The sequence below is a fragment of the Eschrichtius robustus genome, chromosome 1, assembly GCF_028021215.1.
Source record: "Eschrichtius robustus isolate mEscRob2 chromosome 1, mEscRob2.pri, whole genome shotgun sequence".
NCBI lineage: Eukaryota > Metazoa > Chordata > Mammalia > Artiodactyla > Eschrichtiidae > Eschrichtius > Eschrichtius robustus.
This window is the reverse complement of record NC_090824.1, coordinates 199013293-199085165: the sequence shown is the minus strand read 5'-3', so window position 1 is coordinate 199085165 and position 71873 is coordinate 199013293. Positions and strand designations below refer to the sequence as shown.

The following is a 71873-nucleotide window of genomic DNA, read 5'->3' as shown; positions in this document are numbered from 1 at the left end:
GTTTAACCGTAGCCCCGCCATGCACCATCTCTATGATCTGGGGCGGACTCTCCTCCTTCTGTGGAAAATGGAGATGCCACAGTTGCCCCACAGTTATTTCAAGGTACGAAAAATGTGGGCAAACTACGGAGAACAGCATGGAGGTTCCTTAAAAACTAAAAACAGAGCTACTATATGATCCAGCAATCCCACTCCCGGGCATACACCCTGAGAAAACCACAATTCGAAAAGATACCTGCACCCCAGTGTTCACCGCAGCACTATTCACAACAGCCAGGACACGGAGGCAACCTAAGTGTCCGTCGACACATGAATGGATAAAGAAGATGTGGTACATATATACAATGGAATACTACTCAGCCATAAACAAAAATGAAATAATGCCATTTGCAGCAACATGGATGGACCTAGAGATGATCATACTTAGTGAAGTAAGTCAGACAGAGAAAGACAAATACCGTATGATATCACTTATATGTGGAATCTAAAATATGACACAAATGAATCTATATACAAAACAGAAATAGACTCACACACAGAAAACAAACTTATGGTTACCAAAGGGGAAGAGGGGTGGGGTGGAGGGAGAGATAAATTAGGAGGCTGGGAATATCATATACACACTACTATGTATAAAATAGATGAACAAAAGAGGACCTACTGCATAGCACAGGGAACTATACTCAGTTTTATGTAATAACCTATATGGGAAAAGAATCTGAAAAAGAATATATATGTGTGTGTGTATATATATATATATATATATATATATATATACACACACACATACAGACACAGATATATACGTATAACTGAATCACTGTGCTGTACACCTGAAACTTATAGGATATTGTAAATCAACTATATTTCAATAAAAAAATTTTTTAAATGTGGGCAAATGTTGGCTCTCCTATTCTCAGGACACAGTTGTGTCAATGGCTTGATTTTTCTCTTTGGCTTGATTTGTATCTTTAAATTCTACGTAGAGCAGGTATTGCTTCCTTGGGCCCAGAGAGAGGTGGCTTCAAAGCCAGCTTGGCCACGACCCGGAAGGCTTGAGGGAAGCGGTTTGTCCCTGCAACTCCTGCCCTGAGGCTCAGTTTCCAGGCTTGAAAAGCAGAAGACTGAGTCGAGGGTGGGAAAAGAGTCCATCTCACTTGCCCCCCAGGGCAGTGGCTGCCTGGCGCACTGAGTGGGGAAGACTTCTGACTTTGCTTTTGGCCTCTGTGGAAGAGGAGGTCCTGACCTGTTCGTGTCTGATCGCTGGGCCAAGATCAAGGGCGGTGGTCTGTCCTGTTCTATGGTCTCGTGAAGTCAGAGGCCAAGTGCAATAGCTGGTCCGCTGTCCAGACACTCTAAACAGCCAAGGTTATGATGAACTCCCTGTTCACCAGACGCTTCTTTCCTCTAAGTAAACAAGTCAGTTTATGCTTTAGGCAGATTTTAACTCTAAAATGAATGTCACCAAAGAGCTTAGTGTACTTTTAGGAAATGTCCCCTTTTAAGTTCCTAGCTAGAGTGACATCAGACAGAAGCTTCCATATGGAGAGCAAGCTTCTCTGGAGGAAAGTTGTGACCTTTAAAGAGGGGTGTTAAATAGCCTCTCCTCATTTCAGCCAGGCCTGTGTGTTCCCACCTTGATAGTCAATGCCCATAACAGTTAGATGTGAACCTTTGATTTGGTGTATGAGTCACCCCGTCCACTAGACAAAGCCTCACTATGGCCCGGGGAATGGGGTGAGTCAGACAACAGCACTCTCGAGAATCTCTGGCTTGATATTTCCCCCACTTGGCTCAAGTACTTGAGGGGCTTTTTCCTTGTTTATAAAAGAAAAAGAAAAAGAAAAGCGCCAACACACCAAATGGGATTTCAGAAGCTGGTTTCCAAATTGTTACATCCTGAATCCTTTGAAGGAATCTTTTGCTTGTCTGTTTTCACTTTTTGTTATGAGATATTTCAAAATTATTTAGAACGAACTGCCAGGTACTGATCACTCAGCTTCAGCAGCTGTGAATTCAAAGACTATCTCGTTTCATCTCTACCCTCCCCTACTTCCCCCATCCCATCCCCTGGGTTATTTTGAAGTAAATACCATATATCATATCATCTCATCAGTAAATTCAATGGGTTTTTTGTTTGTTTGTTTGTTTGTTTGTTTGTTTTAAATCAGTGGACACTCTTTTTTTTTAAACTTTGGGTTTATTTATTTATTTATTTATTTTTGGCTGTGTTGAGTCTTCGTTTCTGTGCGAGGGCTTTCTCTATTTGCGGCAAGTGGAGGCCACTCTTCATCGCGGTGCGCGGGCCTCTCACGATCGCGGCCTCTCTTATTGCGGAGCACAGGCTCCAGACGCGCAGGCTCAGTAGTTGTGGCTCACAGGCTTAGTTGCTCCGCGGCATGTGGGATCCTCCCAGACCAGGGCTCGAACCCGTGTCCCCTGCATTGGCAGGCAGATTCTCAACCACTGCGCCACCAGGGAAGCCCTCAATGGGGTTTTTTAACTCTTGTTTCAGAAATTAAACAAGCTACGGCCAAGCAAGTGGACTCTGTCAGCAGTAAGAACCCATGTGTTGTTACTCCCCCTTACGGACGGTAACTTGTCCTAGGTCACGGTGGTGGTAAGTGACAGAGCCAGGGACAAACACAGGCGGTCCAGCTCAGCCAGAAGATAAACGATTGGAACTTGGAGCCCTTGTCAAACTACAAGTGACTCTCTAATAAGAAATACTGAATGTGCAAGCTGGCTGCGGGCTTGCATAATAGGCTCAATCAGTATTTTTTCCAGCACCTGCTATGTTCAGAATAAACACTTCTCCATAAGTAGAGTTTTGCAATGTGCCAAGCCCTTTGAACTTCCTGATAGCCCTCTAAGAGTTATTACTGCATGCTTTAGGAAGGAATAAACTAAAGTTCTGAACAGCCAACCAAATCTCCCCGACATTGGCTGGTAAGAGGCCAATTCTCTTCCAATAGGCAGGCTAGGTGTTGCCATCAGCAAATGCCCCTGGAAAAGCAAAAAGCATTGTAGAAATGTAAGTTGTGTGTCTCCCTCTCTACCAAAAAAGCAAGCAAGCAAACAAAGAGTGAGCAGTTTTTCCTGAAGGAGAGTAAATAGAGTGGCAACCCCTGAACTCACTACAAATTACTTAGGATAATTAAAGGGCTGCACGACTCGTGGAGGACTGGACCCGCAATCCATGCCGTCGTAATAAACTTGAGTCTGAAAAGACGACATGTGCCCTGGAGAAAATGAGAGCTCTTATACGAAACTCTAAATTACTAGAAGCCTCTGTCTCCAGCTCCGCCACCCTCCCCAGCCCCTCTCCACCCTCGGGCTGCTTGGCCCACACTATCCCCCGGAAGGAAAGGGTGTGTTTGGATCCAGACACAAAGTAAAGGCACACAGAGAAAGTCCATCAGAGGAGCGGCCTTAAGAGGGGAAAAAAAAAAAATTGCAATAGATAAAGGAATCTCAAGAAGCCACCGGAAAAAAATACGAGCACTGAAATTACATTTCCTGTAGTTTCAGGGAAAACATTCACTGTCATCATTCTGTGAAGCATGTCCACAGCCCTGCGTGTGCACAGGGCAGCGGAGGAGGAGGCTGGGGTGCTTCCTGCCATCTTCACTCCTTCTGGGAACTCTTACAAAACCACCCATCTGCGTCTTTTTTTTTTTAATTGAAGTCGAGTTGGTTTACAATGTTGTGTTAATTTCTGCTGTACAGCAAAGTGACTCAGCTACACACACACACACATTCTTTTTCGTATTCTTTTCCATGATGGTTTATCACAGGATATCGAAAATAGTTCCCTGTGCTGTACAGTAGGACCTTGCCGTCCATCCATCCTATGTATAATAGTTTGCATCTATTAACCCCAAACTCCCAGCCCAGCCCTCCCGAGTCTTATATCTTGAAAACTCTCAACCAAAATATTTGTCACCCATTTAATAAAGCTCTCCTTCTACACACTGAAAAACAAGGCATGCATTAATTATTTCAGTGTACCAAAAGGAAAAAATGTTTACATGACTTACTAACTGACATGCTTGCTTGGATTACCTTTGCATGAAGTACTTAAAATCTACTTCTAAACAATCAAAGAATTACGACAAGCACATTTTAAAGCAATTTAGGGTTTAGTCTGTTCTAGTGAATGATTTCTTATATGGTAGATTTAACCAAAAAGTCCTTTAAGAAGCCAGTGTTATTTTTTAACACAAGAGCTAAATATTCAGTCAGCTTTCTGAGTATCTTTTTCAAATCGTGATTTTTAATATTTTTTTTTTGACTTGGCTTTTCCCCAGATACAATAGAAGCCAAAAAAATCTGCTTACTTGGAGATACTTTTTAAGCTACAGTAAAATTACCAATTCCAAGGAGGCAGATACCAATTCCAAGTGAAATTAACAATTCCAAGGAGTCAGGTTCTCCTTTGGGAAGGGGCTAAGGTGTGTATCTTCTATTCCTCGGGCCCAGGAGGAGATGATGGGGGGAGGGGGAATCAAAGCAGGAAGGCATTATGGTAAAGTCTTTAAATGACAATGAACCTTGTTTTTGGGTGGCACGACCTTGTCTACATCATTGATCCTAGATGCCAGTCCTCAGAGGGTCATCCCCTGCTGATTTCCTTCAAATGGAATGTCAAAGCCATCCCAACCTCACCCCCTCGCCCTCAAAAAACTAACAACCTAGATTCGGTTTTGTGGTTCTTGTTGTTCTAAGGAATCTAACCAGACACTTTTTTTCTCACATGAGTTTGGTAAACACTCACTTATCGCTGTCCTCTGGTTCTCCTGAGCTGTGGAACCAGCTTGGGGACCTCTTGTCTGAAGGATTTCTTAAGGGCCAGTAGGCAGTTAATGTGGATTCGTAGTTTAGATTCTATCCTGAAGTTTAGACGATGCTGACCACGAATTTATTTTTAAAATACACTCTTCAGGAACAGGCCAGCTTTTGTTTGTTTTGAAGAGCAGAGCTCTAATGACTAAACTAAAACATTTATTCCAGATGTACTTCTGCTCCGAAGGAACCAGAATCAATTTTCCAACCACATCTCCTTAAACTCCCCAGCAAGGAAATGAAGGAGTGATCCGGTGATGGTACACCCTCTGGGATACTGATAACTAACTGTGAGCGAGGTCGGGCCATAGCCCCAGCATTTTATGTGCATTGCCTCACTGAACCCTCATAACTCTTTGAGGCAGCAAAATTATAATCCTCATTTTACAGATAAATAAACCAACCCATGGAGAGGTGAAATAACTTCCTAAGTCACAGAGTGAGTCATGAGTGGTCCAGCCAGGACTCAAACCTGGGCTGTCCATCCCAGTGGCCACATCATTCCCTGCTCCTCCCTGACAGCTAGCATTATCTACACAGGGGCCACGGTGAGAACTTGACAGGCATTATCTCACGGAAACCCCTCAGCAGCCCTATGAATTAGCGCCATAATTATCCCCATTTTCCATATGAAATTCTGAGGATCCCAGCTTGCTCAGAGAGCTAAGTCAACTTTTGAAGCCACGTCTGTTCCTACAAAACCCAGCTCTTAACCAACGCACCCATCACAACCCACTGGGCTTGGAGAACTTTGTGCATTCAGGCAACCTACCACTAGGCACATAGATTGTTCCAGTGATATTTGTTCTCCATTTAAAAACTGAAACAAGAACAGATAGCATACGAGGAAGCACAGGAATATGGAAGTTTTACTTTTCGTACCCATTAAGGATTACAGACTGAAGATTAAGTTGCTCCGAATAATTACTTGCTGAATCATCTGTGTGTTCAGCAAAGCTTAGCATAAAGAGTAATCCTTTAGTGGCAGAACGTAGATAATAAATACTGCATACTCTACATACTGTCGTTCAGTGGTTCTCAACATTATACCAAAAGCTTCCTTTACTACTGAAAAATGAAACTGATAGACAATAAAACCTACACACATATCCAAAAAAAATTTTAATGCATAAGGATTTGTTTTGGATTTAAGGGAAATTAGAAATAGAGTTTTTTAAATCATTCATCGTGCTCATACAGCTGACTTCCAATTAAAGATGGTGGGCTGAGCACATGCCTTAGTCTCCACACTCTCCTAAAGCACCACTAATATAACAACAAAGGATTTTCTAAAGGCATAAAGACCAGAAAAAAATGGGGAGGGGGGAATTGGGAAGCAGACAGGTAGGTGGTAATTGACTTAGCAGAACCAAGAAATTGAACACTAACCCAGTATTGGGAAAAGTCGAGAAAGTACCTTACATAAACTACAGACCTCCAAAGATTGAAGAAGTGACATCATCGGATACTTCTGAAGAACTGAAAACTGGAGATTTGGTTAAAAGTCTGTTTAAGTAGCAGTCAGACCCCCGTATCCACTCCTTTACTCCTAAGACTTCCCTCCCTGCCCTAGTGTGAGACTGGAGGGTTATTCTCTGGAAAGAGGAAAACAGAAGGCTTCTGGACTGAGGGAAACCAAGCATAATCATCAAGGGTGATGCTTAGGTTCCTAGAAAAGAAGGATTAATTGAAGACATACTGAATGTTGAGACTCCAACCATCTTCCATGCTTGGTTCCCAGAAGGCTGATAGCCAGGCTTGTCACCTGAAAAAAAAAAAAAATGCACAATCTAAAAGTTGAGAATTATGTTTTATTCAGTGGACATACTGAGGACTTCAGCCTCCCAGGTAGCTCTGAGACTCTGTTCCGAAGAGGTCAGGGAGGAGCCAGGATGTATAGGAGTTTTTGCAACAAAGACCAGGGGATCAGAACATCAAAAGATTACTGTTTGTTAATTAAAGAAAACCAGACATCTCAAGTTCATTAATTTAGCACTTTTGTATGTATGGGAAGACGCTAGAGTCTGGGCTCATTGAAATCATTCTTTGATATGTACCTTAACTATCTAGGGCCAGTACCCTGTTTTTGTCCATCCTGAATGCCCTCAGGGTACACAGTTGGGCGCAGCTGTAGTGGCTGATATGACAGGTGACATTCTTGTCCACAGGCTTATACCATCCCAACAGGAGACCAGAAAATTCAAAATCTACTCCAAAAGGAAAGACATAAAGATACAAATATTGATACAAATATTGAGTTTTCCCCAATGAAACAGCACTTCCAGGTCATGCTATAGTGTATCCCACAGTTAAAAACCATGCCTGTACACCCAGCACGACCAATCAGCTTTGGGCATCCAACTGTTAGACACAAGTGAACAGCCAAGGATCAGCAGACATTAGAAAAGCCTTTAAATAGGAAAAACAGAGGTCAAAGCAAACTAAGCAAGAATAAAATTGTAAAGAAAAAAGAAAAGAAAAATTTGTTAAAAACCTATCAATTTCTTCAGAACAAAATAAGATAGTCTATGCATAAAATAAGAACAATGTTTTAAAAGAAGTTTTCCTGAGAAAGAACATTGTGTTTTAAAATTAAAATATAACAGGAGAAAAAAATTCTGGAAGGTTTTGAAGTTAAATTGAGAAAATGTCCCAGAAATTAAAAAAGAAAAATAGGAGGAAAAATAATCACAAGAAACTTATAGGAGCTAATTAAGAGTCCAGAGAAAGCTAACCGAGAAAATAAAAGAGAGCATAACATTAAAGGAATTATACATATAAATTTCCCCAAGTCTGAACCTGAGTTTCCAAATTAAGAATCCCAGGATGCCAGAATAATGTGCTGAGACACATTACCACAAAGTTTCAGAACACTGGAGTCAAGTGTTGAGAACCTGAATGACTTTAAAGTTGTCAAGAGCAATACGGGAAGGTAGGAGAAAACAGAACAAAATTTTGAAGGGAACTTATTTCTTATCTAGACACCTATACTCAGTTAACTATCAATTAAGCATGAGAGTCGTTGGGGAAGAAGAAATTTCCTCTATCTTTCTAGGTTCTTCTGTCTGGTCTAAGAATTAAATTGACATGAGACAGATCAACAGGAGAAAATCAAACAAAAGGTTAATAAAATGTCTACATGGGAGACACCCAGAAAAACTGAGTAACTCACCAAAATGGCTGAAGCCCGCACCTTAAGTACCATCTTCAACTGAAGACCAAAGAGGATGTTGGGCTAGTGGTTTGGGACTTCAAAGGTGAGGGTACAGCTGACATGAGGATGGAAAAGCAGACGTTGGTAAATAAATGTTTGCTGGGCCAGGCGGAGACAATGGGACACAGAGTGGACTCTGGTCTCCAGGCCCTGCTGGGGTTCCCCCACTACACCTGGCGCATAATCTTTGCAGACATCTCTGGTAGTAGCTCTATTCTGGGAACAGGCCCTTTATTTAAATTCTTCAGGCAGCTAAGGAGCAAGGTGAAAGTTACTTTCTGAGTCTTTTCGGCCTTGATTGTTTTCAGCTCAAAATAATCTGCCTGTCAAGGAGACTTTTTTTTTTTTTTTTAATATTTATTTATTTACTTATTTGGCCGCTCCAGGTCTTAGTTGCGGCATGCAGGATCTTTTAGCTGTGGCATGCATGTGGGATCTAGTTCTCTGACCAGGGATCAAACCTGGGCCCCCTGCATTGGGAGTGCGGAGTCTTAACCGCTGGACCGCCAGGGAAGTCCCCAAAGAGACATTCTGGGGTGGCAAATCTTGCTCCCCTACAGAGTAGAATAAAGACATTTTCAGAGATGCAAGTTCTCAAAAACTGTCTCCCATGCACTCTTTCTCAGGAAGCTACAGAGAAATACTGAGATGAAGAAGTAAACAGGTCAGAAAGAGGATGGAAACCATGTGATGGTGAACATTCTCAAGATCTCCAGCCTTATTTGGTGGCTCTAGGGACCAGAAGACCAGGAGATCCACGGACCTGTGAAGACGTGGGTGAGCCCCTCAGCCCTTCCTTCAGGAGAGAACCTGCTGGAAGGGAAGCAGCCAGTGACAGCCTCCAGCTGCCCTGCTGGGCTATACTGTCACCAGGCTGCTCCCAGACAATGCCTGAGCATGGCCGTGTTGGGGAACCACTGGCTGAAACCACCCGCCTTGGCCAGGCGTGACGATATGAGCTGTCTGAGAGGAGGAGCTCCCAATCAGGAACACAGTGCTGCCGCGGAAAACTAACTGGGAGAATTTGGGGGGGTGGGGGCCGAAAGGAAGGAGGAGACCCCAGCGCATCATATATCCTGCCAACCTCCTAGAATCCATCTTGGCTGAGAGATGCACGCATCACCAGGAAGGATCCCGAGTCACCAAATATGGGCCAAGCAAGATGACTGGCCAGAGACAACCCGGAAACTACCCCCATTACCATAAAACCCGAGACTGTGAACCGCACGGCAGAGCCATTCTCCTGGGTTCCCTCACCCCGCTGCTCTCCACCCGGGTGCCCCTTCCCAATAAAGTCTTTTACTTTGTCAGCACGTGTGTCTCCTTGGACGATTCATTCCTGAGTGTTAGACAGGAGCCCACTCTCAGTCCCTGGAAGGGGTCCCCCTTCCTGCAACAGCAGGGGTCCTAGAGCCAGCCACTTCTCCCCGACGTGGCAGTCCTCTAAGGGGGCTCGAGCTGCCGTGCTGAGCTTTCCTCAGAGCCACACTACAGTCTGAGGGTCTTCCTACCCCACCCTCCTTCCTTCCCCTCTCCCTCCCCAGGTGCCAGGCCGGCATTCTGCTCTGAAGGCTCTCCTTACCTCTTCCAGCTCGGCCCTTCATCTTTCCCCAGGTGTTTCTCCCAGTAAATTGCTTGCCCTTTAAATACCATCTTGGTGTCTGTTTCCTGGAGGACCCAAACTGGCACAAATCCAAAACAAATTAGGTCAGAAGATTCCTGGAAAAGATTCTTCAAGAAGACAAAATATTAGAACACCCAATATGTTTGACTTTATTGAGTGATATTAACACAAGTGGAAGAGAGTTGAGGATAAGTAGTGATAAATACATAGACAATTAGCCCCCTGCCCGTCCCCAGTAAAGGCAATGGTTCACTCTAGTGGGGAAAACCCTAGTTTACCATGTCAACTGAAAAATTAACAACCTAGACGTTGAGAATTATGTTTTATTCTGTGGACATACTGAGGACTTAAGCCTGGGAGGCAGCCTCTGGGGACCATCCCGAAGAGGCGAGGGAAGAGTCAGGATATAAAGGGGGTTCTGCAACAAAGACCAGATGGTCAGAACATCAAAAGATGACAGTTAATTGAAGAAGACCAGAAGCCTCAAGTTAGTGAATTTAGTACTTTTCTGTGTACGGGAAGATGCAAGAGTCTGGGCTTATTGCATTCATTCCTTTGATATGGACCTTAGCTATCTAGGGCCAGGATCCTGCTTTTCTCCATCCTGACTCTCTTCCAGGTGCACAGTCGGGGCAGCTACAGTGGCTGCTGGCTTGTTGCCTGCAACATCCTTTATTACTGATACGGCAGGTGACATTTTTCATCCACAGCTACATGACTCGGCTCTAAAAAGCATAATAATAACAGAAACACCGCACTGTGTAACCTAACTGAAATTATAACTTAAGTTGGAAAAATAGGGAATCAGAAAGTGTCAGAGGATGTCGTAGAGGCTGGCGCGGAAGGAGAATTAAATCATCACCTTTTATATGGAGAAATCAACAGATAACGCCAAAACAGGAAAACCAAGTAGTAAGTATTTTATTTAGTGATGAGGGGAATGCTACCCAAAGAATCAGTTGAAACTTTTGAAAGCATTAGATGCCCTTGGGGAGCAGAAAATGGAGGGGGTAGTTCGGCCAACTGGGATTTGGGGGTTAAAGACCACAAAGAACAATCTAACTCTTAACCCATGCACAGTTGTAACTTTCATTTAAAAATACGTTGCCAGGGACTTCCCTGGTGGTCCAGTGGTTAAGACTCTGCGCTCCCAATGCAGGGGGCCCGGGTCCCAACCCTGGTTGGGGAACTAAATCCCGCATGCATGCCGCAACTAAGACGGGGGCAGCCAAATAAACAAATATTTTAAAAATAAAAATATGTTGCCGAACAAAAGAATACAATAGGAGGAACCCAAGTATGAAGAAACATGAAGAGACCTTGGAGGAGAGAGAAGAGTTAGGTGGGTGCGAGCTGAGGGCAGAGCCTGCGAGCTGGACCGGGCATCGCGGGCATGTGTGACCCCGGGCTGCGCAAGGTGGGCGCGGCTGGAGCCTGGCGATCAGTGAGGACAAGGACCCAGATGCGCCGGGGCAGTCAAGTGGGGACACGGACGACCTTGTGAGCCACATCGTCTCGGGGCTTCCTCTTAGGAGCCATGGGAAGACTGAATCGTTCTCAGGGCAAGGACGTCTCAGATGAGCGTTTACGATTCGTGTCTAGGATGCTGAGAACTTTTGAGGGGTGGGGCCGGCAGCCGGAGGGGGAGAAAGAGGGGTGTCCCGGACGCTGGCCGGCATCCTGAGGTCCTGAAGGATGGCTGTGCATCTTGATAAAGCACATACCTCAGTGCAGGGTGGAAACAAAAGATGTGAATGTGTTCTGTTTTAGCGACCATAGTTGACGTTGTCTGAAAGTCCTCTGGGTCAAGACGTCAAGGAAGCAATTAGGTTCACAGGTTTAACGGAAAGATCTGGCCTAGACATGCAAATTTGAATCATTAACACGTAGACGTCGGTAATTCAAATCCCTGGGAACAGGTGAGGTGGTTTGGGAAGAGAGCCTGGAGCGAATGGACCTTGGGCAGAACCCCAGGGAAGCCCACGGTTTAAGGGTTGAGTACTGAGCAGCCAAGGAAATAGACAGGGCACAGCCAGAGAGGAGGAACCATCCAGAAAGGGCACATGTCAGTGGTTAAGATTAAGTCGTTTGAGAGTTTGCATCAATCTGTTCAAATGAATGACGAAAAGCCAAAGAAATCACTCAAGCTAGTGGTCTAGAGAAGTGTGTGTGTGTGTGTGTGTGTGTGTGTGTGTGTGTGTGTGTCTACACTCTCGTGCTGAAAATTCACTTTGACACATAATTCAGATATCCAAATGGAACTCTCTCACGATCACTGGAGTTTGGCTACATAGAGAAAGGAGCCTCAAGGGTAGGCAAACATCAAACAAAAAAGGGCCAGAGGGGCTGCAGGCTGACGGAAAAGAGGGCACCGAGTCCGCAGCAAGTATGTGCCACAACGGCTGAGGCACAAGGAGACAGCGGCTCAAAGGATACAGAAAAGTCAAAGAGAGGAAGAAACCAAAATGCTACTGTGACAACCTGGAAATTAGCTAAACTTCCAGGAGTTTTCAGACCTGTCTTAATAGGTGAAAAACGGTTGTAACCAACGAACGGGTTTATAAGAAACCGTTTGGTGCATAAACACTAGATTGAGCGATTTCTTTGGCTTTTCGTCATTCATCTGGGCAGATTGATGCACTCTCAAACGGCTACACCTTAGCCACTGACATGTGTCATTTCTGGATGATTCCGCCTCTCAGTGGGTTGCCTGGGGCATGTATTGTCAGAACCTCCGGCTTGGCCAGGCCTGCTTATCACACCCTGTGACTGAGGTCTTTCCAAGTGCTGAAACCACTTCCTAAGTACGAGAAATGAGATGTTTTTCTACTCAGGTAAAGTGCAAAATATAAACACAAGCCCTCTTGAAAGGGTAGCTGAATACAATTATGCCAAACTGGAACATCTACTTTAAAAGCCTGAAAATAATGCCCCCTTTGTTGAAATGATCTTATCAATTGCTTCTTTTCCTCTATACACTGTCTTAATAAAGCAACATCAAAAAACCCGATAGGGAGGGGTTATCATTTTTTACTCTAGCAAAAAATAAATAAATGAAGTTCCTGGTCTTTCACAGGCCCTCTGGGTATTTTCTGCATATATTCTGAATATTGTCTTGATTGCTGTGGATGTTACTTAAATAGTAAATGCCTCAAGAGAACAGTTAACGCTAATAAATACTAACTCGTAGCAGTCAAAATAGGGCATCAGAAAAATCACAGAACAGTGGTTTTGACCACGTAGGCCGTGGTTGGTATTTTCACCACTGCAACAAAAGGAAATGCTTACTTCTTTCATTTTTCCTGTCCTGAAACAAAGCTTGTTAAACCATACTTTTGAAAAAATACCTTAAAAGAATATATATTTTTCTCTTTTCATCTATTTCTTTTTTTAAATGTTATTGAATTATAGTTGATTTAAAATATTATATTAGTTTCATGTGTATAACAAAGTGATTCAATATTTTTATAGATTGTACTCCATTTAAAGTTATTATAAAATATTGGCTCTATTCCCTGGGCTGTACAACATAACCTTGTAGCTTATTTATTTTATACATAGCTGTTTGTACCTCTGAAGTCTATTTCTTTACTTCTTTATTTGCATCCACACATTTTGGTTGCTTGAAAATTTAGGCTTAGGGGATGGGTGAATCACGCCCAAAGTTCAGCACCCCAGGAAAATGTGAGTATTTTGGTCAGAGTTATTGGTGGCAAACAATAAACATTGACTTGAGCGAATGTATGCAAAAAAGCACTTTATTGGAAACATACTGAATGGCTCATCAGAGAACAGGTAGCAGCCAAAGGTGGTCGGGCAACTGAGCACATCACAGAGTCATGCTAGTTGGAACGCTGCCACTGGCCTTTGCTACTGCCCACCTTCGACTGGTTGTCCTTCTGCCATTCAACCCCATTCTGCCACCGTGAGGAATCTCTACCTGCCCGAGCCTCTCCTTCACCCCATCAAGATTCAAAGCTTTAGGTGAGAAGCAACGATTGGCCCTGCCCTGCTAATGAGCTCATACTCTGTACCCCAGGGAGAGCAGGGACAGAATACTTTTCCCACTTTGGGTTCTGTAGAGGAAAACAGGACCCTGGCCCCATCAAGATTCACACAGTTAGGCATTCCTCAACACCAGAAAGGGAGTTCCAATGCTGGGCAACCAAAAAATGACACACGACGACAATAAGAGCTTTCAAACTTTTTTGACTGTGACTTTAAGAAATGCATTTTGCAGCGCACATAAGACCCACCTCCTACTGTCCCATGGGTGGTGCACAAAAATCCACATAGACTATAATGCAAACGACATTCATAGAGTGTGCAGTGCACAGCCTGCACATCTGTACCTAGCAGCCCTGTGGGCAAGCCACTTCGTTCTGTTTCCTTGGATTCAATTTCTTATAAATGTTCATTGCAAACCACTAAATTAACTACCCCATGCTCTGGACTGAATTGGGTCTCCCCCACCAAAATTCAGGTGTTGAAGCCCAAACCCCCAATGTGAGCGTATTTAGAGATAGAGTGTTTAGGCCAGAATTAAGGTTAAATGAGGTCATAAGGGTGGGGCCCTAATCCGATAGGATTGGTGTCCTTATAAGAAGAGGAAGAACTCTCCCCATCGTTTCCCCCAGGTGCGCACACACCCGGGAAAAGCCATGTGACCACACAGTTAGAAGGTGAGAAGGCAGCCGTCTGCAAGCCAGGGAGAGAGCTCTCACCAGAGCCCAACGGTGCTGGCACCCTCCTCTCAGACTTCCAGCCTCCAGAACTTGTGAGAAATAAATCTCTGCTGTTTGAGGTACCCAGTATATGGTATTTTGTTACGGCCGCCCTAGCAGACTAAGAGGTCTCGAAACCACAATCTGAAAAACACTAAACTACACTCTGCCTAGGGGAAGGAGTTAGAAATATGTGGGCCTCTTTAGAACTCCATTTCTAGCTTCAGGAATTCCCTGATAATTCCAGGCTGCAGCTGTTCCAGGGAAAGCCTACCTGTTCTGAACTTTCCCCTCCCATTTCCCTCCCTCGGGCTTTGTTCTCCACGTGTTTCTCTTTTGACCACTTCACTAACTCCACATGGGGAAACTGAAGAGGCCATCTTCCTTCCTCCCTCCCTCCCTCCTTTCCTTCCTTTCTTCCTTCCTTCCTTTGCCCCCTTTTCCTTCTTTACTTCCTTAAGTAAACAGATTTTTTACGATCTCAACACTTCCTTAAGCTGCAGCATCTGTTGAAAGCATTTTCACCAACTCAAAGTGGATCTCAAGTATCCAAGGATCAACACGGAATGTTTGGCTTTGAAAGCTTTGTTAAGCCTTATTCTCCTCTCATTACCAGCAAAATGATAGCTTTTACAAAAAAAGAAATAGAAAGGCCAGTTTTTTTGAAGACAAGCCTAGCCCCACCCAATATATAAAACCTAATCTAACGGGGGTCTAGATTAGGACACGGCCAAGAATGGTCTCTATCAAAGAGAGTAAATTAAGGAAAATGATCTTGAAAATTGTGTTGTCTCCTCTGTACCCTGTTCCTGCCTGTCTTGTTTCATCTCCTCTGAGCACTTCATCGGCTCAGACTCAGGATAAGAATGTGTTTTTATTTGCAGCTTCCTTTTAGTCTTGACTTCTACACCTTAAAATGTTAAAAGGGTAGAGAATTATCTTACATTGACTTTTCCTACATTCCTGTTACTTTGTATGTATTATCCCATCTTATCCTCATACCCCTGGGGTAAAAACTCTGAGCCCCACTTTCCAGGTGAGGACTTGTTCAGTCAGACAGTTTAAGTTCACAATGTAGTAAGTTTTGTCCAATTCTAAAATTTGGAATTCTTTATTCTGTACAACACTGTCTTCCATTTTATTCAAATCCAAGCAGAGTACTATCTTTCCAGAATTTTGTATTTGGACATTGGAGTGTCCTAGACAATGGGGCACTGTGGCGGCTGTTTTTGAGCCCCTGTGGTCCAAGTTCCCACGGTGGGCACTGCACACAAGTCCCCTGGATGGTAGGGTTTGTCCCCTGAGAATGTATAGTCTCTGCCCAAATGGGCTTCCATTGAAGCACTCTGTTGAATTCTGAAGATAAATCCACCAGGCTGAAATCTTCATAGTTTCCCTAATTACTATCACATTAAACTTCTTATATCTCGCTTTCAAAAATATCTGTAATTTGAATCCATCCAGCCTCAGCTTTCCATTCTAAACTATGACATAACAGGCTTTTCTTCAGTGTCTTTTGAACCATGTTGTTCTAGAAACAGGATGGGGCCAGCTGTCAGAGATACGTGGGGTCTTCTGGATTTGACTCTTGGCAGCTCTAGGGTTTTTGGACCATCAGCTTACCTTCTGGGAAGATCATCTCTACAGCTCTAAATTAGCAGAATCCTGCTAAATCTTCCCTAAGACCTCTTTCTGCTATGATCCTTTCACCTTATAGCCTATTCTCAATTCATTGTTCAGGGATTGGTGGCCACAAAATTTAAAAAAATACATAAGATGGTGCTAAACTCTTCTATTTAGGTCTAAACAGCTATTAGTCCTAAGTAACCAATTCTACAGGCAGCAGTTTAGAATTAAAGCTGTTTTTTAGATGAGGAGGACTCATTTCTCCAAGACTTAGGCGTTAGTACTGTAGTGTTTCTAGATTGGCAGAGAAGGCAAGGGAGGGCGTGAGAAGGAAGTGGTGAGGGCAAGGTGCCCAGAGTCCTTCAAAGAGGTAAACAGTGGTCAGCGCCAGGCGGGGGAAATTTCTCTCTCTGGCCCTGCAAATAGAGCTGCACGCTAGAGTGATTCCCCGACACTCCTTCCGGAAGTACCCGGGGAGGCCCTCTGCTGGGACCCAGTTGTGGTCTTGACTGACCAGGTGGTTTGCATCACATCGTAGCCAGGAAGAGTCTCTCTCTCTCTCTCTTTCCTCTCTTCCTCTCCTTTTGAAATGGAATTTCAGCTTTACAAGCAGGAAAACTTTGAACAAAGTTTGGTACAAATCCTGAACATCAAAGTGCAAGGTGAAGCCGCAAGTGCTGAGGTAGAAGCTGCAGCAAGTCACCCAGGAGATCTAGCTAAGATCATTCATGAAGGTACCTACACTCAACAGATTTCCAATGTAGATGAAAGAGCCTCCTATTGGAAGAAGATGTCATCTAGGGATTTCATAGCTAGAGAGGAGAAGTCAATGCCTGGCTTCAAAGCTTCAAAGCACAGGCTGTCTCTCTCAGGGGCTAAGGCAGCTGGTGACTTGAAGTTGAAGCCAATGCTCATTTACCATCTGAAAATCCCAGGGCCCTTAAGAACTCTATGCTAAATCTACTCCGCCTGCGCTCTGTAAATGGAACAGCAAAGCCTGGATGACAGCACATCAGTTTATATAACATGGTTTACTGAATATTTTCAGCCCACTGCTGAGACCTACTGCTAAGAAAAAAAGATGCCTTTCAAAATATTACAGCTCACTGACAAGGCATCTGGTCACCCAAGAACTCTGATGGAGATGGACAAGATTCGTGTTGTTTCCATGCCTGTTAACACAACATCTATTCTGCAGCCCATGGATCAAGGCTCATTTCAACTTCCTGTTCTTTTTTGAGAAATACATTTCATAAGGCTATAGTTGCCACCGACAGTGAGTCTTCTGACTGACCTAGGTAAAGTGAATTGAAAACCCTCTGGAAAGGATTCACCATTGTAGATGCCATGAAGAACATTCAAGATTCACGGTAAGAGGTCAAAATATCAACCTTCACAGGAGTTTGGAAGAAGCTGATTCCAACCCTCACAGATGACTTTGAGGGGTTCAAGACTTCAGTGGAGGAAGGAACTGCAGACGAGGTGGAAACAGCAAGAGAACTAGAAGTGGAGCTGAAGATGGGACAAATTGCTGCAATCTCATGATAAAACCTGAACGGATGAGGAGTTGCTTCTCATGGATAAGCAAAGAAAGTGGTTTCTTGAGAGGGAGTCTACTCCTGGTGAAGATTGTTTGAAATGACAACAAAGGACTTAGAATATTCAGTTGATAAAGCAGCAGGGTTTGAGAGCATTGACCCCAAAGTTGAAAGATGTTGTACTGTGGGTAAAGTGCTATCAACCAGCATTGCGTGCGAAAGAAATCACTTGTGAAAGAAAGAGCCAACCAATGCGGCAAACTTCACTGTTGTCTTATTTTAAGAAATTGTCACTGCCAGCCCAACGGTCAGCTACCAATCAACATCAGCAGCCGTCAACATCCAGGCAAGGCCCTCCACCAGCAAAAAGATTAGGACTCACTGAACGCTCAGATGATGGTTAGCGTTTTTTAGCAATAAAGTATTTGTTAAATTATGGTATGTAAATTCATTTTTTAGATATAATGCTATTGCACATTTAACGTACTACGGTAGAGTGTAAACATAACTTTTCTATGTACTGGGAGACCAGAAACTCAGTGTGACTCACTTTATTGCAATATTCACTTTATTGTGGTAGTCTAGAACCAACCCTGAGATATCACTGAGGTTCGTCTGTAATGAGGTTCCTTAAGACGTGAGAGGAGGAACAAGCTTAGACAAAAAGAAGAGAAGTCTCCATTTGACCCACCCTTGGCTCCCACGTGGTGCTCCCAGTGGAGTAACTAGAACTCGGGTAAATAGGCTGGAGATGCCTGTCTGGGGGTCTCCAGGAGGAGAAGACCAAAGGCTCTCGTCCCCGGAGCCAGCAGCCCTGTGTGATCTGCCCCAACTACCCCAGCTCTCCCGGCCAGTGTCCTGCTCTGCCTCACACCACCATGCAGATCTGGACATGGCTGCTGCCATTTGTTTAAACGTGCCAAGCTCTTTCCCACTTGAGGACCTGGTGTGGGAAGAGTGTAGAGAAACCATAAGGTATAGGGCAGGGGGCACACTGTTACCCACCCCAGGGCCCAAGGGACATGGCGAGAGTGATCACTGGAGCCTGGAGAGAGAGCAAGCATCACCTGGCAGCACCTGGGATCTTGGCTTGAGGGAGGGAACCAAGGAACTAAGTGCCTGACCTCATGTTTTGCCCTCACCTCCTATGGGTTCCCTTTGCCCAAACTAGACACCAGGGAGGAGAGTGGCAAGGGAGCCAGAGTCTGTTAACGTGGTCCATACAGGTCAGCCTTTTGGTACAGAGAAGGTGGAGAAAAGATGGAGAGCGGATCTGGAATGGCAAATGGAAAACACACTACACGAGGACCCTAGGACCCAATAAAACCCACCAAAAATATGGACTTTGGTTGAGACGCTTCCCAACCAGGAGAGCACGACTGCATGTTCAGACCTGTATTGCAAAGGCTCCTGGGAGACAAGGAAGCACCCTCCACCCCAGGGAAATCGGGTGTGTTCTAAGCCCCCAAGGACCACACAGATTGCATTTCCAAAGTATGTTCTTAGATGTGCCTCTCAAAACGAAATTCCATGTTCCATGAAAAAAAGGTATTGTAATCAAATAAGTTCAGAAAATCCTGGGTTAAGCTGATTTTTCACTTCAAGGTTTCTGAAGCCCTGTACTGTTCTAGGATACATAGTTAATCTCCAAAAGGAAGGGCTTCTTGGGGGCATCTCATGGACCACTGTGTTCTTTATGATACACACATGTGCCACCCTGAGAATCAGGCTACCGTGATTCTAGCTGCACGTCTGCCACTGCCGGGCTCTGTGGACACTGCAAGCCACTGAACCCACTTGGATCTCATCTTCCTTGTCCCCCCGAGTTAAGGGGTTGATCTAAGATGTTCATATTTTTAAGATTTGTTGTCTATCCCAGAGTCAATGTTGACCGATAACCTTGACTTTCTCAGGATAAAAAGCACGAGTCCTTGGGAGAACCTCAGAGCAACGGCTTCCTCAGAGGGCACCCTGGGGACCGTCTTCTCCCCTGGACCCAGGCCTTAGTCCTGAACTGGTTAATCGTCATTTCTGCACAGCTCTGGTCCCTGGCAGTGACACACGCTGACCTGAGTGCCCGCAGCGAATTACACAGCCTCAGATTCTGCCCGGTCTGGTTCTACCTCTGTGACTCACTCATCTCCATCCGTGACACTTCAGGGTTCCCCAAGGTCATCCCGCTGTGCCCGGGATCACATGTCCTGTGGTTCTGAGCTCACCAGACCTCACCAGCAGCTCCACCCATTCTGTCCTCAGCAGTTTTCTTCTAGCTGCTGATTTACTTTTTCCATACCATTTTGTTTATTCCTTACATCTTCCTCTTTTTTCCTACCAACTGTGGACAGCAGTTTCATTTTTCTTCTCTTTCTTCCCCAAACTGCCACTTCCCTCCTTCCCATCCTCTCACTGCTCTCTGTGGCTCCCCTGTATTTTTCAGGGCAAAAGTTACCATTCCCCTTCCTCGTTGGGACCTTGAAATCTAACACTCCCGTCGATTGTGACACAGTAGCAAGTTAGCTATTCACTAGGGTGACGGTAGAATTGATCTTTCAGACTGAGATACTTTTGAGTGTGAAGGAGGGCGCTGTTAACAATTATGCCAAAACAATAGGTGTAAACCAGGACTGTTGCTGGTGGGGTTTTATCGTCACCCCGTTGTGTGCAGACATATGATTTACCATAGGGCTGACATTTTATATAATTTTCTCTCGAGTTGCATTTCTATCCTAATCCTGCAGATTAGAAGCACTATTCCTGATGCATGTTTTCTTGAGTCACATGCGTTGCATGTCTGTCTCTGACCGTCCCCTAGATCAGCCAAATTTCTCCTCTAAATGACGAGCTCCCTAATTTGGAGGTTAAACCTGCCGTCATGGTCACGGTCACTGGAGTTGCCATTCAGATAACAGTAGAATCTGCATCCTTGCCTTTACCCCCCATCAACTTCCCAGCTTTTTTTTTTGTACCTTCTTTATCCACCTGTACCAACTTTCCAGCTTGATCTGATTGTCTTTCTTTTAGTCACCTATCGCAGCCTTCACCGGCATAGCCCCAACGTCAAGAGCAAGAACTTCTGGGTCCTCAACACCCCGACCCTTACCAGCCTGCTTCTGCTGTGAAGTTTGTGCTCTTCTTCCTCAGCAACTAGATGCTTTTTGGCAAGTGCCCACACTGACTTCACCAGCCTCTGTGTATCGTTTTGATGGTAAGAGATAGAACCCCAACTCAAGCCAGTTTAGCTCCAATGGGGAATTCACTGACTCAAGGAGCTAAGAAAAATTTTGATAATGTGATGCAGCTGAGCCTGAGAAAAGACTGGAACCAGAGATATGAGTGCCCCCAGACTGTCTGCATCTCTTGTCCTATTTGGGTCATCAGCTTGAGTCTTCCCCCTTGATGACTAGCATTACCACATGCCAGGAAATGTGGTTTCTGTGCTCCCAAGTTTTACACCTTGGTGCTGGGGAGATGGGGGGCAGCCATAGCCGTGTTTCCATCAATTCCTAGGTATGAACTTGGGGTATGACCACCAGGAGTCCCTGAGGTCACACCTGGCTGGGAGGGCACAGTGGGTGGAGGCATATCTCCTTGTCTGGAGCATTGATGAGATCTCTGTTTGGATACAGGGGAGAGATCTCCCAACAGCTTGGTTCTTAAGGCAGGAAACAGGTTTCTTGGTGATATATGTACCCGGGTGGTTTCTGGTGCATTCTCAGATTCTTCTGCCAGTTTTTATTGATGACTGGGTGAGAAAGAATTCATTTTGCTTAACTGGTGTGCTTGGTGAACGTCTGACATACCTTAGTGCTTTTGACAGTGAGGTAATTAACCCCATGGCATTGGGTCCCCTGTCCAAAAATCCAGGCAGGAACCAGCTTGCATCTGATTCTCCATCCCTAAGTGGATGAGCTGGAGCCAGAGCGAGAAAGGCAGGGGCCGTTTCCTGGAGAATGGAGGTGCTGGTGGAGAGTCCCACAGATTCCTCTACCCTGTGTCTCCTGGACCCCACGGGCCATCCACCATCTTCCACATTTCTTCTCCTAAGCCCTGGGCAATGTGCTTTCTCCTGCTTAGTGTGCAACACTCTATCAGTTAAACTCACTCTAGTTTCCTTTTTTTTAATTGTTTTATTTGTGATTATCAGCTGCTGGTGAGGTTGTTATTTTAGGAAGGTCCTTGGGAGTTGTCATTATATAACTGCCCGAGCTACCGCCCAACAAGCCAGATATTGCCGGGGACACTCACCTCCACCCCGTTGTTCTAGCACAACAAACAACTTCTCGTCTCTGCCCCGCACCCATCTCCCCACTTCCTCCCCTCTGTCCCTGGCTGTTCCCTGGATTAGTCACATGCCTGTCAACTTTCAGCTGAGCTTTATCACGTGGGAAATTGAATCATTTGAGTTGAACTCCCAAGTTTCCTTCACCTTTGGCACCTTTCTTCTGTGCACCTTGAGTTTCTTTTCAGATAAAGTATGATTGCTCCTTTTGGTCAAGTTGAGTGTCTCCTTCTTCAAATTTCTCTTGGGGTCTTTTCCGAGGACCTTGTTGCCCGTGTGCCCTAGATCCACAGACCCACACACATACACCCACCAGCACCACCTCCATCACCTCCACTTGATGGATTTTCCCTCTGTGCCTCCCCTTCCCTCTTTCCCTTTAGGGATCTAAACCACACAAGCCCATCCTTGCCCCAGTGTGGAGTACCTGCTTCTGCCTGTGCTTCACTCTTCTCATGGTTATTCCTGGCTACTTCCTCAGCATCCCTTCGATTTCTTCAGGATGCACTGATCCACCCCTGTTCCTGCCCAAAACCTGCCCTGCAAGCTTTGCCCTAGCGGTCCCCTGCCAGCCCTGTGTTTCATTTCCCCTCTCGCTCTGGTCTGCATGTGAGTAGTTTATATAAATGTAACTTCCTTCCACCCAGAGATTACCCCAGGCTTTTTGCTTTTTTAAACTCAAATCACAGATACAGGCACTATGCTTGAAACCCCATTCTTAACGGCACAGTTGAATTCAGTGTTTCCTCTTTTCTGTTGTATTTCTAAAATAACAAAGGTATTCTTTGTTGTTGTGAAAATAATACATGGTTGCAATAGAAAATTGTCAATTGAAATATTAACTTTTGCTGTCCAGTATATCTTTTCTTCTGTTTAAAAGGTATGTTTCTTTTAAAAAAAATATTGTAATCATATTACATATACAGTTGTAGATCCTCCCATTTTCACTTAATATTAAGACTTGTTCCTCAAATATTCATCGTGTGTTTCTGTGTGTGAAGGATTGTTTCAGGTCCTGGAGACAGAGTGCTTTCCACCCTCCTTGAGTTTATGGGCTAATGTCGGAAGTAACAGGGCCCTCATGATACTGTGCGGAAAGCATAAAATCTAGTCTTGGAGGGGGTGATCAGGAAGGGTCCCCACAGTGAAGCGAGGTCCCACCTAAGATCTAAAGAATTAGCAGGGGTTAGCTGGCAATAGGGAAAGACTGTTCTAGGCACAGGAAACAGCAAGTGTGCAGCATAGAGGGGAAAGGGCAAGAGAAGTTTAAAGGCTGATTCTAGAGAGGCAATAATGGACAGTGTGAGCCAGGTTATTGAGTGTGTATTTTATCTTAAGAGCGCCAGACACTTCCTTTTGAGCATAATTAGATTTTCCTGTAAGACAACTGTAGCTACAGTCATGAAGCAGGGATCAACTCCTTTGTCTAATTATTAACTCTTCCTAATATACTTTTTACTGATAACATGAGATTCGTAAGTGGAGGTTCCATCACTTACTTAATCCTCTCTCCCTGCCGTTCCTGATATTTCACAGTTATAAATAATGTTGCAGTAAATATATTTCTCCTGGGTCCTCTGCACAAACTGAAACCCTTTGGGATGCTAATTGAACAGCCTCTTCTACGTACTTAACCCTATGTTTTCTTTGTTCTGACTCTAGTTCATATTTCATGCCTCCAATCCAAGCACTTAACCAGCCTACAGATTTAGCAGGACCTATTAGGACCAGCGGCTGGATAGGAGGTCCCACCTGGGCTTGACTGTCCATGTTTACCCACCCCTCCATCCACTACCAAACTTCCACGGGAGCTCTCAGCATTGCAGCAGAGACTCTCGCACATTTCACATCATAAAGAAAGCCCCATGGACAGGTTCACGTGTGTCTCCGAAAGGAGCCGGGAGTCCCAGTGGGTAGAGAGCATGGTGGTATATTGACAGCATACACACTAACCGAAAATGGACTGAAAACTCACATCAACCCTTTCCACACACTTCCTCTTTTTCTTTGGACCTTTTTTTAGTTTCCCCAGCTTACCTCTTAAATACCATCAGTGAGTACAGGAGAGAAAGGAAGCATATGCCACCCTTCTTGAGTTGTTGGGCTATTTTAGGTCAGATGTCATGGATCCACAATTGAAGATTTGAACTGAAAGTTCTAGGAAGCTTCACACCAGTGTCATAAATTACTAAACCTCATTTCTCCAGCTTGGGTATCAAAGAGCCAAAACAAGTGTTGGAGTTTCTGTAACTATTTAGGTAAGGTGGCGTTCCTGCTTTTCCATGTTATTTCCTACTCGTTGCAACTCTTCTTGTTATTCTGTCATCTTTCTTGACCACTTAGCTTCCTCTCAAATTTTATTTTATAAATTTTATTCATTAAGGAAACACCGTTTTCATGGTTCATAATTTCTTGCAAACTATGCTTTGTACAGCCGAGATATTAAAAACCACACCAAAGTTTATAGAACTTCCAGAAACCTTATACTAATAAACTATCCCATCCTTGGTACATTTTTGGGCGTATTTTTAAATCTCTTCTAAGTCTTATTAAAACTCTACATGCTTCTTTGTGCAGAAGCACATTGCCAGATAGAAGTCTTTCATTCACTTATTCATTCATTTATTCAAAAAATGTTTATTAAAGAACCCACTATGAGTGAGCTTTGTGATACACACTCTACTATACCAGGATCTGGATGATGTAAAGTGGGACCCGGGTCCCAGGTCTAATCTCAAACTTTAATCAAGAGTTAAGAAGATATTCAGTGTTCTGAATACCTCAGTAAAAAAAAAGGCGTTTTTGTACAACTTGCAAAGATGACTCTATCACAATGGCACACCTAACATAATGCCCAGAGCATATCATGTTTTAACACTCCCTTCCTCTATATGACAAAATAATTATGAAATGAAATAAATTATAGTTATGAGCAGAAAAGAAGCACAATGTTCTTTTACTGAGCTTCAACTATATAATAACCATGCTAGTAAAAATATTAAAAATGAAATAGATATTACAGTTCAAAAAACAAAAATGTCAAATGATTAATATTTTTAATTGCATTAATTTGTTTTTTGAAAGAGGTAAAAACTGTACTTTTTTCTGTTGCAGTAGACAATAATAAATTATAGTTTCTGTTTTCCAGCCATAACACCTGCGAATCTGTCAATGACAGACTGAGCTTCGATTGATCTTCTTTGCATATTCATGTGCAATACACTCTGTGGTATGGTTGGATTTGTCCGTCTTCACTATAGTTGATTGAAGAACAATGTTTATTAATTTTAATTGCAAAAAGTTTCTTCCACATGAGACACCAGGTATACAAATAGTTAGGAAAAGAATATAGTTTAGCAGAGATTCCCATAAATCCCATTTCACAATAAACTCCAGAAATGGCAACACTGTTAATATTTTTGTTTCTTGGGGACTGATCCCAGTGGCTTTCAAAAGTCTTCATACTAAAAAAAATTTCCATTATCTTCCAAATATCTTCTCCAGAAAATTCACCATACATTTCCTCTATATTTGTTAAAATCTTTCAAAGTTTTTCTTCATCTCCAAAAATCAGAGCATAAACATTGACATTATCTGCTCTGTTCCTTTAGAACAAGCATCAAGTTCTTGGGGAAAATCATTGGGGCATTCAAACAGTGCCCTTTGGGTTTCTTCTGGCAATGTAAGGCCAGCATCTTTTGTCATTCCTCTACATTCTTCTTCAAAGTTTAATTCTTTTTCTATGTCAGCATCACTTGTTTATATTTTGTTGTTGCAGGATTAAAGACCTTTTCCTAAAACCTAAGCACATCCTCCCAACTTCCAAGTCAGGATTAATTTTCACAATTAGTCTGTGGCATGCACAGCTTCGTACTGAGCCCATCTTCTCTGGGAAACACTTTTGGTTTGATACCTATAATCTGTAGCACTTTTCATTGATGAGGTGAGACTACTAAGAATTAATTAAAATTTCCCATAATTCCAACAATATCACACATGAAGAAACACACCCAAAAGAGTAAACTCTGCAAAGTTGCAGAGAATGATTTCCAAGAGACACAACTAGGACTTGATCAATTTCTTAGATCTTTGCCAGACATCACCGTGCACACTGGTCGGAACTACAGTGTTGACATTTCTTTGACCATGGCAGAGATTTACGCTCAGTCCATCTACATCCAAGTGTTCCAAGATTTCTTTGATGTGTCCAGCAGCGATCTTTCCAGAATTGGAAAAGAAGCCCAGAACTGATTATTTTAACTTGATTATCGTCATCAATACGGACACATCTGATCACTTCAAATATTTAATAACTGTGAGAATATCAGCACTGCAGTTAAAGGAATGCCAATGTATTTTGCTTTTTAAACATGTATCACTATTTTCAATTTGGTGTAACTTCCCAGAATATGAATAAATTAATTTTGAATTTTCTTTTAAATACACATGAATTAAAATTCTCTTCTAAAGGAATAGTATTTTACTTTTTACAAAATATTCCTTCAAAACTGGACTGCAATTTGAGGCTATTTCCACCAGTGTCAACAAATTTATTTTTATTCCTGATAATATGTCTGCTTTTTAACCACAGAAAGATTTTGTTTAGCTAAAAATATAATTAGGCTCAAAAGATGATACAAAATTTTTCACTATTTTTCTTTCTTAATCTACTTGCACTTGGTGGATTTTGTCAGTAGTTTTCAGGAGTTTTGACTCTATTGCCAGCATTTCCACTTGTCTAAAGCAAGAGAGATGTGACTCTGATGTCTCATGTTCAAGGACGTTAAGATTCAATTTCCTCAGGTTTTAAAGCCAGTTAAAAGTTGAATGTTCCATTTTTTAAAACCTCATCTGCAAGCCGTCTCCAACAAAAACTAAACAAGTTATAAAATGTTTTGCTTTTTAAATTTAGAATTACAAATTTTAAAATTATTTGTCATAAGAGAAATTCCATTGGTATTTTGGTAGAGATTGCATCGAATCTGTAGACTGTAGTGTGGTCATTTTAACAATATTAATTCTTCCAGTGCATGAATACAATATATATTTCCATTTGTTTGTGTCATCTTCAATTTCTTTCGTCACTGTCTTATAGTTTTAAGTGACCAGGTCTTTATCCTCCTTAGTTAGACTTATTCCTAGGTATCTTATTCTTTTTTTGTTTTCATTGGGGGAAGATGTGGAATCTTTTTTTTTTTTTAATTAATTTATTTATTTTTTTAATTTTTGGCTGTGTTGGGTCTTCGTTTTCGTGCGAGGGCTTTCTCTAGTTGTGGCAAGTGGGGGCCACTCTTCATCGTGGTGCGCGGGCCTCTCACTATCGTGGCCTCTCTTGTTGCAGAGCACGGGCTCCAGATGCGCAGGCTCAGTAGTTGTGGGGCACGGGCTTAGTTGCTCCGCGGCATGTGGGATCTTCCCAGACCAGGGCTCGAACCCATGTCCCCTGCATTGGCAGGCAGATTCTCAACCACTGCACCACCAGGGAAGCCCTTATTCTTTTTGATGCAATGTAAGTTGAATTATTTTCTTAATTTCTCTTTCTGATAGTTTGCTGTTAGTGTATAGATACACAACAGATTTCTGTATATTAACTTGGTGTCCTGCAACTTTACTGAATTCATTTATTACTTCTAATAGGTTTTTGGTGGCATGTTTAGGATTTTATACATATAGTATCATGTCATCTGAAAACAGTGGCTTTGGTTTTTGTTTGCTTTTCTTTGCATAGTTCATTTAGGTGTAAGTTTAGGTTGCTTATTTGAAATTTTTGCTGATTCCTGAGGTAGGTCTGTATCACTGTAAACTTCCCTTTTAGAATTGCTTTTGCTATGTCCTACAGATTTTGGATCATTGTGTTTCCATTTTCATTTGTCTCCAAGTATTTTTTGACTTCCTTGTGACCCATTGGTTGTTTAGTAGCTTATTGTTTAGCCTCCAAGTGTTTGTGTTTTTTGCAGTTTTTTTCTTATAGTTGATTTCTAGTCTCCTAGCACTGTGGTCAGAAAAGATGCTTGATATGGTTTCACTTTTCTTAAATTTACCGAGGCTTGTTCTGTGGCCTAGCATGCCAACACTCATGGGCAAACCTTGATCCATCTTGGAGAGCATTCCATGTGCATTTGAAAAGAAAGTGTATTCTACTGCTTTATGTATCAATTAAATCCATCTCATCTAACGTGTCATTTAAGGCAAGAGTGTCTTTATTGGTTTTCTGTTTTCTGTCTGGATGATCTGTCCATTGATGTAAGTGGCGTGTTAAAGTCCCAAACTATTATTATGTTACTGGCAATTTCTCCCATTATGTTTGTTGATATTTACTTTATATATTTAGGTGCCCCAATGTTGGGTGCATATACATGTACCTATATATTTACAATTGTCGTATCTTCTTCTTGGATTGATCCTTCCATCATTATGTAGTGTCCTTCTTTGTCTCTTCTTAACAGTCATGAAAACAGTCTTTGTTTTCAAGTCTGTTTTGTCTGATATAAGTATTGCTACTCCAACTTTTGCTTCATTTCCATTTGCATGGAATACTTTTTCCATCCCCTTGCTTTCAGTATGTGTGTATATTTAGATGTAAAATGAGCCTTTCGTAGGCAGTAGGTACATGGGTCTTGTTTTTGTATCCATTTGACCACTATATGTCTTTTGATTGGAGCATTTAGTCCATTTACATTTAAAGTGATTATTGATAGGTATGTACTTATTGTCATTTTGTTAATTGTTTTCTGGTTGTTTTGTAGTTCTTCTTTGTTCCTTTCTTCTTGTGCTCTCTTGTCTTGAGATTTGATGACTATCCTTAATGTCATACTTGAATTCCTTTCTGTCTTCTGTGTATCTATTTAGATTTTTGGTTTGTGGCTACCATGAGTTTTATATATAGCAACCAACACATGAATGTTTTAAGTTGCTGATCTCTTGGACTCAATGCTTTCCAACAACCTGCATTTTTGATCCCTCCCCCAACATTTAATGTTTTTGACATCATATTTTACATCTTTTTCTTTTGTGTATCCCTTGTTACATATACTTATTATGGATATAGATGATTTAACCAATTTTGTCTTTTAACCTTCCTACTAGTTTTATATGTGATTGATCTACTACCTTTACTGTATCTTTTCCCTTACCAATGAGGCTTTTTTCCTTTCTAGTTTTTATATTTCTAGTTGTGGTCTTTTCTTTTCCACTTAGGAAGTCCCCTTAACATTTCTTGTAAAGCTGGTTTAGTGGTGCTGGACTCTTTCAGCTTTTGCTTATCTGTAAAACTCTTTATTTCTCCTTCAAATCTGAATAAAAGCCATGCCAAGTAGAGTATTCTTGGTTGTAGGTTTTTTCCTTTCATCACTTTAACTATATCATGCCACTCCCTTCTGGCCTTCAATGTTTCTGCTGAAAACTCAGTTTACAGTCTTATGGGAGTTCACTTGTACATAACTAGTTGCTTTTCCCTCTGCATTTAAGATTCTCTCTTTATCTTTAATTTTTGCAATTTTAATTACGATGTGTCTTGGTGTAGACCTCTTTGCTTTGATCTTACTTGGGACTCTCTGTGCTTCCAGTACCTGAATGTATGTTTCCTTTCCCAGGCTAGGGGAGCTTTCTGCTATTATCACTTCAAATGAATTCTCTACCCCTTTCTCTCTCCCTTCTTCTGGGACTCCTACAATGTGAATATTATTATGCTTGATGTTATCCCAAATGTCTCTTAAACTGTCCTCATCTTTTATAATTGTTTTTTTCTTTTTCTGTTCATCTTGGTTGATTTTCACTACTCTGTCTTCCAGTTCACTGATCCAGTTCCTCTGTATCATCTAATCTACTTTAATTCCTTCAAGTGTATTTTTTATTTCAGTTATTGTATTCTTCAACTCCATCTGGTTCTTCTTTATGTTTCTTCATTCTTCATTAAACTTTTCACTGTGTTCATTCATTCTTCTCCCAAGTTCTTCAAGCATCTTTATGATCATTACCTTGAACTCTTTATTGGGTAGATTGCTTATCTCTAATTTGCTTAGTTCTTCTTCTGGGGCTTAATCTTCTTCATTTGGAACATATTCTTTTGTTGCCTCATTTTGCCTAATTCTCTGTCTTTATTTGTATGCATTAGGTAAGTTGGTTACATTTTCTGATCTTGGAGATGTGGCCTTATGTAGGAGACTCCAGTGGGACCCTGCAGCACACTCTTCTCTGGTCACCAGAGCTGCATGCTCTAGGGGTGCCGCTATGTGTGCTGCGGGGGCCCTTCTGTTGTGGTGGGGCTGACTACTGTGGGTGCGCCGGTAGGTGGGGCTGACCCCCAGTCCAGTGGGCTGCCCGGCCCTACCTCATGAGGATGTTGCTGGTCTGTTCCTGGGTGGTGTGGGCCCCAGCATGGCACCTTAAACTTATACAGTGCTGTATATCAATTACATCTCAATAAAATTGGAAGGAAAAAATTTTAATAAACCACCTATGTTCTCTGTAATTTTGGTACTTGGTAGACATTTATGAAACCATGATACTGTTAACATCAACTGCCTGTTTTATTCTTTTTTTCCTTTCTTTTAAACAGTAGAGTAGGGACCATCTTTGTTGTGAGAGACTCATTTTCCTTCTTGATGAGCTTACTCGTCAAGTCATACGCAACTGGTATTGGCCACAAAAAAAAAGTTTTATTTTCTTGGTCCATTTTTTAGTTTTAAAACCAACAATCAGTAATTTAAAAAGAAAAAATAATTTTAATTTAAAGATGTTTTTCAAATTTAAAATATTTCACATGTGAACCAAATTTTACACTTACAAAACAAAAATATTGTACCTCACGGTTAGCTCTTTTTTACTATTTCAAATTTTAAACACGAATAGGGACTCCAAGTGGTCACATAGAATGGCAGAATTGAAGTGACTCAAATCTGTTACTTCTTCTCTAAAACCACTGGGCTATCAGTCATTGTTTATTTTGAATCGGTTTAAACATGGGGATGCGAAAGACCAAGGGGCTGTAGACACCAACCATGACTGAGTGACGGTCCACAATTATGTCACATTGGAAACTTACTCTTGAAACAAATATATGGAGCTGAGTTCTCTGTGGGGATAACTTTGTAATTAGCTCCCGAAGTCAGCACCATAAGTTTATCAAATAAGTAATGACTCCACTCTTATGAGGTACTTAGAGCAGTCAATTCAGAGACAGAAAGTAGAAGGGTGGTCACCAGGGGCTGGGAGGAGGGGTACAGGAAGTTAGTGTTTAATGGGGACAGAGTTTCAGTTTTGCAAGATGAAAAGGGTTCTGTGGATGGGTGGTGGTGATGGTTGCATAACAAGGTGAATGTGCTTAGTGCCACTTAACTGTACACTTCAAAGGGGTTAAAATGGGAAGTTGTATATTTTATGTAGCATAGTTTACCACAATTTTAAAAATGACTAATTTTTTGAAAAACAAAAAAAGGGTAAGTAATTAAAATGTGCTAACTTTTAGCTTACACATGTATAGAAAAGTCAACAGTCACCACAGCAATTGTTTAGAATTTAGATCAAGAGATTTTTTTTCAGGAAGGAGCATTTTATCACCGATCAGGACATAGTAGTAATCAAAAGCACATCGGCTTGTGTTGATTTCATTATAGTTTGTGAGTTCTCTGTAGACAATGCCCCGCCATTCCCTGAACCCTGGAGGACAGCTCCCACTGCCCCATGTGAAACCAAGTAGGACCCTGTGAGGCTCCTGTGTATGGAAACCTTTCTGTCCCCCATTTCTTGCTTGTAGGGGATAGACTCCAGCCTCCATGACCTTCCCTGAGTTCCGAAGGGCAGATTCAAACAGTTGCTAATCAGGGAAGGGAGGGGATGCAGAGATAAGGGAGGATCAGCCAGGAAACAATAGGGCAGCCTTGGGGCAGGGTCCTGGTTCTGCCTCAAGGGATACGCATAACAGTATCTTTGAGCTCTTCTGCAGAACTAAAACCCCCAATAAATGGAAGACGTTGACATTCTTCATTCCAGAGAGAAGGTCACGGTTTGATAGCCTCGAGAACCAGAGAAGCTCTTCAGGAGACCACCCGAGGCCAGATTAAAGGAGTACAGGCCCTGCACACACCCTAATCTTATCAGCAACTCTGCCCTTGAACCATTGTTATAAAACTCCTCACCAAATCCTCCCATGTTGGGACACACAGTTTTTGGAGGGCACGAGCCCACTCTGGCCCCCTTTGCCCAGCAAAGCAATAAGGCTATGGCTATTTCTACTTCATCCAAAACTCTGTCTCCAAGATTCAATTCAGCACCAGTGCACAGAGGCCGAGTTTTCAGCATCACATCTTCGGTCTATCCTTTCAGAGATAATATCCTGGGTTGCACATGTCAGGATGAGAAGAGATGATTAAGTGGTGGGTTTTCTCAATCCCAACATGTCTCAACCCAAGCTGTCATCACCGCAGCCCCACCCTACCCTGGAAGCCCAGGCATCTCGCCTTCCTCTCTCTGTCAGACTCATCCCCATCTCGTCAGTCCCCCAGGGTTTAAAACTTACATTACTGGGACTTCCCTGTAGGTCCAGTGGTTAAGAATCTGCCTTCCAATGCAGAGGACGTGGATTCCATCCCTGGTTGGGGAATTAAGATCCCACATGCCGTGGGGCAACTAAGCCAGTGCACCGCAACTACTGAGCTTGCACGCCTCAACGAGAGAGCCCACATGCCACAATGAAGAGCCCACACATGGCAACAAAGATCCCACATGCAACTAAGACCCGACACAGCCAAAAATAAATAAATGAAAAAATAAAAATAAAACTTCTGTTACCACCAGCTCGTTTCTCTCTCTCACCTCCAGGCTCAGCAATATAAACTCCTACCATCCTCTACCATATTCAAATCCAGGCTCCATCCTCCTTTTCTGTACTCACTCCCAGCTAGACTCCCTGAGTCCCATTTCCCTTTTCTCTAAAGGGGATTTATTGTTCTGCCTGGGCCAGTCTTACTTAGGGCTGCTTTCGTCCCAGAAACTCTTTCCTGCCACACCGAGAGGAAACTGACCTGCCTGCTTTCAAGGCCCTTCAAAGCATGACCCCACCCACTGACCAGTATTTCCCACAATCCTCTGGCTTCTGTTGGGTCAGGACCACCCCTCAAGGCTCCACAAACTTGCCTTGCTCATCCCCGCCCCTGGGCATTTGTTTGTGTTTCTTTTCCTGCCTGGGGCAAGCTTCTTGGCCCAGACACCTCCTACGCACCCTGCAAAGTCCCTCTTGGTGCTATAACCTTGAGCACCTATGTCATCGCTCATCTAATGAAAAAACAAAAATGGCAGGAATGAGAAAATTCTAGATGAGGGGCTCCCTGAGACCCTGTGCCAGAGATCTTCCAGATGCCCACCCCCCGACTCCTCCACCCAGGGCTCAGCGGACGGAGGCGGGGTGAGGGGTAAGTAGCCACATGAACTACCTCAGTGGACTCTTGCTGTCTGACTTCTGACTGGAGCTCTTACCCTCTAACCCCTTTGTGAGGTTGCCCTGGGGTTAACTGTGTCCCTTGACCAAAGGTCACTGTGCCTTTCGAGGTGGTCTCTTCTACATGACTGTCCTGAGTTCAATAATCACTCTCTACCCCCCCATCCCTGCAGCCTGGAGTTGGTGGCAGTTCTGATACTGCCAGCCCAGAGCTATCAAATTACCCCCCGGTTCCCCTATGCGGCTGTCTCGGGAAAGAGCGCCACTGTGAATCAATTTTTCTGATTGCCTTATCTCTCGAAAAGGATACTCTAGAAGGTTCTCTGTCTCTTGAATGTCTGCCTTCTTTCCCTTGGAACTCTGTATTGAACACCGTTCACACACCTCCCCAGAGTCACATGACCCCACCAGTCTCCTGTGTCCTTGGTTGCTTATTCATGGTGAACCAAGCCTCCTGCCATTGCCACAGCTGCCACCACCTTATCGCCAGGTCTCCACCAAGGGAGGTGGAGGGACCAGGGGGCCACGTGCCAACATGGCCTCCATTGCTCACTCGCTAGTGGGAACCACAGCAGCTCTGACGCCCAGGCCTGACGGGATCCAGGCAGCTCTGGTTCCTCCCTCACTTACGGATTTGGGTGAAGTGCCAAACTGGAGCACATGGAAACTGGTTTCCCAGCAACTGCTCAAAGGTGCCTGGAGACTGAACCCTGTGGTGCAGGGAAGCCAACACTCATGGGCAAGCCTTGATCAATGAGACAGGACAGCTGTGTTTTTTCCTGAAGCTGTGGCCCGTTCAGTAATACACTGACTTGTTTCCCAACCTTTTCCGTCTCACTCCCTCTTCCCGCACTCTCACTGCCCTGGGATTGTACCACCCCCCAACCTCCAGGGAGGGGAGAGGGGCTGGAGGTTGAATCAGTCACCAATGGCCATTGATTCAATCAATCATGTCTGTGTAACGAAGCCTCCATTAAAACCCAAAGGGAGGGGCTCAGAGAGCTTCCAGGTTCCAACCAGACCTTTCCAGTTGCCACCAGGCGAGGTCCCAAACTCCACAAGGACAGAAGTTCCTCTGTTCAGGACCTCGCCCTGTGGATCTCTTCATCTGGCCGTTAATTCCTTTAATATGCCTTGTAATAAGCAGGGGATCTAGTAAGGAAGACGATTCTCTGACTTCAGTGAGCCACTCTAGCAGACTGATGGAACCCCAGGAGGGGGTCGTGGGAAGCTGAGAAGCCCAGGTGACAGCTGGGACTGGTGACTGGCATCTGGAATGGGGGGTGGGGACAGTCTTGTAGGACTGAGCGCTTCTCCTTGGGGTCTGATGCCAGCCCTGGGTAGAACGTGTCAGAATCGTGTTGAATTGTAGGACAGCCAGCTGGTGCCTGAGAATTGCAGGTGGTGTGGAGAACCAGCCCCTGCATCAGAACTGGTGACTGGGAATTGATTCAACGTCAAAACTACAACGCAGTTTGCATGAAAAGGAGTTTGAATGCCATAGGGTTCGTTCACTGGAATAGGACTGTCTCTCCGCACTGCATTTCACAGCTCTGGGGCATAGGGTGGGCACCTAGCAACGTATTTTGTCATTGTTAACTTTAATGAGAAGCTCATGACCTTGTTTCTGTATCAAACACCATCAGTTCTTCTCCTTTAATATCACCTTGATGCACCTCCATGTACAGAGCCTCTCCTTCCTGCATCCTTTCCCCCAGAGCCTGTTCTCATAGGTCAGATCTCATGACCTCAGCTGGAGACAGGATCCAGCCTCTTGGTACCCACAGAAGGGAAACTTGATGAGTCCCGTTCAGTCCTATCCACTCGGCGCACCCCAAAGCTAACAGGAGTGTAAAGTGCTGTCTTGCTTCTGCTATGGGATTTCCCAGGCCCTCGCGAGCCCCAGTGTGGTCTGGGGGCAAGATCCTGATGTTAGAAGTCAGAAGCTTTGGCTCCCATCCCTGTCCTGCGAACAGTTCAATTCGGACCTTCGGTGGCTCGGTAAACTTGGCCTGTTCAACGTACAATGAATCGTAAAGATGTCAATGGCTGGGAGCAAACCGAGAGGCCCTCTGGCTCCAGCCCTCCGTTTCTAGAGGAAAGAAAAGCAGGGGCGCCAGACTGGAGCCTCCCGCCTCCTGGCAGAAACAGCTGGGGAAAGGCTTTGTCTAAGACAAATGCAAGACACATGTTAAATACGATTGCTCTTATTAAAACACTTCCTTCTGTCATCGCTGGGAAATATTCTGTTAAGAAACAAGACATAAGACTCTGTACACATTATGCTGCCGTGTATGCATTTTGTTGTTATTGTTTTCCAAGGAAGGGTGTGGGATGATCACATACGTGTGTATATGTGCAGAATATCTTTGGGAGCAACGACTGCTTCTGGGCAGCAGCGGGCTGGGGGCTGGGTGGGGCTGCAGAGGAGAATGAGGAAGGTATTTGCCAAACCTTTCTGTTCACTCTTGCCTGCTGGCCAGGCGACAAAAGGAACTTTGGGTTTCAGTGAGGAAATCTGAATTAATTACCCTGTTTGCTTTCTCTCTTTCCTCTGTAATTTAATTAAGATAGAAACAATCGGCACCTTCTTGCTCACTGGCCCTGGAGAGCACTCACGAATAAATCCACACCCAGAAGTTGTGAGAGGTCCAGGGCGTTTCCTGGACCCCCGTGTCCCCACCCAGCCTTCTCTTCTATTGGGAGCAAAGCTTTGGCAAGACCTGAATTTCCAAGCAGAAGAAATACCCAGGCGGAGAGCGGGGAGGATCTGCTGAGCCCCAGAGTTGGCAAAGACCTTGTTGGCACCAACTCTTGTCATTCTGTAACCTCTCCGTTAACCTCACTGCCCGTGGGCTCACGGTGCCTGGAGTCGGCACACGTGCTTTTGTGAGAAGCAGTGTTGAACTAGAAATCAGCTCCACCCCTGGTGTGCACTAACTCTCTTGTTCCTGAGAATTTTCTTCTTCCTTTTCATCCCCCTGATGCCTTGGAAGAATGTTAGTTAGGCTCAGAAGTATCAAGTCTACTGCAGTTTATCGATGGACCACTATAGAGACATGTTCCGATGAAACGCAAGGCAATTCCTGCTCTCTGGAATTCTACATCCACGTGGGAAAGAGAGACCTGAAGTACATGAAGCTTCAAAGAGAGAAAAGTTAGCATGAATCTATTAAAGGAAATAATAAGAGTAGCGAACATTTGTAGAGTGATTCCCTATCTCTTTTCATCTTTAGTGTTATTCCTAGGATGATACAATTACCAGGGCAACTCAGGGCGCCTCTGCGTGGACAGAGGGCTGTAATGAGAGACGATTCTGCTCTCTAGCTGCTTCCTCACTATTTGTATTTCCAGTTCTCTTCCCTTGTATGGTCACCAGAATTAACAGGATCTCATGAAATCAGCTTTGGCGCTCTGGGCACCCAGATAAGCCAGGTTTTACCACTTCTATCTCCCTAATTTCTGATGAAACAGATGGCTGAAGGTTAAGTACTCAGAACTTCCCCCAGCACGGATCATAAATGAAGCACACGCTCTGTCCTCACCTGTGATTGCTTGCAGTGGTCGTCTGTCACTTCGATTTCGGAGTGACACAAAACAGACTTCCCACATCTAGGTGAAATATAGGTAAAATGGGGAGAAAGTGTGGTCCTTACGGAGGGATGAGCCCAGCTCCAGCTGTAGAGGTTGGGGGCAGCTGCTACTCCAGGACCCATGATTGCACGATGCCCACTCCCTCTGACACTGTCACCTGCACGCCTTCCCCGCAGAGAGCCAAGCAAAAATCCCAACGTGCGTGAGATTGGGACAAAAGTGCTTTGTGTGCAGCTGCTTTGCATCTCTCCTCTCTCTGGCTCAAAGCGAAGTTCTGAAACCATGTTACTGCGATTATCATTTTCTGGTGCATTTGAGACTAAATTGACATCTGAAAATCTAGCTCACAGGCAAAAAGGGAAAACTGCAGATAAATGCTTGGCCAAAAAAGTATTTTTGGAAACAGCAAGTCATATACCGAAACAAAGAATCTTCTAACAATTCCAAAATGGGATGTGCTTCCTTTCAGCAGGGACTGGATGTGCGAGGGGGCTAGGACCCTCCCCCACTTGTGTCCCCTGCAGGGGCCAGCCCAGTTCTTTGCCCAGAGAAGGTCCCCTTAAGGCTTCAACTCAACTGCTTGCCCGCTGGGCAGCGCATTCCTTCCTGGCTGCCCCCAGGGGTTGGCCAATCTTTACTTCCAATCACATTGCAGACCTACCAAAAAATCCCCCAGGCCGTCTAGAAAACATTGTTTTCGTATTGAGTTACACCACAGAAATTTGCTATCAAGGCAAGATCGATTGGCTTCGGTCTGTCAGACAGTGGAGGAACTCAGGGGCTGACAGAAATCACCTCACTGCTTTCAGGTCTTACTGGGTCGTGACACGGCACACGTCCAGTGGAAATAACACCAGGAGTGTAGATGCACCGGTTGACCCCCCCAGCTGGGAGCCATCTCTCCGAGGCTGTGCAAACCCCCATTAGGTCCAGCTCATTCCGGGTAGGCAGTCTTCATGATCCGTTTCAGACCTCAAGGCAAATACAAGGGGCGTCGTGAGCATGAGAAGACCCGGCTCCGGCGTGGCCCGTGTGACCTCCGGTGAGCACGTCTATATACAGTCCATCTAAGAGAGGGTTAGACAAGACCGTCTCCAAGGCCCAAGCTGGAAAGGTCCCATCCATCTTCTGTAACGCATTCCGACACACCCACACAATCAGACGCCTTGGCGCCTGAAGCGGGAAGTACCCCGGTGGGCAGGTGTTGGTTTCAGGATGTGATCATTCTGTCCTCGCTACGCGCGGCCTGACAGCCCCACAGCTCATCTTCTCAGGAGGAGGCGAGCCGTGGATTCCCTCAGCACCCTCCCGGGCCCTCCTCGCTTCTCTTAAGCTGATGCCCTGTCTGGTGGCCCATCTCGCTGCACCTCGTGGCTTCCCGGGTTGACAGCTCTGCGAGTCCGCGGGGCACAGGTCCCAGCCCTGAACTCCCCCGGCTGTCCTCGTGACCACCTTCCCAGCCGCCCCGCCCCAGATCACCTCTTGGCAAACAAACATCCCCTGATCTTTCCACGAGAGCTCTAGTTCATTTAAAAGGAATGTTCTTCCCCACGTGGAATTTAGCTGGAAATCAAATCACACGGGCTCTTCAGCTTTTTTATGAAAATCATCAAAATTGTGCACCTTGACACTTGTACACTGGTGCAGATCCAGGTTTGTTGGGCCTGGCCTGGGAGAGTATGAAAGTAGGCCCAGGGCCACGGAGGGGCCCAAGCAAGTGAGGAGCCCTGAGGCTGAAGCTACGTTAGCTTCATGGTAAATCCACCTCTGTCCTTATTTAGAGACCTGAATCTTGGGGCCACTGTGCTTTCTCTGCCCTGGATGTTCTATCACTTGTGTTGGTCTATCACCATCATAAGAACAATGTGAGGAAGAGAATAAGCATGGCAGCCAGAAAGGCCTGGGTGCAAATACCAGCTGTCTCTTTCCTTGCTTTGTGATCTTGAGCTAACCTCACTCTGCTTGTTTCTTCCTCTGAAAAAAAAACAGAGGTTAACAATGCCTCTTTCACGGGTGTGCTGTTGAGAATTACAGGGAGGGCGTGTTTACGTAACGTGGATACGAGTGTTTAATACTATTCATTCAGTGAATGATGGATCAAACTCCCATTCAACAGTGTTGATTAGAGTTTGGTAGACGTGGTTGAGATCTACCTTCTACAAAGGCAAGTTGGTTATTCACTTGACAATAATCGGCATGGAGAATGCAAGCAGATATTCAGAGGTAGCATAAATATGTAAAAACAAGATGCAAAATAGAACCACACTTAGCCTGAACCAGCGGCCAAGAATTATTTTCCTATCACAATGTACCAAAGGGACAAAACACAATCCAGATGACAACAGTGGCTCCTACAGCAGCGAGAAGCACACACACAACTTGCAAAGCTCTCAGGTATTTTTTGCCACCTCATGACACATGATCTCCTCCAACTTCCATTCCAACCCCTAAAACCCATTCCCGGGCCAGCTGGGAATCACACTCTTTACAAGACTTCAGGCAAAACACTGAATTTACTCAGTTGCTTTGACCAGTCACGTTGGATAAAAGTGCCATTTTTATTTGCATGATGTAAAAACATACTTGAAGTAGGAATACTCACATACTTTACAGTGTTAAATATATATATATAATAAGAAAGATTCATGAAGGCATTTGATATGAAACATACACAGTATGCTATTTTAATATACAAATGCTTTAAAGAAAATAGAGAGATAAGAATTATAAAAGTCGCATCATTAAGAATTTATACATGTTTCCATTTTTCTTAAAGGTCACATTCTCATCCTTTGGGATGTACAGACGTTATGTGGTTTAACACAGTTTTATCCACATTCAAAACATCACGTTTTAAATGTTTGAAGCATAGCATGTACAGTACAAAATGTTTCCATAGGAACATAACAGAACCCATCTCTAGTGGCCCGCTGTCAGATGGCTCCTAATTAATCAGTTAGCCATTTTTAAGACACTAGTTCAGCTTATTGCTACAATATTCAAGTTGTTCTGGTCACCCCAAATATAAAGGCTTTCATTTATATTGGAATTTACTGACAAAGGCTCAAAGAGTTATCATAGAATACACACTAATATACAACAAAGTATTCTGAGTTAAATGAACTTCCCATCCTTAAATTAGAACCGAGAATAGTAATTATAGGCTAATATATTATCCCTGTGATTGGTATTTTTTGAAATTTTGAGCAAAGTGCACAGTTAATGGAATCAGTCACCGGAAATGATCTTTCTGTGAACTCTCAGCTTCCTTTGAGTCAGACGTACCACCTGAGAAATGAGAACCTTCCAGCCTGATGGCGCCCGGGCAGCTTCACAAATCAACACACAGGAGCCACGTGGAGTCACGTTCATGAGTCGCGGGAGCCCAGCCGATAAACGCACAATTCACTTGACAGAGCCCCTGTGCGGAGTCAGCAGAACCAGCTCCCCAGAGACCAGTAAACGCTGAGTCCTAATTTAGGGCAAATGCCGCCATCCATCAGCCGTATTCTAGTGTTGGTGGACCCCGGACAAGGTTGAAATAGCCAGCCAGGGCCCCAAGGTCTATGTAGAGAGAACGCTGCCTCTTCAGCATCTCCGATTCCTCAGTGCTCCCTGTGCATGAAGAATCTGAAAAGGGAAACATCGAAAAAATAAAATAAATGACCAGGGGACATGTTCAATGATAAACGCCTGGTCCTTCAGCAAAAAACAAAAACAACAACACACCGTGGGCCTAATGGAACAGCATTCAAACTCTGGTTTTATTAAGGAGCCACAGAGTTGAACACTATTGGCTAGTTTGTGTGATACGACACAGACAAAAGAATTCAAAAAAGAGTCAACGACCACAAGAAATCAGCTAGAAATCCTGGCCCATCTTCCAACATCCCAGATGATTCTTTTTAAATGCAGAAAAGTCAGACAAGAAGCCGAGAAATGCAAACAAGAGTTCCAGGCTTGACATCTGGGTTTGGACCCTAATAGATTTAGAATGTCACAGATTTTCATAAGAAAAATGGAAACCCCGCTCTGTGCATATTCAGTGCTCCTGGAATGCGTATTGTCTTTCCCAAAAGGGAAAGCTTCACAGCTGGCGGAGAGATTTTGAGCAGAAATGCAAGTTGCCTTCAAACTCAATATTTTATCAGCACCGTGATGTTTCCAAACCAGGGCTGGCGTGGTTTACCATAATTGCATTAAAAAGAACCCGGCTCTTTGCTAACAGCAAAACTGTCATGCTTGATCTGTTTTTAAAAGCACATGCTATTCTCTGTTGCAAAAAAGCAAGGCAGAGCAATTCTCAAAGACTGCATTATCTCCATTTGCCTGGAAACCAGTTCGACTTTGCTGGTAAATTAGCCAATTTTTTTTTTTTTTTAATTGTGATTTTTTTTTTCTTTTTGGCCGTGCCCCGCGACAGGTGAGATCTTAGTTCCCTGACCAGGGATAGAACCCGTGCCCCCTGCAGCGGAAGCACAGAGTCTTAACCACTGGACCGCCAGGGAATTCCCAGCCAATTTTTTTTTTTTTTTTTTGTATATGCTTTTGCTAACATTCTTGCTGAAATTTCTCCAACAACTTATAGCATGCAGGAAGTCACTTCAATCTTTTTTAGTTTTTATTGAAGTCTAGTTGATTGACAATGTTGTGTTCATTTCTGCTGTACAGCAAAGTGACTCAGTTATACACATATGTATTCTTTTTCGTATTCTTTTCCATTCTGGTTTATCACAGGATGTTGACTATAGTTCCCTGTGCTCTACAGTAGGACCTTGCTGTTTATCCATCCTATATATATACACCGGTTTGCATCTGCTAATTCCATTTTTTTCCCAAGTGCCTTCATGAGCTCTAATTATTAGAAGTTGGGCAGAGACAGAAAAAGAAGGGAAGCAAGGGCACTGCACACCGCAGGGCGTCCATACCCGCGATGTTCTCAGGAAGCTCCAACTCCTTTCGGCTCAGCAGCCGCTTCCGCTCAAAGAGGGCAGAGTCCAGACTCTGACAGCGGGGCTGATCCTCCCTAGGGGGGTTCAGGGCGTCATGTTTCAGTAGGTCTGCTGCCCTGGGCCGGTGATTGGGGTTCCTCTCCAGGGCGGCCTCCATCAGCTCTCTCATGCCAGGACTGCAGTCTTCAGCAATGTCTTCCAGAGGAGGCGCTTGCTTGTGGATCTATGAACAAACCAGCTCTCTTAGCATCAGTGGTATGAAAATACACCCTCGACAGGACAAGTATTCTAGTTACAAGACCTGGGCAGTCTTTTGTTTCGAAGCAAATACAGTTCATACCCTTCAGTAACATTTCCTAAGGAAACCGAGCGAAACCCATCGTTTGGTTGAAGGCAGTGAAAGATACATGCGAGGTTTGAATAAACAGCTTTCCATCAGAGCAGTGGCCAAAGGTCCCTGTGCGGTAACGGGGAAGCGTCTACTTCTCAACCTCTCCACGGTCAAAGGGGGCCTGCGTGTTTCGCTACGTTCCAGGCTGCCGTGGGGATCTACAATCTAACATCTTTTTTTGGGAACGTGTTCAAAGAACACATACAACTTCCTTGGCTCAATGATCTATGCTACTCTGATGCTCTTCTGCGGCATCTTGTATAACAGCATAACTATAATTTCTGCCCGTGCCCACTGGGGTAGGTTCCTGCTCAAACAGTGATGCCTTCTTTGCGGGAACAGGTCATCGTTCCACGTGGGAGGAACTTTCAGCTTCCCCTCATGGGTCAGTTCACCATCATCCCACTCAGGTGTGTTATCCGAGAAAGAGCAGCTCTCCTGAGCAGGTGGGATGCCCCGCTGCCCCTGCTTACTATGTACAGGTAGGAGGGGTAGGCGGAGCGCGGGTAGCGCTTCACCCAGGGCGGGGTGCCCGTCTGCATGTGGATGAGCGTGGCCCCCAGGCTGTAGATGTCTGCTTTGGTCGAATGGCCCCTGCACAGGATCACCTCCGGGCTCATGTAAATCTGAAAGAGAAGGAGGACAGGTCAGTCCGACTCCCCTCACCTGTCTAGGTACCATTTCCCTAATCCACTTCGGGAAGCTTCACCATATTCGCCGCACACTTCATCCCTTCAGAAGGGCCTGGCATTGCTGTGTTCCCTTCAGCGAAGGAGAAGCACAGACCCTCGGGGACCCAGGCAGCTTTGGCCGAGGGGCCCCTGCAGCCTCAGAACACCTTTTCGCACAGACTGAACACAAGGCAGACCGGGCAGCAAAGGACCCACAGCCGAGAACCCACCTGGGAGTCCCACTCATCCAAGTTCTGCAAAGCACAGATCAACGCTTCCTGTTCCTATTAAAACATCAATTCCTTTCCTATTTAAATGACACTGAAATACACGTCCTCATTTCATGTTTGTCATTAAAATGCCAAACCACTAACTATCTGCAGTCATCAAAGGCAGCAGACATCTCTAGGGTATCAACACCGACTAGGCGGAAGAGAAGAATTTAAAGTGTAATAGTGGGAAAGTGATCCTAATTGGTCATTTCTATGAACCACTTCTTATTTCTACCTACCAGGGAGCCCAGTGACTAAATATTAAAGGCATGCCATGTTCACATTGTGTAAGTTCTGTCTGGTTTTTATGAGCCGATGCTGGAAAAGGAGGGCTAGTTTTAGACATGGTTTCTCTAAGCAGCGTTTGTTTCTAAAGGTAAAAAAGAGAAAAAGAGCAAACCCTGGGGACCCGTGTCTTTACGGCGGGTACGGGCATAGAGCAGTTACTACCTTCATTGTCAATATTTAGCTTTGAGAAGTTTTGGTGCTGCCTGTCATCTGACTGTGGAGAAGCGGGCGAGTGTTCCCAGAGTACATTTCAGAGTAAATAAATAAAGAACTGGCTTACAAAACCTGGGGAAATTGCCCAGTTTCCCCCTCCTAACTTGCCTCAAGTACTTCCTACAACACAATTCCGGGCTGGCTGGCTTTGGTTCCCTCGCTGATTTTCTCTCTCTCTCTCTCTCTCTGGAGGACTTTCTTACCAAATAAAATCACGAGACTTAGCACCACGCACAGTGGTCAGGACAGCTGCCCAACAGCAGCGCCCACCCTGCTGCACCCCTGCCAGCTCCCCTAAGCGAGGATCAGGCAAAGCGTTACTGCGGGCGTCACCAAGGGCAGCTATGTGCGCAGGGCCCTGGCGGGACCGTGTGATGGCACATCGGGGGACGGCAGCATCCCCTCCCCCTGGAGACCTGGCTGCTGCCCCTCGGGCGGCTCCCCATCACCCCCCCAGAGGCCCACGGCTCACACTCCTGGCTCCTCAAGCCCTAAGGAGCCAGAGCAGCAGGGCATGGGGGTCAAGGGCACTTCCTTTCAGGGCTGGCTCTGTGGGGCTCGTGCACCCGAGGGTGTGGGCACTGGAGCAAAGGAGCCTAGAGGTCAGGGGTCAAGGCCTTCACCTCTGAACACATTTATTACAAAGGGAAAGAGACTGTGTGTGTGTGTGTGTGTGTGTGTGTGTGTGTGTCCGTGCACGTGAGGATGACGTGTGACCTTACATAAGAACTTTCCAAAAGGAAGCATGCAATCAAAGGAATTCTGATTAGCTATTCACGTTGATTTTTTTCTTCCTTCCCTGTAGCAGGGAATTCAAAAACAATAGCTTAAAGATAGGACAGATTAACCCTGTATGTGTATTATCAATACATGGTTACAGGATCATGTCCTGAATTTGAATGAGCTCTGTTGGGGGGGATCAGAAATCATCTGTAGCCAAGTGATCAAGTTCTAATGGGAAGCGAATCTGCATGGTTGACCTTGACTAATGATACCTTCTTGGCTCCGTAAGGATGAGGAGTCAAAACAAGGTTGCCCAGAGCTTTCCTTCCCAGTTCAACTCACCATCACACTTCACTATCACACTCCAACCGTGAGTGCCAAACAGAGGGTAAACAAGCACGGGTTGATCAGAAGAGTTTATAACTAGGAACACCAAGGCCAGTTTAGCCCGTCATAGAAAGCAATTTACATTTGGTGAAAATACCTCAATCCAAATACTATTCAGGAACAGACACCGTGCTCCTATCTCATACCCAAGCACACACTCTCTTTCTGCTAGAAAATCCCAGAAAGGAGATGCCTTTCTCTGGCTATTGCAAAATGTTCAATTTGATCACCCTGCCGGGAAGAGAAAGGTATTTTCCATCTTTAATACCATAAATAGTTTGTTTCCCAAACTGGCTCCAGGAAAAAGGGTAGAGTGTCACATATCTGAATGTCTGACGACTGCCAAAATATGCTGAAGTATTTTCCGAAAAAAACATGTCATAAGTGTTGTCTTATTAGATTTTGTGCTTTGGGAAAGTTCTCCTAAGATCTGGTGACTAAAACATTCTTAAAAAAAATAATAAATAAATAATGTTCTCTTCTGAACATTATTTTGCTTGAAGACAACTCTCCAGGATCTTCTCCCAAGTATTTTCCAGAATAAGTTCAGTAATAACAGCAAAAACAAAGATCTCTTCTGCTGCCCCGGGGGGGAGTCTTTGCTTTCAGAGAGTTAAGAAAAGGCTTACAGAATCTTGGTTTGAAAGGCAGACAATTTTTTTTTAGCACTGCGATGAGTTCAGTGCAATACATTTACTAGCTAAACTAAAGGTTATCGTCTGATTAACACCAGGACTGACCTGATAATCTTGGGGCAAAGGTCCAGCCAAGTGCCCTCTCTCCATTTCCTGAGGGCACTTTCAACAGCTAGAAGGGTATGGGGCTGAGAGGCTCTGACAGTTCACCCTCTGATAGTCTATCATCTCACAGTCATGGAGACGGGTCAGGAAGGCAGCTTCTACACCCATGTACCTTCCCAGATGCATCCAACCCCATACCCATCATAACCAACTGTGAACTAAACGGTTAAACGTTAATAATTCAGGTAAATTTAAAATGGGTCCTTCCTCCAGAGTAGACTCCTTATTGGCTTTGCCCTGCGCTCCATCCCTGGTACCTACAGCAGCCTTCACACAGCAGATGCCCGATAGACACTCATTACACAGATCAGCTGTTCAGCCTAATAAGGTGAGCGCTAAATATATTATTTGACAGCCTGTGAACGCATTTCTCTGAATCCCATTTAGATTCAGGAAAGTTCTGCTTTTGTTGTTTTTGCTTCACAAATGAGTTAAATAGTATAGCAAGTTTATATCTTCAAATAAGATTCATTTGTGCTCCAGTAAATGAGACTTCTTTTAGGATTTCCCAGATTCAAGAGAGGCCTGAAATGCTGTCAGTTCTCAGTAAATGTTCTTAACGACCATGACAATTATGGCTGTAACTGAACCAAAACAGTAATATTAGTTATGCTAAAACCACATATATTAGTTATATCAAAAAGTTACATAGCCGTTAAACCTTAGACTTCAGACTAAGAAAGAAGTAGATTTCGAGGCCCTGATCTATCAGTAGCTGAGTAACTTGGGGCACTTTATTTTAACCTCTTCAAGCTTATTTTCTTATTTTAAAATGGGAGTAATAGTATTTGCCTATGATAATAGCATTGTGAGGATTAAACAATATAATTTATTTCAAGGGCTGAAGAGTATACGGCACAGAGTAAATGCTCATTAAACATGGTCCAATGATAACAATGATTTAATGTAATGGTTTTCCTCCCCTTCTTTGTCCTTTCTGCAGTAATGCTAGCACATCTTATTTTTACTCTTAGTAAGATATTGCCCATTCTGGTGTGAACATAATTACCTCTGTTCCTCGCAGGTCCTTAGGAAAATAGATCTCTTCAGTCATTTGGACACTTAGACCAAAATCCACCAAAACAGCTTTTGTGGACATGAAAACAATGTTGCTTGCTATAAAGAGAGGAAAATTTTCAGTAAAAAATTGTGTATCTATCCCTAACTAAAATGAAAGCATTATTTAAAACAACGAGTTCCATATAAAGATAGAATGAAATGCTTCCCCTACTAAAATGGGCTTATTATGTTCAAAAGAGAAGGATGAAATCTGGGTGAGAGTTTAGGTAAAAACCACTTCAGATTTGTCAAGAATTCAGCCAAGGTGGATATAAATGATTGTAGCCATTAATAATCCTCAAGATACAACAGCCAAGACATGGAAACAACCGAAGTGTCCATTGATGGATGAATGGATAAAGAAGATTTGTATATATATATATATATATATATATATATATACAAATTTTTGTGATACATAATATACACATATAAATTGTGTGGTATATAGAATGGAATATTATTCAGCCATAAAAAAAGAAGGAAACCCTGCTATTTGTGACAGTACGGATGAACCTTGACGGCATTATGCGAAATGAAATAAGTCAGACAGGAAAAGACAAACACCGTATGATCTAACATATGTGGAAGCTAAAAAAGAAAAAAAAACAAACAAACATAGAAACAGAGAACAGAGTGGTTGCCACGGGTTGGGGTGGGGGGAGTTCGGGAAGGTGGTCAAAGGATACAAATAATAAGATGAAAAATAATAATAAGATGAATATTATTTCATCTTCCAATAATAAGATGAAAAAGTTCTGGGGCTGTGATGTACGGTATGGTGACTATAGTCCATAATACTGAATGGCGTATTGGAGGGTCGCTAAGAGAACAGATTTTAAAAGTTCCCACCACACAAAAAAATTATAAATACGTGAGATGGATGGATGTTAACTAACCCTATTGTGGTGATCATTTTGCAATACATACATATATCAAATCATTACCTTGTACACCTTAAACTTACACAATGTTATATGTCAAGTATTTCTCAATAAAGCTGGAAAAAATATTTTTTATATTTTACATATTGAGTTTCAAATTCTAGGACATAAGCATAGTATTATCAAGCCACTTTCTAAAACAAAAAAGTAAAATACCCAATTTTTGTCAGGACCAGTTTTGCTAGTTCAATTTACCCTTAGATATTAAGGGTTCATAGCAGGTCTCTCTTGTGTACTTCCCCACAATCTCTTATTCCTAGAAAGCAGTCAGTGAAAGCTTCTTTAATGGACTATTGCCAAATTTGTATTCAAAATTAAAAAGCAATTTGTTTTTCAAAAATGTTGACTCTGTTTTTAAGTATGTTACTATTTTTAAAGCCTATTAACAAGGCAGTCGTTAATGATATGTGGCTATAATCTCTTCCACAACAATTGGAAAATCATCCTTCCTTATGACTTTGAAAGCTCTCATGACCCCACTGGACTCTAAAATGTATCTCAGGAACCCAGGGAGAAAGGGGGAGAGTGCTGGCGGGGAGGGGTGTCTTCCCTGACACCAAGGACCTCCAGATTGAAGGAGGAGCCGTGTGCCTAAGGTCTAACTAGTCCTTTTTAAGCCAAAAAGGGACACGTCCAAGGAGAACTCACGTTTAATGTCATGGTGAATCACTTTCTTTGAGTGCAGAAAATCAAGTCCCTTGAGAACATGCTTTGTCACCCAAATAATCTCAAATTCTCTCATGGGTCCACAGCTCTCCAGTTTCTCCAGGACAGACCCTCCCTCGCCTGCTTCCATAAAGAGATGGACGGTTTCGCCCCATAGAACCGCGCCGTATAACTCAGCGATGTTCTCGTGCCGGAAGCAAGCCTGGATTTCCACGTCAGATGGCTTAAATTGGTCTACTGGGATCTAGAACACAAAACACAAGGAAGATTCTAAACAACCCCAGGGTAAAGAAAAGAATACACAACATAGGTCAACTCACAAACCAAAAGGCAAATAAATGCCCTCAAGGATACTCGGATGTGTTGTGAAATTGTACTCCTGAGTTAAGATAATGTTTACTTGAGATATGCCTTTACATTCATATCCGCTTAAGGTAAAAAAAAAATAAGAAAATAAAAAACAAAATAATGAAATACTGCTTTCATTTAGAGTATAGATACCCAACTGAAGAATTATTCATGACTGAAACAGAGGAGGTAATTTCCCATCTTTTATACATGTAATTTCTATGGCACCTAGATTTTAGGCCATATTTTCAACATTCCTTGTCATGAAATAATATAATGTCTCTGGTCTCTCAGTTTGCGTTCTAACAATGTATTTAAATAAGCACTGGCCTTCTACTCTACAGAAAATCGGAAGTCATTAATAAAGAAAGAAGTAGCTCTTTCAGTGCAGATAGATATGGAATGTCTCCAAAATATACTGTTAGACTGAAAAAAATAAAGATGCAGAAGTACATACATTATATTCCCATTTGTAATAAAATGTTCAACTATACATACACATGTCCATAGAATTCTCTGGAAGGACATTTAAGAACCCATTAACAGTAGTTACTTTAAGGAAAGGGATCTCATTCTTTAGCCTGCATCCTTTTGGACCTGTTTAGGGTTGTTAATCATCTTATATGTTTCTCTTTTTTAAGAAAAAATATGGCTTAAATATTAAATATAAGGACTGCAAGGAAAACAAACCCACAAAGCTATTTCCCACGTCTTTTGTGATGAAACTGAAAAACAGAACACTTTGGTTCTAAGAGCTTTAAAAAAATGTCTCCAGATTTTTTTTTTTTTCTAACTTGGACGTATCTCCTAAATGCAACCTTCCAGTAACTTACTCTATTACCTCCTTTTCTTCCTTTTAATAACAGCTGCTCTGGCCACCCTTTAAGGAGGAACAAACAAGGCCCACATGACAATAAGAGAGACAGATGATATTCAGTAATTATTTTGTTTTGTTTTCGTTAAATCAAAAGTGAGTTTGTTTTATTGCACTTTTAAAAAAAACAAAACTTTAAAGTAGAACAGACATACACAAAAGTGCAAAACTGGTTAAGTATCAAACTCAATGAATTTTCAACTGAACACACCCATGTAACCACTATATGGATCAGGAAACAGAAGTCCACCAGCACCCTGAAGCCCTCCGCTGACCCCTGCCTGTCCCTGCTCCCCATGGGCACCCACTAATGGGACTTCCAACAGCATGGGTTTGTTTAGCCTTTTTTGGCCTTTATGGAAGAGGAATCTCATACAGTAGATCCTATTTTGTGTCCAGCTGCTCTGGCTTAACCTAATGCAGATTTATCATCGGCATTACGAAGTTGTAAATCATTTCTTCTCTTCACTGGACAGCATCCCAGTATGTAAATACACCACATCTCAGCACGTGGAAACTTCCCAGTTTGGGGCTATTACAAATACTGCCGCCATGAACACTCTAGCACATGGCTCTGGTGACCGCGTGTGCATGCCTGCTGGGCAAGCACCTGCAGGAGTGGAATTGCTGGGTCACAGGGCGTGTGTGCATCACTTTGGTAGGTCCTGCCAAACGGTTTTCCAAAGTGGGGCACCTCAGCAGTGATTGCTCAATAGGAAGAGATGGGGTTTTTCTCCGAAATTCAGCCCTTTAATCTGTAGTAGTCCTGAGGAGACTTGCAGCTTTCCCAGCGTCTGCTTCCCTGCCTGGTCCCCTCCCCAGTGGGTGGCATTAAAGCAGCAGCAAACAGATGTGCTCTCGCAGGGTAGTTCCCCTTCAGCCACCACAAGAGGGATGAAGTTATCCGAGCTGGCGCTAAAGAAGCTGGTACTTTCTTTGTTATCAGAGCAAAATGATTAAAATCAACTATGCCCTTAAGCAGACTTGGGGCCTGAATGGCCCCAGGTAGCAAGCAAATCTATAAAACACAGATGCTTTTTTTGGACACAGCACCCTCAGATAAGAGGCAGTCAAAGGGGAGCCAGCTTTGAGTAAAGTAAATAAACGAACACGCAAAAGCCCCAATGCCGAACACGCAGGGCACCCTGTCTGGTTATGAAGTACATACCAATTTACATGCCATTCTTTTCTTAGTTTTTATGTCTTGTGCTAAGTACACTTTTCCAAAGGCCCCCCGAGGAATAAAATCAGAGCCAATGTTCCTGTAAGTCAGCTTCCAAGGGATGAGAAGAACATCAGAGTCTATCTGATAGCGTCCATTCTGGGGAGTGATTACCTACAACAAAACAAAAATGCAGGAGGGTGAGAATTTCAGCAAAGTCCTTTTCTGAGACCCGCCCTTTAGAAACTGGTTACGTTAGACCGCGTTCCTACACGCAGGGTTCAAAATTAATGTCACCGTATATAATCATAACAGTGTACAGAGGCTATATTTAGAGCGTCAGCAAAACAGAGAAAGCATGGAACAGAAACACATCCCTGGTCAGACCTGATCCTATTTCTATCTATGTGTGAGTAATTCACTGCCAAAGAGAACTTTAAAAATGATTTACCTAAGGCAGCATGACTGCTGTGACCAAAAGGCTGAAAATAAACATTGCAGAAACGTAAACTGTGCATGCAAGCTGACTTGTTTCCGATTAAAATGTGCTAAACTGTTAGTCTGCATACCTATTACTCAGAGGTGACGCACACTCAGAGAGAGCAGGGAAATGAACTGATGATCACAGAGGATTCTGGAAAACAATGTGTTATGCCAGAGCTATGAGTTGACAGTGCCACGTAAGCAAAGTAAGGGCAGAACCATTTCTCATCCGTTCACTCATTTAATATTTACCGAGTGCATGGTATGCGCCAGGCGCTGTGTTTGGTGCTGAGCAGGCAGCGATGAACAAGAGACAGATGACCCCTGACCTCTGAGGGTTCATGGGTCAGTAAACACTTTGAACAAGAGGTCTGAGAACCAGCAGACTCAAAATCTGAGGGCGACAATCTAAGTGTCCATCAACAGAGGAATGCACAAAGAAGATGTGGTACATATACGCAGTGGAATACTACTCAGCCGTAAAAAGGAATGAAATAATGCCATTTGCAGCAACATAGATGGACCTGGAGATGATCATACTAAGTGAAGTAGGTCAGATAGAGAAAGACAAATACCATACGATATCATATGTGGAATCTTAAGAAAAAAAAGATACAAATGAACTTATATACAAAACAGAAATAAACCCACAGACATAGAAAACAAACTTATGGTTATGAAAGGGGACGGGGGGGGGGGGAGGATAAATTAGGAGTTTGGGATTAACATATACATACAGCTATATATAAAATAGATAACCAACAAGGACCTACTGTATAGCACAGGGCACTATCCTCAATATTTTGCAATAACCTATAAGGGAAAAGAATCTGAAAAAAAAAAATATATATGTATACACAGTATAGTATAACTGAAACACCTTGCTGTACACCTGAAACTAATACAACATTGTAAATCAACTATACTTCAATTTTTAAATAAATGAATAAAATTAACGATTAAAAAAAATTAAGGGCTTCCCTGGCGGCGCAGCGGTTGAGAGTCCGCCTGCCGATGCAGGGGAACACGGGTTCGAGCCCTGGTCCGGGAAGATCCCACACGCCGCGGAGCAACTGGGCCCCGTGAGCCACAACTGCTGAGCCTGCGCTCCGCAACGAGAGAGGCCGCGACGGTGAGAGGCCCGCGCACCGCGAGGAAGAGTGGCCCCCGCTCGCCGCAGCTAGAGACAGCCCTCGCGCAGAGACGAAGACCCAACGCAGCCAAAAATAAAAATAAATAAATTAATGAATTAATTTAAAAAAAAAATTAAGAGAGAGATATCCTGACAGCAGAGGGAAAATGGCTAAGTGGAGACCACGGCGTTGCCAACTTTGAAATATGACCTCCTTTCAAGAAGTGTCACCTCAGGTTCCTGGAGGCCACTTCTACAGCACACTGGGAACCACATTCAGACAAACCACGCTCGTGGCACTCAGCTGCACTCGCTTTATTGCCTCTTCCTTGTTACTAAATATTTACAGACCCAATTTCATTCGATTCTCCAGGAATCCACTTCAGGGCTTAACTCAACTTTGGAAAAAAAAAGTTCTACTTAAAAAAAATTTTAATTGAAGTCTAGTTGATTCACAATGTTGTGCTAGTTTCAGGTGTACAGCAGTGATTCAGTTATGCGTATACGTATCTATTCTTCTTCAGGTTCTTTTCCATTATAGGTTATTACAAGATATTGAATATAGTTCCCTGTGCTATAGTTCCTTTGTTCTAGATCCGTGGGCTCTAGAACAAAGGCCGAGCTGGCTCTGCCCTGCTCTGCTGGTCCCACAGCAAAGGGACAGCCAGGTTCAAGTTCTGGGCTGTAACCAGCAGGTCCTGGTTGCTTACCTATTTATATATAGTAGTGTGTAACTGCTAATCCCAAACTCCGAATTTATCCCTCCCCCCTCCCTTTCCCCTTTGGAAACCATAAGTTTTTTTTTCTGTGTCTATGAGTCTATTTCTATTTTGTAAGTAAGTTCATTTGTAATCATGTTTTTAGATTCCACGTATAAGTGATATCATATGATATTTGTCTTTGTCTGACTTACTTCACTTGAAAGTTTTACTTCTGCCCAACCCACATCTGCTCTAACCCACTCTGATGCGGTGTCCTCTTAGCCGACAGGACGGAGAGGAATGATACCAGCCATCTACCGAGCGCTAGTTCTGGGCCAGGCACTCTACTGAGTACTTCATACATTAACTCAGCAATTCCTCACAACAGGCCTGTGATGTAAGGACGCTTTTTACCTCCACTCACAGGTGAGGAAACCGGCTTCAGGAGGTTAAGGAACTCACTAGGCAGTGAAGTCAGGATTCAAACTCGGGTCTGTCTGACCCCAAAGCCACAGCTCCTGTTCTTTAGATAAGAGCCTTTGATCTTCCAGAGGCTGTAACTAAAGCTGAGCCGTGATCAGTTGTTAAATGTCTACATTTACACGTCACTGAGCACAGCTTGGCCCTCTTCTCTTTAGATCAAATACTCCCGTTCCTTCACCCCAGTTTATCACTCCCAGCGTTCTGGGGACCCTCCTCCAAACATCCCGCAAGTTCTCCCGGGCCACCTCTGAGGACAGTCCCTGAACGTGTGGTGTGACACGCAAGTGCTGGCCAGTCTGTGGTTCTGCCAAGTCCCTGTATCTTCCCCAAGTCTGAGACCTTCCCTATTTCGGTTTGAAATGTTTTTCCCCCTTCTTCTTCTTCTTCTTCTTTCTAGGGGTCCAAGCAAATAACCTCATGGAAATCTATGTTAAGCATTACCTCTGCCAACCCCTTAACGTACTAACGCCACGGTCAAGTGCAGACACGCAGTCCATTTCCTCATCCCAATCACCGCCACTGACACAAAACCACGCTGGGCCCAGGGGCAGCACTTGAGAAAGTCCGTAGGTATGTCAGTGAGAAGAATTCCATAAGGGTCCCGTGTAATGTAGCAGCTAGGAAATGGATGTGACCTCGGGCTACAGGAAAAGAGGCACGGGCTCTAGAACAAAGGCCGAGCTGGCTCTGTCCTGCTCTGCTGGTCCCACAGCAAAGGGACAGCCAGGTTCAAGTTCGGGGCTGTAAGACGGGCCTGAGGCCAGAGGGGGCTACCCACAGGAGGCGGAAAGGTAACATCACAGTGCACGAGAAGGAGCAGGCACAGCCAGAGGCGTCGGAGAAAGAAGAGGGAAGACGTGGGGGACGTGCAGTTTTGTAAACATTGGGAGGACTGTCGTAAGGAAGGCGCATGACAACCACAAGCACAACACTTTGCATCCTTTCAACACGCACTGTGTGTACACAGGTCACGTGCATTCATCGTATGGAGTGAATGCGGCCATGTACCCATTTTACAGATGAGTGAACAGAGGCATAGAGGTTGTAACGACTGGCCCAATGTCACCCAGCTAGCCCATTTCAGAGATGAGATACATGCCGGGCACTTTAATTCAAGGGCCTGCCGTCTTCACCACTCCTCATCATGTATGTATATACACATTTTTATGGCCAAGAAGTAGGGCTTAGGAGTCAGGGGAGTCAGAGATGGCTTTTAGTACCCTCTAAGGAAGGACTTCCCTACAATCAGCATTGGCCCGATATGACATTAAACGCCCTAGAATATGATGCATGCTTCACCACAGGTTTCCAAGCACAGACCAAAATGCCCCAGCAATTATTGGAGCTGATAAAGGGGGTGATTCAAAAGCTTCAGACAGAGAGCTTGACTCAAGTATCTTTAAGGTTTTTTTAACCCTGACAAACCAGGAATCCGTGACTAAGCCTGAGAAGCAGGACCCAGCATCTCACACTCACATCTATGAGCAAGCTCTCTGGGGCTCCTGAGCTTCCCAAACAATCACCCAAGAGTTGAGTGTTTAGAACCCATTTTAGGTTATTCATCCCCAGATGAGGGTGAGAGTTGGTCTAGATTATAAGTAACTTGTAGCAGCCTCACACAAAGCAACCCCTGGCTTCGTCTCCTAAAGTTTCTTCCCCAGGTCCTGCTGGATGTTGGTGGAATCTTTTAAATATTATTTTCAGGAACATAGCACCCACTTGCACACACATGCAGACCACCATTTTACACGCCTATGCTTCAGGATATGACTGTAATTCCTGGGCCCTCCATCCTGTCTAATTAACTCCACAGGCGCTGCGGTTGTAGGTTGCCCGTAATACACCAGGCGTCTGTGCCTCCACTCTCTCCATCTGAAACATTCTCTGCTCTCCAGCCCCTTTATCTGGCTGATTCCAACTCAGTAATTTAGGCAACAATTCCTCTTGGGGGAATTCCCTGGCAGTCCAGTGGTTAGGACTTGGCACTTTCACTGCCGAGGGCCTGGGTTCAATCCCTGGTTGGGGAACTAAGATCCTACAAGCTGTGTAGTGCGGCCAAAAAAAAAAAAATTTTTTTTTAACTCCTCTTGGAAGCCTATCTGACATTCCTCCCTTCCTCCTGCTCACCCTCGAGGTTATGTGAGGTATCCGGCCTGACCGTTCCCATAGCGATCAGGGCGTAGCTGTATTGAGAAGTCCTACACTGCGTTACAATTACCTGTCTACTTGCCCTCTCCAGCAGGCAGAAAGCTACCAGGGAACACAAACTGTATCTCTAGCACCTGGAGAAGTACCTCATCCCCTGTAGAGGTTCGAGCTCTGTCTAGCAAATGAATGGATGAATACTGGAAGGAAAGCATTTGGTCCATATGTAGATACACTTGAAGGTCGACTTTACCTTGGAACCAATCTGTTGGGTAGCTAATTAGCTGCCATCGTGTAAAGCAGAGAAGCAGACAGCAGCAAGGCCAGGAGAGAAAAGTTTTGAGGGAGTCTTAGGGGGAGGACCTGGGAAGAGGAAGGTCTTGAAGGTGGGATGGGTCCCAGGAGAACACACGTGAGGATGAAGGAAGCCAGAAGCCAACGTGGCCTCCTTCACCATCTTGTCTCAGACTGGCTATGATCTGGGATGGCAAGTCACCGTTCCCGTGCCATTATTTATAAAACACGGAGCTGTGACAGGCTACTAGCTGTCGCAGGGACGCACCTAATCCTTAAGGGCAGTGACAGGAAAGCCAACCACAGCCCCCTGAGCCATCAACCACAGGGTGATTTGCCAAATAAGGCATGGTCTACTTTCCTGTGGATTTTAAGGTTAGGTCTTCTTGCTGTATTTTATATTCTTGATCATTTTTTAAAACAAAAAGCTTTTTGAAAGTTGTAAAGATCCCTGCTTTTTTGATGTGTCCTATTTGCAAATTTTCTCCCAAATATGCCTTGATTCATTTCTGGAGCACAGGCTCCATGACAGGACTAACAACATTCTACTCTCACCCTTTGCTGATAATATTTTCACTTCCTTTTAATGCCGTCATTTCTCTCGTTTGCTGCATTAGCTTTTTTTTTTTATCCCTCACTCCAAAACCTTCAGGAAGCTACTGCTTTGTACTCTTTATATTTTTCCTGAATTCCCTTCTGTACATTCCCGATTCTACGGCCCATCTCTCATCAGTCTGATAGTCCGGGGAAATAAGCCTAAGTCTCTACGTATTTACAAGCAAAAATAATGTGTTTATTCTGCATGTTTTCCTTTAAGATACCCATCTTAACAAATAAATATGTAAAAAAAAAAGAGAGAGAAATACCTAAACAATTATGTTTCTGATTATAGATATATATATATATTATTTTGAACCAGAATTCTCCAGCTATAGTTTAGCTAAGACAAACAGGTATTAACCCTTATTCAAATTATGACTTCCCATTTATAAACAGAAGTACTCTTCTCAAGGCAAAGTTAACTATCAAGTACAGTTTTGTATATCCAGACCAAAGCAAGTCATACAATGATGCAAAATGTAATCTTTTTTTTTTTTTTGCAAAAGGTAATTTTGCAATTCTGCTGCAGATTGAGCTATAGCTGAACACAACTGGCTTCTAACAAAACAATTCACTACACAGCTGACCTAAATCACTGTGTTGTTTTGAACTGAACGAATGTGGTATGCAAAAAAGAATAATAATAATTAAGTACTCGGTCCAGAATCTTTACTTGTTCAGCACCGTCCCCCATACATTAGCCGTCTTGCCCTTTAGATGCACCAAAGGAAAGGAGGCACTTTCATCAATAAGCATGTTTTGCAAGTTCCCGCCCACTCCTTTGTGAATTGTCCTTTTTTGAAAATTACATCACCGCTAGCCAGCACCTACGTTCACCTTTGAGAGACTAAGACACTGACCACACCCAGACACATCACCTGATCCCCTACCGTGGCAACTAAGTGTTGTCACAATATTTTGGATTATCTGGATACTTGGGATGACTAAACAAATATAGCCCTTGTCATTCATACTTTGTCAGTTAAAGAGACTGAATCTGTGGATAACTATTTACTGCCCACAAACTACATTTCTGCAAGAACTGAGTTTAGCCAGTATTAATATCGTGACGTGGGGCTTCCCTGGTGGCGCAGTGGTTGAGAATCTGCCTGCCAATGCAGGGGACACGGGTTCGAGCCCTGGTCTGGGAAGATCCCACATGCCGCGGAGCAACTGGGCCCCGTGAGCCACAACTACTGAGCCTGCGCGTCTGGAGCTTGTGCTCCGCAACAAGAGAGGCCGTGATAGTGAGAGGCCCACGCACCGCGATGAAGAGTGGCCCCTGTTTGCCACAACTAGAGAAAGCCCTCGCACAGAAACGAAGACCCAACACAGCCATAAATAAATAAATTAAAAAAAAAAAAGATAAATGTATCTTTAATTAAAAAAATACATATATATCGTGACGTTTCAAGATGTGACAAGAAAGGAGCACAAAAATTCAGCCTTCAAAAAAATTAAACAGACATTCTTTGACATAAATTGTAGCAATATTTTTTTGGATCTGTCTCCTAAAGCAAAGGAAATAAAAGCAAAAATAAACAAATGGGACTTAATTAAACTTAAAAGCTTTTGCGCAGCAAAGGAAACCATCGACAAAACAAAAAGACAACCTACTGGACAGGAGAAAATATTTGCAAATGATACAGCCAATAAGGAAGGGATGGATATCCAAAATATGTAAACAGCTCTTATAACTCAACATCAAAAAAACAACAATCCAATTAAAAAATGGGCAGAAGACCTGAATAGACATTTTTCCAAAGAGGACATGCAGGTGGCCAACAGGCCCATGAAAAGATGCTCAACATCTCTAATCATCAGGAAAATGCAAATCAAGACCACAATGAGATATCACTTCACACTCGTCAGAATGGCCATCATCAAAAAACACAAATAACAAACGTGGCGAGGATATGGAGAAAAGGGAACCCTCCTGCACTGTTGGTGGGAGGGTAAATTGGTGCAGCCACTGTGGAGAACAGTATGGAGGTTTCTCAAAAAACTAAAAAAGAGAACTACCATATGATCCAGCAGTTCCACTCCTGGGTATATATCCAAAAAAATGGAAACACTAATTTGAAAAGATACATGTACCCCAATGTTCATAGCAGCATTATTTACAATTGCCAAGGAATGGAAGCAACCTAACTGTCCCTCAACAGATGAATGGATAAAGAAGATGTGGTGTATATACATATATATATATATACACATATATATATATATATATATATATATATACACATATATATATATATACAATGGAATACTACTCAGCCATAAAAAAAGAATGAAAGTTTGCCATTTGCAGTAACATGGATGGACTTGGAGGGTATTATGCTAAGTGAAATAAATCAGACAGAGAAAGACCAATACTGTATGCTATCCCTTATACGTAGAATCTGAAAAATAAAACAAACTAGTGAATATAACAAAAAAGAAACAGACTCATAGATATAGAGAACAAACTAGTGGTTACCAGTGGGGAGAGGGAAGGGGAAGGGAGTAGAGGATTAAGAGACACAAACTATTATGTATAAAATAACCTGCAAGGATATATATACTGTGTAGCACATGGAATACAGCCAATATTTCATACTAATATAAATGGAGTACAACCTCCAAAAATTGTGAATCACTATATTGTACACCTGTAACTTACATAAAATTATACACCAACTATACTACATAAAAAATATATATTAATTAAAGACAAAGTCTTTATTCCCCTCTCAGATGAAGGAATCTCAGGAAGCCTTTCTCTTCGGCCTAATTGACGAATGAGCTCTTCAGTGAATTGTTAAACTAAAATTCATTCTTCTTAATTGCCTATTTGTAGGAGTGCTCCTAAAAGATGGAAAAGATTCTTTAAATGGAACTTTTAACGAAGACTGTTTTTTTGCACCTTTCCCATGGAGGTGATTCTTACAGATATTCCATTTTTAAAAACCATACCACTCAGCACTAAGTGCAGCAGCCGTAGTAAGCTGAACACACAGCACTCAACTGATCAGGAAAAAACATACCATATTTAATAAAATTCCAGATTCTTGGGGTCGGTGTCCGTATAAACGCTTTGCGGTGTTGGATATGTGGTTTGCAAAAGCGAGCAAATCCTCCACGGTTCCGTATCGGACCGATGACAGCCAAGGCCCCTCCTGGCCACTGAGCAGCACCGGGTCGGAACGCTTCTCCTCCTTGGGACCGCTGTCCTGACACACGGTCATCAGACTGGGTTCGAAGGCTACAGGCTCTTCGCTCGCGTAAAGGTTTTCCATAATGTCTATGACGTCAGACACGTTCAAATGTTTCATTAATAAATCGATGTCTTCTTTGCTGTCACTTCCAGTGCTCATGAACTCCATCACTGTGAGGGTCCCCAGAGAGTCTGCAAAAGAAACCTCAGCTACTTAGTTGACTGTATTTGTACTTGCATTTGAGATCAGTGGGAAACTGACATGAAAGGACTGAGAACAGGCTTCTATATGACTTGTTTATAAAATAAGGGCTCTGGCCACAGTGTGTGCGAGGTCAAGTGCGCAGACAGTGAAGAAAGGGCCCTTAGATAACCTTTAAGTCCAGCGCTCATTTTACAGAGAGGAACCCTGAGATCCAGCGAGCTCACTTGACAGTTTCCAGCCCTGCTGCCCCCCCAAGGGGACAATCTTCCCTGCATGATCTCTGGGGCTTTTAGGCCGTGGGTGACTTTTTTTAAAAAAGGAAACTCCTTGGGAATTCCCTGGCAGTCCAGTGGTTAGGACTCAGCACTTTCACTGTGGTGGCCCGGGTTCAGTCTCTGATTGGGGAACTACGATCCCACAAGCCACGCAGCACAGCCAAAAAATAAATAAAATTAAAATGGAAAATTACTTAAAAAAACAAAAACAAAAAACTCCTTTACCAAATTCAGGAGCTAACTTTGCAAATAAAATTCAGGCCCTGAAGCCAGAAGCATGTCAAACGGATTTTAATCTAAGCAAATGTGATGATGGTATGAGAAAGGAGAAGATTCCTTTAACCTGTAATCAGCTGTCCCCTCCTGTGACCAGGACTCTTTAACAGTACAAAGCATGCATCTCAAAGACTCAAGAAGGTTAACTTAATATCTAGATCAATGACTCTCTAGAAGTTGTGGTTTTATAAAGAAGCCAGGGAAGCCAAATCTATCATAAGCAAGACATGGGCAAGGTCAACTAACTCTGATTAGCCAAAACTGTATTTCAGTTCTTATATACAAATCAGGAGCCACCCTTGGGGATCTGTAAATGAGAAAAAGAAGGTAAATCAAGGGTAAACAATGATGCTGTTACTCAGGATTTTGGAACAACAGCATTCCAAAGGATTAAAGATAAAAGGACTTAAGAGACCTAAGAAAATGAAAAGGTATGTACGTCCACTTAAACTACTGCGCTCCTGGAAGCAGCCTCTCTCTGAGAAGTGTTTCAGGTTCTTGAAAGCACAAGCCTTCAATGCGTTCAACACACAGGGCTACATAAAAGCCACAGGCTCCCATCAACCTGGAGCAAAAGCACCAAACTCCAGGAAATATTCCACCTTGGGGCCACGTGCCCACAAGACCCAGACATAGGCCTCTTGGTGAACTTCACTTGAGGAAAGAACCATGCAATTTAGTGTCGTTACTAAGTTACTGGACGATCCATTTCTTTCTTTCTTTTTTCTTTTAATGCTCTTTTTCTAAAATATTTATTTTATTTGGTTGGGCCAGGTCTTAGCTGTGACCAGAGGGCTCCTTAGTTGCGGCTCACAGTCTCCTTAGTTGTGGCATGTGAAGTCTTAGTTGCGGCATGCATTGTGGGATCTAGTTCCCTGACCAGGGGTCGGATCCTGGCCCCCTGCATTGGGAGCCGGAGTCTTAACCACTGTGCCACCACAAATTGTGTACGGGGAAAGAAGTTAGGATTGCGCAGTTATGACACGGCATCTAGACTCAGACTGCAGGGGACCAATTTCAGCCCCTCCTTTAGCGTCTGCATGATCTTGGGCAAGTTTTGTACTTTAACCTCATTGCATGTCGACGTTCCCCACATGCAAAATGCAAGTAATAACAGCACGTCCCTTGTGGGTGGTTGTGAGGTTCAAAGGAGTTCTAGAGCATAAGGTGCTGGGTGCAGAGTCTGGTACACAGTAAATAAACTATGTCTTTTGCAGCTGCTACGATGCGCATGAAATCGAAGGACTGAGTCGGATGCCTGGCTTTGCAGATACTGCATTAGGCGGCCTTTCTTAACTGCAAATGGGCTGCGGCTACCTATTCCCCCCCAACCCCCCATCCTCCCCCTTCTTCACAGTAAGGTTTTAAAGACTGTTTCTAAAATAAGAGACAAAGAAAGAAGAAAAAAAAAAGGCAGAAACCAATGAAATGTTTTGATGGCTGTTATCATTACAGTTACATCTAGAGAGCAAAGGAAAGCCCCCTCTCTGAGACCTGGCTGGTCTTTGAGGAAGACTGATTCAGGCTCTTGGAGTCTGTTGACTTATGAAAGGAATTTTTTAGGTTAATGGAGGAACATTGGACTTGGGTTTCATGGGGCCATTTAGTTGCAGTTTCTACTTGTAGAATTTACAGAGTTGCAGTTTCTACTTGTAGAATTTACAGGGGGAAAAAAATGGAATTGAAACAACAACAGCTAAATTTAGGACCCCACTGGCTGAAAAGTTCCAAAGCTGCTGGATTTACTTAGCGAATGGCTGGCCAGAGAGAAAGTAAAGTTCCCAGTAGTAACAGGGCTATAGAAAGAGAGGAAAAGGTCCATGCAGTTTACAAGTCCGTTAGCTGATCCAGAGAGGAAAGGCAGGTTTTGGTTTTTAAATCCTGCAGAAAGTCTGGGACATTTGTATGTAAAACCTGAGAGGCGGAAACACACACGCCCGTAACTGATTGCTGGGGGAGGGCAGGGAGGTGGAGAAGTGTGTCTTCCGCGCCACTAACCCCTTAGCAACACCAGCCTCCACTCCCGCAAACCAGCGTGCTCCCGAGAAAACCCTGATGACCGCCCGCTCAAGGCGCCGGCAAAAGCCTCAGCGTTTTCAGGCCTTAATTAAGCAGACAAGATGCTAACGAGTTCTGCGTTATTCACCATCAGTAGACGTCTAGAAAAGTGAATGATGAAGGGATCTGTATTCCACTTTAGCAGCAAGCACCCTTCCCCACACAGTGTTCCAATAAAAATCTGCCTTAAATCCCCACTTGTTAACGCAGGAGGGGACTATACCAATTTTAGAAATGGACAAATGGGCAGATACAAAGTTATCTGCTTCAAATTATTTCTGAAATTGGCAGTAGAGCCAAGAGGAAATACTCTCCTAAACATAATGGCATACTCTTAGCTACTTCCATCTCCAAAAACAAAAGTTGAGGGTTTCCTGGCAAGTGCGAATGAAAATGGCCAAGATTACTGGCGTAGGCTCCTACCTTACAAAGGATGATTATACCTCATGTTACTTCGCATTTAAAAGATTTTTCTGCCAAAATAGTACACTGCCCCTCAGGGCGCACCTCCAATAAGACTTCTTCTAATAATATTTTTTTCTCAAAAAGCCCGAGAATTGGGACTTCCCCGGTGGTGCAGTGGTTAAGAACCCTCCTGCCAATGCAGGGGACACAGGTTCAATCCCTGGTCTGGGAAGATCCCACATGCGGTGAAGCAACTAAGCCCGCGAGCCACAACTACTGAGCCTGCGCTCTGGAGCCCGCGCTCTGGAGCCCGCGCGCCACAACTATTGAAGCCGGTGCACCTAGAGCGCGAGTGCTCCGCCACAAGAGAAGCCACAGCAAGGAGAAGCCCGCGCACCTCAGCACTCCCTGCTCGCTGCAACTAGAGAAAGCCCGCGCACAGCAACTAAGACCCAACACAGCCAAACATAAATAATAAATAAATAAACAAATTTATTTTTTAAAAGAAACCGAGAATGAAGCCATTCTAGCTGTGTTAGAAGCACAGCCACTTCAAAACCTCTAGATGCCTCAACCATCCAATTTTCCTTATAGGACGTCTGCCAGAAATACCGCACACCAACCTCAATCCATCAGATCTGGGGGCGTCTGCCGATTCAAATTACCTTCTACTTGGCAAGTACCTAAAACTCAGGCCACAGATACGCAAAGCAACTGTATTACTGCTTCTTCCCCTGTTTTTGTCGGGAGCAGTCCTTTATTCTGGGCCAAAATACGTCTTTCCAAAAGTGAAACAGACATTGCAATGTTTTCTTAAAGACAGCTCGCGGCCTTCCCCGTTAACTTTTGGGACAATCTGGACGCTGCGCTTCCTTTTCAACGTGGTTCTCCGCCTAGAACTAGGACTTCGGAATCTTGATACTGCATTTCCACGGGGAAACATCTGTGAAATAACATTTTCCCCCTTAACATTCTTTCTTAGGCCAAAAGCCCAGCATTCGTGTTCTGCTATAACCACCCTACTGGTCGCAGAATGGGATCCGGGGTGCAAGCGTGAAGTTGTTTCAGCTGCTCGGAGGCTCTCGACCCCGCTAACCGCCCCCCCGCCCCCCGACTCCCTTCCTCCCGGTCCTTAAGACGAAGGGAGCCTTAAAGGGCTTGCACATCAGAAGAGCACCCATCGCCAGGGCCAGCGGCGGCCGGGCCCCGCGCCTCCGGGGCGCACTCACCGGGTCTGAGCAGGGAGGGCGCAGCCGTGCGGGTGGTGCCCGCGGCGGGAAGCAGGGACCTGCCCTGCTCGCGCGCTAGGAATCCGGGAAGGGGGAGGAAGGGGGAGGAGTCGCGGGGCGGCGCCCCGTGGGACCCTTGCGCAAGGTGCTTTCCAGCTGCGCCGGCTGCAGCCGCGACCCGCGCGCAGCCCCGAAGCGCCGCAGCCGGAGACTGGCACGGCCCCCGGCCCCCTCCCAGGGCCCCGGAGCCCTCCCGCATGCCGGGGCTCCCCGGACCTCAGGGTGCGAACCGCCGGGGCACCCAGCAGGGCTGCGATCGAACGACAGCCCCGAGCCCCCGAACTCTGACTTACCTGCGGCCTCCGCGCGCCCCCGCCGCCGTCCCCCGACGGCTCGCGGCGCAGCTGGCGGGCGGCCCCCGGGAGCCGGGCGCGCCGGGTCCCCAGGTCCGGCGTCGGCAGGAGCGCGAGCCAGGGCTACCGGCCCCGGAGCGTTGGCGCGCCGTCCGGGCCCGAGCGGCCGAGTGAGCCCCGCGCCTCCCGCGCGCCCGGGCCGCCCTCGTCGGCCCCTGACTCACAGCTTCTGGGCCGGCCGAGGGGCGGCGCAGCGGACTCCAGCCGCCGCCTCCCCGCCTTTTCCATTTCCCCTTTCTCTCCGTAAACAGAAAGAGCCCGCCGGCTTGCGGGGCAGCCCGAGCCCCCGCGAGGGGAAATTCCGGCCTCCCCCCCCGCTTGCCCTCGGGGCGCTGGGCGGGGCTGGAGGCGGGGCAGGGGTGGGGCGCGCCGGGAGCGGGACCGGCCTCGCCCCGCCTCCCGGGGGCCCCCGCCCGCTGCGCGGCCCCGGCCCACCGCCTGGGAAACCCCGCCCGAGTTCCCTCCGACCTGGGGACGCGGCAGCCGCGGGGTAGAGGGCGCCCCGACGCGGAGCTGGGGAGGGCGACCCTGCCTCCGCCCCCGGCCGCCGAGGGAAGAGCGTATTTCCTAAGGTGCCGGCGCCCTGGGCGCTGCTGCGGGGTCCCGGCCCTTTCCCGCGCCCCCCATGCCGGAGGATGTGTCTGTGTGCTGGGGGGTCGGGCGGGGGGGGGGGAAACCGAGGCGCCGCGTGCCGCCCCCGCCGCGCTGCAGGAGGCGCACGGAGCTTCCCGGAACCGCGGCCAGGTTTCGGTGCAGGTCACACACGCAGGGCGGTGATGCGTGGCCCCCAGCACCGACCCAGTTTAAGGGCTTGGGAGAGGCTGCCGTGGGAGGTGACGGGGCGCTGGACGAGGGCCGGGGTCCCCGCCAGCAAAACCTGGTTTCGCTCTTTGCAGCCTTTATCGGAACTGGTTATTGGTGGCACCGCCCGGTTACAAAGTGTATGTGCCCCGTCTCCTCCTAACCCCCAGCTTCGGGTCTGGGATCCTCTGTCCCGCTGGGGAGGAAGGTCCAAGGGCGTCTAGAGTGATCTTCCTTCTCGAGTGGAAAGCGTTTTCTCGCGGCAAAGCCGGAAGGAAGTTCTAGGGAAACAGCGCTTCTCTCCACGAAATCCTCCCTGCCGGACACTCTCGATGCCCACTGCGTGGCGGCACACGCTGCCCCCAGCCCCGCGCCCCTGCCAGGGCTTCCCGAGTATCAGGACACTTTGCAAGGCAGCCCCGAGAGAGAGAGAGACGCTGTAAGGCCCCCACCCTCTCCATCTCGGCGACCCGCACGTTGGACGTGCCAGGTGGAGCCCAGATTCCAACAGCCTCGCTGAGTCCGCGTCCGGCCCTTTCCTGTCCCCAAGCTCGTCTCGGGCCCACGCACCCTCACACGCACACAAGTGCAAGACTGCCGCGGACCCGCTCGAAGACTCTCCACGTTTCTCCTACGGAAAGTGAATTGTTATTCCCACCCAAGGAAGTCATCTGAGAATTGCCGGCGGACAGAGGCTAGCTGAGATGAGAAGCAAGGCCCTCGCTGTAGGACCTTAACGCCCATCATTTCTTTGTGCTTCTGGGCCCGCGGCGTTGGTGACAACAAGGGGAGACGCCCGAGACTTCAGTAAAAGCGAGCCCAACTAGCAAATTAAACGGTGACGACTGATTTGGGACACTGAGCCATCCCCCAAATTATTTTAAATACTAGAGTGCAGCGGCATGAATGACGCGGGGCGAGTACCATTTCCAAGTGGTCTCAGGGCTGGACCACCCCCCGACCCTGGTCCAGGGGACTGAGCTGCTTCTGCTCTTGCAGGAGGGCGCGCTGCCTGGACCGAGCCTGCCGCCCTGACTCGGTGGTAGATGCAGCCCGCGCCCAGGCTGGGAGAAGCCCGGCTGGCCTGGCCGCGGACTCCGTGGAATTTGGCCGGGACTCAAAAGCAGATTATCCCAGTCTCGGCTGAAACTGTAGCATCAGCTCCCTTCGCCTTTTCTCTGGGAACCAGATTGGCCGGGTTGTCGCCTCTAATCATAACGTGAGAGACGTCTCTCCTCTATCTGTTGTCTCTGACCAACGAAGGATGATCTTTATAAACAATTTTAAAAATAGAAACATGGAACCACCCCCTTGATGAGCTCATGAAAACCACACCTAATCTTCTGGGAACTATTAGCCTTACTTCCTACATAGAGGTCTTCCAAATATAGCTGCATTTTAGGGAGCTGGTGAAATGGCTGCCCCAGCGGGGTCCTCTCTGGCTGCTCATTGCTTATGCAGTAGCAGATTGCGTCTGGTGGGGTGAATTAAGAGATTCTACTCAAATACATTTTTAAAGTCTAGCAAAGATTGGATCTGGTGACCCGGATTACCGGAGAGAGACGACAATTGAAGAGAAAGAAAAAGTTTGCAGACTACTTGCATTTTTCTCCGTCAAGACTTGGTTACACAGGCTTGCAAAAGCAATCCTGCTCAGCGTGCTAGAAAAGTGGGGTTTAAACTTGCCAAGGAGAAACCATCGGAGCGGGAGTGTGCACGGCCAGAGGTGGCTGATTAGAGAACATTACAAAACAGCTCTGGAAGCTCTTTGCACCCAACAAAACGCACTTGAAAATTGAGTTGCAAGGTTGCAGTGTACTTGAAGAGGCTTTCTCCACTGGCAGCTTGGGACAATAATAGGTTTGTCATCTGTAGTTTGGAAATCAGAGCTCATTTACTCAACAGAACCAAGACGATTAACAGTGGTAGGTGACCCAGTCAGTGCATCGACCTATGTAAGCCTAATGGGCTCTAGACTAATAAATAGAATACAGGACACTGCTTTCCAGTCTTCTTCATATTCATAAAATATAATATTTTTAGAGAATACTGGGATAAACTGGGAAAAAGTAGGGGATACCTATATGTGGCTTGGTGAAAAATGTATTTCATTTTCTTAAATTATAATAACAGTAAAATACAAAAGGGTTTGAGGAAGATCATTAAATACTGAATTTCAGTAAAGCTTTAAATAAGATGTTTTTAAAGTTAAGAGGAACTTGAGCCTGATTTCATGAGAATAACTTGCTTCTGTCTGGCTTTTGTTGCAGCTCTACATATTTACCCATTAAGAGGTTTAAACAATGACCTCTTTAAACTTCTGACAATAACCTTCAGATGAGAAACTGTACAGACACGTGAGTAATCAATTTAAAACCATTATTACAATCTTTAAATTTTTTGAACAGTTGAAATTGTATTTTAGAAGTCCAGTAGGTCTTATTTTTTTCATTGACGTAGGTAAGTTTCTTATGATAATGTGAGTGGATTTCAGTGATAATTGAACTTTTTCATATTAAGTCTTTCTAAGTTACAAAGCTGTAATTTGCAAAACTTGCAAGCACTGTCAGAGAATTTAGCTTGGATGCCACTAAAAAGACGCAGCAGATGGAAGGATGAAGCATCGGGGGAGGAGATTCAGGACCGCCAGACCCACCGCCAAGGCTGATGCTTCTTGGGCTTTGGCCCTGCTCCTCTGGTACCTGAAACCCAAACTGCTTCCTCCAGCCCGGCCCGGGCCCCCTGCAGCTGCTGGCGATGGACCTGCCGGCCTCGCTCAGCATCTTGAGGTGGATTAGGATTCCATCAGACCTGTGGGGACCACCACGTGTGAATCATTACATTCTTCTCTGCCCTCCCCTCCGCCCTGGCCGCCCTACGGCATCCCAGAGAAGATTGCAGAGGCACCTGAATGCCTTAAGGAATACGGGGGTATCTATATTCCTGCCACATCAGCATGCAAGGCTTTCCCCTGCGGACCACCCAGAGGGCAGACAAGGATGAAAGGGACAGTCTTCTCTGTCCTCATCCCTCCTTTGCCTCTCCTCACCTTCTGTACTCACAACTTTTGCCATCACTGTGCAAAGTGGGAACAGCAAGGGAGGAGGGCAATGGGGCCCGGGGCAGAGATGGAGTCCTCCCGTGGGGGAGATGGGGTGAGAAATCCCTTGCTTCCAGATGCTCTCAGCTGTGGCCGTTGTTTATCTCTGAAGGCCGTGTCTAAACTGGACCTAGGTGTGAATCAGAGACCTTCTGTTCTCATGTGCAGAAAGCTAAAACTCGGGTCTCTCAAAGTACCTACATCACGCCGTTCTGTATGAAATGTATTATGGTTTTTTGTTCATTGCTTTGTGCTGTGACTTCCCCAAATGTGAGGTCCATGAACCACACTTTGAAAACAGAAACTACTGCCCTGTGCTTCTCTCTTCCACCTCCCAAATGGAAACTCCTGGTACAGCATTTCTTAATCTCGGGCTTCCGAGATTACCACATGGGTTGGGATGCCCCCAGGAACTGTTCAAGGCTCTCTCCTCCGGCCAATGCAATAGCTTTCATTTTTCCCGTTTTTAGAGGGGGGACAAGGGCTCAGCAGTGAGGCTCCCCCAAACTGCATGGGCCCAAATGTTGGAGCAGTCCCTGACTGATTTGTGGAAATTATCTCCTAAGCATCTCCCACGACTCCTTATTAGCCAGAGTCCCCTCATCCCAGGACCACACATCACCTGCAAACACGATGTGAGGGACTGCCGGCAACTTATTGCTTGGGCGAGGCAAGGAATTGTTTTAAAAAATTAAGCACAGGCTGATCTGCACGTGTAAATGTAGAGGTAGAAAAAAAAAAAAAAAATCACCAGAAGAGCGTCCTCTCCAAAATCAATCATTACTAACCTCCTTTGAAATGGTGTTCTTCACACACTACATGTTAGGAAATTAGCCGAATTAGTATTTCAACAGCCTTTAAAAAAAGGTGTTGCATGCTTATTCTCGCGTGATTAGTTTAAACCCAGTTAGTTAAACATATTTTGGGGTTTGCCGTTGCAGTTACAGCACTAAAAACAATTGCCAACAGATTCTTCTCAGTGTGTATTGGGGAGACTTCTCCCCTTTCTTAATCAAAGCCCGGGATTAATGTTCATGAGAACATCTAAGTATCAAGATGCTTTGATGGATGGATTTCATAATAATGAAGCAGCCTGATACATTCCGACCATATTGAAAATAATGGTAATAGCTGTCGTGTTTTAAGCACTAACTACGTCCCAGGCACTCGGCTCATTGCTATCCTGAGACGGGCAATAGTCTCTCTTTTTTGCCAGTAGGATTTACAGGACTTTGAAGAGGCTAACTAATGTGTCCAAGGAAACCAGACGCTAATCCATGTCTGATCCCAAAGTCCAAAGAAGCAACGTCTTGCATCTACCAGCACGGGGTTAGATGGGCGCACAAGCGCCTGGGTGCGTGGCTGGGTCTGCTGGTGCCGCTCGGAGGAGAACAGGACTGAACATCAGCCAGTTGTGAAAGGCCTCCCACTGCTTTCCCATCCTGGCCTCTCCTTTGCAGGAGGTTGGTTTTCCTTTTCAGGCTCTAGCCTCTGGCTCCCTTCTGCCAGATGTGAATAAATTTCAGACATACCTCTACTGGGTCTTTAGCTGGATAATCTTTTATCTCTAACCATGGGAGGAGAGGTTCTGAAAGCATTTCAGCTGTGTCCCAGGGGGTAGAGATGTGGAAGAGGGCTGAGCCCAGGAAACCTCAGAAATGGAACGCTAGTTTTGCTTATGCTTAAGGGAAACCAGCTTTAATGCCTCTTGGGGTCTGTGGGAGCCCAGAGAGACTTCCTGCCCCCTCTCAGCCTGGTTCTGGGTGGGATGATGGGTGTGTAGAGGCACTGCTGGGGCTTAAGAGCATCCTGAGATGTTCTCATGGATGCTGAGGGCGGATGGACAGGCAGTTTTTCCCACTCACCCACCCAGCTCTGGCACAGAGCACAGCCCCCCAAGGCCAAGGCTCTCCCCAAAACAAGGGTCCTCACCCAAAGCCCTGCAGACATGCTGGATGGAGCCTATTTCTATCAGCTCACAGAGCCGGTGATAAACTCTTCAGCATCTGTGACAGCTGGTTGTTAAATACAGTCATGACTAAAAATAAAATTATATAAAATTACAAGTAAATGAAATATATATTAAAGACAATGTAATAAATATGAAAAACTTACCACTTCCCGATTATTTTGTTGCCTTTTATTGCTTTCCGGGCTCTCACTCATGTCTATTACATCCACATGGTGGAAATACTACACCGTGATGGGTTCCTGTGTGTCTCTTTCCAACTCTGCACTTGGTGGCCTCGAGTTAGCAGCTTAAAATAGGCCATCGTGGGAGTCTTTACACCACAGGAACCAGCAAATGCTACAAGCCGGGGCAGGGCTTTCACGAAGCTGGTTGTTAAATATTTAGCAGCACAGAGCTGCGTCCAGGTACTTGTGACACCCTTTTTAGGTCCTTCTGACACACTTTAGGTTATTCGTTTTGGTACTCTACCCTCCCTTTTCTAACACTCAATAATACATCAGAATCGCTTTTATGTCTACCCAAGTAGCAAACCCTCCAACAATGAAGGGTGATCGTGGGCCCCGATCTCTCTGTCATTCCTGGAGCTTCACCTCTGCTCTAACAGTAAAGCCATGGGAAGGGGAGAAGGGCATCGAGGGTCCGTCCCGAGAGCGAGGCTGCAGCCTGGGCTGGCCCCTCGGGCCAGCAGTGGCAGCGGACACCATCCTTCATAATCTAAACTCCCGAGCTGATGCTGGCGGGGTTTACGATCAGTGTTGCCCACTGCCTCTTAGGAATCCCCTGGGGAATTCTTGGTCAGTAGAAAGGGGCTGGGGCCCCTGAGGTATGAATTTCAGAAAGCTCCAAGAGAATGGAAGTATGGGGCAAGCAAAAAGAGCATGTCTTGCATTCACACCTGTGCTTTACCACATTCTGTCCATGTGACCGTAGGCAAATCAATAAATTCATGGAGCTCTAGTTTCTTTATAGAAAGGGAAACAAAAGTTACTGTGTTTTCATTTTGCTTTTTACACTTTCCTTTCCTTTTTTTTAATAACATCAAGTGCTATCAACAGCTCACAGCTTTGACGCCAGGAGAAAAGTGAAATCCATTATTATGTGTCTTTATACTATACTAAAGTACTTTCGAAAAACACAATACTTTCATATATTTGTCAGTTCTTATCATTCATACAATAACCTTGAAAGGTCATTAGGCCTGTTTGACATTTGAAGAATCTGAAATTTACAGTAAGTAACTTATCTGAGATTACTCAGATAATACAGAGAGCCAAAATTCTAACCTACACTTGTTACTTTCAAAACTCTGCGTCAACTATACTCCAATATAAAATAAAAATCTAAAGATAAATTTTAAAACTACATAAGTAAATAAATAAACAAACTAAAAAACCAAAAACCTATGCAGCCATTAGATTTATGATATTCTTTGACATAGTGGGTGCTAAGTCATTCATTCAAGAGCCACTTATGG

At 44.7% G+C, this 71873-nt stretch overlaps 1 protein-coding gene and 1 long non-coding RNA gene across 5 annotated transcripts; one reads left to right on the top strand and one right to left on the bottom strand.

Moving 5' to 3' along the window:
- Nucleotides 1-39582: 39582 nt before the first annotated feature.
- Nucleotides 39583-64763, bottom strand: MAP3K8 (mitogen-activated protein kinase kinase kinase 8). Of its 4 annotated transcripts, XM_068562801.1 has the most exons (9): nt 64467-64763; nt 63550-63827; nt 59496-59857; nt 50635-50802; nt 48227-48488; nt 46585-46691; nt 42695-42847; nt 41807-42053; nt 39583-40508 (listed from the first exon to the last, which is right to left on the bottom strand). In XM_068562801.1, exons 3-9 carry the CDS (start codon nt 59832-59834, stop codon nt 40378-40380), a joined length of 1407 nt encoding a protein of 468 aa, XP_068418902.1. In that variant the 5' UTR covers nt 59835-59857; nt 63550-63827; nt 64467-64763; the 3' UTR covers nt 39583-40377. The 4 variants fall into 4 exon arrangements, with proteins under 4 accessions (XP_068418902.1, XP_068418884.1, XP_068418912.1 ...); XM_068562783.1 differs by lacking the exon at nt 63550-63827; XM_068562811.1 differs by lacking the exons at nt 63550-63827; nt 64467-64763 and adding an exon at nt 64114-64359.
- Nucleotides 64764-64935: 172 nt separating this feature from the next.
- LOC137776363 (uncharacterized) lies at nt 64936-70536 on the top strand. The gene is made up of 3 exons (XR_011076206.1): nt 64936-67252; nt 67598-67684; nt 69647-70536. It is a non-coding gene; the product is annotated as an uncharacterized lncRNA (long non-coding RNA).
- Nucleotides 70537-71873: the final 1337 nt, after the last annotated feature.

Bases quoted from the DNA above. Each gene is read 5' to 3' on its own strand.
- MAP3K8 (XM_068562801.1), bottom strand. From the start codon at position 59,834: ATGGAGTTCATGAGCACTGGAAGTGACAGCAAAGAAGACATCGATTTA. The intron at 42,054-42,694 runs GTAAGCAGGGGC...GTTTGTTCATAG, and splicing joins ACCCCTCCTACCTGTACATA to ATCCACAAGCAAGCGCCTCC. The intron at 40,509-41,806 runs GTATGGACGCCC...TTCCCTTTTCAG, and splicing joins GCTTCCTGAGAACATCGCGG to ATTCTTCATGCACAGGGAGC.